The 71,536-nt window shown below is 34.7% G+C and overlaps 7 protein-coding genes across 12 annotated transcripts in view; 3 read left to right on the top strand and 4 right to left on the bottom strand.

The window, feature by feature from the left end:
• Window positions 1-6,100: 6,100 nt before the first annotated feature.
• On the bottom strand, window positions 6,101-6,430 carry LOC126690324 (L10-interacting MYB domain-containing protein-like). Its single transcript, XM_050385432.1, has one exon. The coding sequence runs from the start codon at window positions 6,428-6,430 to the stop codon at window positions 6,101-6,103; it is 330 nt and encodes a 109-aa protein (XP_050241389.1).
• An 8,067-nt stretch (window positions 6,431-14,497) lies between these two features.
• LOC126689265 (mitogen-activated protein kinase 15) lies at window positions 14,498-23,388 on the top strand. Of its 2 annotated transcripts, none has more exons than XM_050384398.1 (11): window positions 14,498-14,918; window positions 15,096-15,272; window positions 16,420-16,828; window positions 17,000-17,127; window positions 17,264-17,323; window positions 18,884-19,033; window positions 19,152-19,307; window positions 19,388-19,599; window positions 20,950-21,051; window positions 21,190-21,350; window positions 22,443-23,388. In XM_050384398.1, the coding sequence occupies exons 2-11, from the start codon at window positions 15,249-15,251 to the stop codon at window positions 22,733-22,735; spliced, it is 1,695 nt and encodes a 564-aa protein (XP_050240355.1). In that variant the 5' UTR covers window positions 14,498-14,918; window positions 15,096-15,248; the 3' UTR covers window positions 22,736-23,388. The 2 variants fall into 2 exon arrangements, with proteins under 2 accessions (XP_050240355.1, XP_050240356.1); XM_050384399.1 differs by lacking the exon at window positions 14,498-14,918 and adding an exon at window positions 14,962-14,980.
• Window positions 23,389-25,895: 2,507 nt separating this feature from the next.
• LOC126689264 (BTB/POZ and MATH domain-containing protein 2-like) lies at window positions 25,896-35,615 on the bottom strand. The gene is made up of 4 exons (XM_050384397.1): window positions 34,907-35,615; window positions 28,013-28,361; window positions 27,123-27,399; window positions 25,896-26,331 (listed from the first exon to the last, which is right to left on the bottom strand). Exons 1-4 carry the CDS (start codon window positions 35,347-35,349, stop codon window positions 26,150-26,152), a joined length of 1,251 nt encoding a protein of 416 aa, XP_050240354.1. The 5' UTR covers window positions 35,350-35,615; the 3' UTR covers window positions 25,896-26,149.
• Window positions 35,616-39,294: 3,679 nt separating this feature from the next.
• On the top strand, window positions 39,295-45,709 carry LOC126689263 (guanylate kinase 3, chloroplastic). Of its 4 annotated transcripts, none has more exons than XM_050384395.1 (2): window positions 39,295-40,673; window positions 44,888-45,709. In XM_050384395.1, exon 1 carries the CDS (start codon window positions 39,783-39,785, stop codon window positions 40,656-40,658), a length of 876 nt encoding a protein of 291 aa, XP_050240352.1. In that variant the 5' UTR covers window positions 39,295-39,782; the 3' UTR covers window positions 40,659-40,673; window positions 44,888-45,709. The 4 variants fall into 4 exon arrangements, with proteins under 4 accessions (XP_050240352.1, XP_050240353.1, XP_050240351.1 ...); XM_050384396.1 differs by lacking the exon at window positions 44,888-45,709 and adding an exon at window positions 42,320-42,676; XM_050384394.1 differs by lacking the exon at window positions 44,888-45,709 and adding an exon at window positions 42,320-42,676 and having other exon boundaries at window positions 39,295-40,687.
• Window positions 45,710-48,682: 2,973 nt separating this feature from the next.
• LOC126689262 (uncharacterized) lies at window positions 48,683-51,730 on the top strand. Its single transcript, XM_050384391.1, has 2 exons — window positions 48,683-50,993; window positions 51,131-51,730. The coding sequence occupies exons 1-2, from the start codon at window positions 48,921-48,923 to the stop codon at window positions 51,554-51,556; spliced, it is 2,499 nt and encodes an 832-aa protein (XP_050240348.1). The 5' UTR covers window positions 48,683-48,920; the 3' UTR covers window positions 51,557-51,730.
• A 417-nt stretch (window positions 51,731-52,147) lies between these two features.
• On the bottom strand, window positions 52,148-57,863 carry LOC126689261 (elongation factor Tu, mitochondrial-like). The gene is made up of 12 exons (XM_050384390.1): window positions 57,514-57,863; window positions 56,807-56,882; window positions 56,580-56,672; window positions 56,326-56,400; window positions 55,519-55,623; window positions 55,326-55,416; window positions 55,001-55,206; window positions 54,455-54,538; window positions 54,271-54,336; window positions 54,136-54,198; window positions 53,280-53,520; window positions 52,148-52,399 (listed from the first exon to the last, which is right to left on the bottom strand). Exons 1-12 carry the CDS (start codon window positions 57,705-57,707, stop codon window positions 52,329-52,331), a joined length of 1,365 nt encoding a protein of 454 aa, XP_050240347.1. The 5' UTR covers window positions 57,708-57,863; the 3' UTR covers window positions 52,148-52,328.
• A 3,709-nt stretch (window positions 57,864-61,572) lies between these two features.
• LOC126689260 (uncharacterized) overlaps window positions 61,573-71,536 on the bottom strand; it is a 13,532-nt gene continuing 3,568 nt past the window's right edge. For both annotated transcript variants that reach the window (XM_050384388.1, XM_050384389.1), the window contains 10 exons: window positions 69,036-69,130; window positions 67,631-67,754; window positions 66,779-66,859; window positions 64,624-64,722; window positions 63,840-63,998; window positions 63,679-63,736; window positions 63,495-63,565; window positions 62,961-63,005; window positions 62,422-62,598; window positions 61,573-62,312 (listed from right to left, as the gene is read on the bottom strand). In XM_050384388.1, coding sequence (XP_050240345.1) covers window positions 61,818-62,312; window positions 62,422-62,598; window positions 62,961-63,005; window positions 63,495-63,565; window positions 63,679-63,736; window positions 63,840-63,998; window positions 64,624-64,722; window positions 66,779-66,859; window positions 67,631-67,754; window positions 69,036-69,130 — 1,404 coding nt within the window. In that variant the 3' untranslated portion in view covers window positions 61,573-61,817. The remainder of the gene's footprint in view (window positions 62,313-62,421; window positions 62,599-62,960; window positions 63,006-63,494; window positions 63,566-63,678; window positions 63,737-63,839; window positions 63,999-64,623; window positions 64,723-66,778; window positions 66,860-67,630; window positions 67,755-69,035; window positions 69,131-71,536) is intronic.

The following is a 71,536-nucleotide window of genomic DNA, read 5'->3' as shown; positions in this document are numbered from 1 at the left end:
TCCTCTGGACGATGCAGCTCTTCACCTTGCTGAAAATCGGGGATGTGGTACCTCTCCCCCTTATATGGTCTCTTCATAGGGTATCCTGAATCAACAAGATAATAATTTCCTCCAAATGAACACGTTTATTACATTAGCATTTTCACTACATAATACATACTTTAATACTGTAATTAAACTGCATATTTACAAATCAGCTGGAGGTTTTAGGAAGTTGTCACTCTCATTATTGAGGCAAAAGATTCTTGTGTCATGCGCTGACCCTTCTCATCCAATACACGTGAATGTGAATTTCATGTCAAAATCACATGCACACTTACAATTCATTGTTGTAATCCCTTTCCTTCCTCTGTATGAGTGTTGCTCATCAACTAGTAAAACCATGGGGATGTGAATCCCATCAATCGCACCAATGCAACCCTAACCATTGCCACAAAAATATCATGTGAAATGAAATACGTGGTATGACCATAAAGATAAATTGAATAAAATCAAATCAAGATACCAAATTCACAAAATACCTTAAAATGTGGCCAATATCATTCTGAATTGCAAATATGTGATGGCACGTTACAAAATGTAGGATCAGCAGGCTTAATAATGTCTACTGCCATAACGGTGGCTAACAATGTAACTACCGTGGCCATGTGTCGATGCACTGTCTCACCCAAATGCTGAAATCTATCCTACACCATTCTTTTACCCATGCCATTACCAAGTACCACCAATGCCATTGCCACAGACTCTTCCAAGCAAACTCTTTTGGTACCGTCATATCCATACTGAGTGCACAATGTATTACACAATTTTCGAAACACATGGCTTGATAGTCCAAAGACATTGCGACAATTTTGCTCATTTCCATTTAAAATATATTGTACCTATTCATACCCTGTTTGTATATTTGTGTGCATTGGTACTTTGTTCATATAGGTCTCCATGTAAGTTACGACACTTGCACACCCAATTAAATATATTGCAAGTACAATGTCGTCGCTCATCTCGAAACTTATGTCCCTGTATATGTTACCGACTTTAATTGCATGTACAAAATCTAGAGTGATACTATAATTTGTATGCTAAAAACAAGTTGTTAAATTTTATTGACATTTATTAGTACTAGGCTAAAAAAGGTGGTACCAATAAATTAACAGTCCTAAAGCCTAGGCATCAGTCTAATGTCTATAAAGTAGCCTCACCAACTCATGCAAGTAGAGTGTTTAAATTGATTTTATTGTCATGTGCTTCCATGAAATGATGGCTATGCTAATCAACTAGCTGCCAAACACCCAAAACAGACACCCCACTTAAATTTGGTTTGGATTGGTTAATTTTAATATGACCATATAGAGCTAAGCATATGCTTTCATAATTTCGTCCAAGATTACTAAAAATTGTATATTCAAATCTAGAGGGGAAACCATTGAAACTCACTGGTCCTCTCTATCAAATGAGTTGTTTAGCAAATCCATCATTTTCTTAATTGCTTTGAAATTTTGTTGGTTGGGAACTAGTGCATTCAACTTTTACCTGCACAAATAAAGCCTGAGTCAGTTCAGCATAATGCCGCAATTCTGGCTGAGCATAAGAAGAAACAAAGAGAAGCAACAAAGAGAGGGAAACAACCATTGACAAAGCATAAGAAGAAATATCAATCAAGTTCATTCATTCTACAATGCCCTTCCCAATTTAATACCCTGATAGCACATCAGTCCAATACCCAACTTTCTAACTATCTTCCCAAGCCAGCTGTGTAACCACCTTGCCAGCTAAGTCATCCAACTCATCCTAACTAACTAACTCCATTGTACTAATTCTAATACAATACAATGCTAATGTAGGCACATCTCCAATACAAGTATATATACACTAAAGTATAAGTACACAATGCCTCATCAGTAATTACAACACCATCTATAGCACAGTTACATTGTACACTCTAGCTACACTAACACAGGTCACCTCATCAGCAACACACGCACCCCTCATCAACAACACATGCACACCTGATCAGCACCACATGCATACAACACCACACGCATGCCTTATCAGCACCACATGCACCCATCATCAGCACCATACATATACTTCAATGTTTTGTCAGCATACTTCAATGTTTCGATTTAGTTATTATTTTTCTTGATTTTGCTATTACATTAACTAAGTTTTGAATTAGAATTTGAAAATATTATTATTTACTAGGCAGCACTATTAGCTGACAAAATCACTTTCTAGTTCTATCTTATGCCAACAAAATCAAATGCCCTTGTGATTGGATTTAGAAAATGGCTAAACAAGTATGTTGGTGGTCAAGTTGATTGGAGAGGCAAGTACAGTTGAGTTTTTCCCCCAACTCCTCCTAGAGAGCAGCTGATGGACAAGTAATTCATACAATTACCAATGTGGATTCAAGCTAGAATTTGATACTGTTTTTTATTATCTAGAAATAGTATCATTTTTTAGAACATTATACAAGAGCATGGTAGATCTTTGTAGATGCATATAATTAATAGCTAAACCTGTTTCTTGTAATCGGCAAGATATCACGTGAAAACTTTACTTACATCAATAGCTTAAACAGTTGAAATTGTCATAATACCTTGAGACTTCTTTCTTTTTCTGTCTGTGGAAAGCCAAGGACACTGTAAAATATGGCCTAATTTAAGGCCTTTTGGAAGATTTAGAAATGCCTTATCTAACAAATACACACATTTTCACCAGTCAATTGGATATAAAGCAATACCACAACAATTTCGAGAAATTACCTTTTTTTTTTTTTTTTTTTTTTGTAAGAATGATATATACACCAAAAGGCTACTCTATGCATAAAAAGCACAGAGCACACCAACAATAACAAAAAAGAAGGAAAAGAGAGAAAAATTACCTTATTGCCAGCAACTGGTAGAAGCTTCTTGGCCTATCAAGTGGTATCAAAGCAGGCACACTTTGATTATGCGATTCTAGGTAACTTGATATATAAGAAAAATATAGGGCAGAAAATATTTGTTGGAAGTGTTCTGTCAAATTGGAAGATCTTGTATTCAGCCTAGGAATGGCAACGAGTTGGGTTCAGGCCGGGTTTTTCCATACCTGGACTCGCCCACTGGCCAAGACTCGCAGCCCGGACCCTGCCCGTTTACTAAACGGGTTTTTTTCCGGGGCTCGGACCCACCCCATTCGGGCCCCGTTAAACCCTACCAAATTTAGGCCCATCCGTGGCCCAAATAGTGGCCCAACCCAAAAAAAAAAAAAATTAAATATTCCTCATCTTTTCTTGAATGTTCTAGGCAACCAAACACTACAATCCAGAAGAACAATACAAACTCAAAAACACTACAATCTAGAACAATACAAACTTAGAATTCTTCTACCGATTTTAGTTAATTTTTTTTTTCAAAACTCTTTCTCTCTCTCAACCTCAAAATCGGAACTCCATGGCCAGACTTTCATGCTTCACAACTCACCGTTCACCACCGTTCCCCACTTTTCTTGATAAAACCCGGACCCGACCCGGACCCACTTCGGGTTTTTTTTTAAAAAACCCATACCCGACCCTATTCCTAATCGGACCGGGTAAAACCCGGCCCATTAGGGTCGAACCGGGCTGGGTACCTGCGGGTCGGGCAAAAATTGCCATCTCTAATTCAGATTAGACAAAAAAGAAATCTGATCGGAATTCTTAAGTAGATTCTGATATGCATGGCCAAATAGAGTTCTTCAAGGAGGTAACTTAATCAAAACAAAAGGAAATCAAATCAGAATCCCCAGCTAGCTGAATTTTGAAGGCTCTTAGCAAATTTTGTGACATTCAAGGAAGGAATTACAAGGAACACAAGGAATTGCAGAAATAACCACAAAGACTTTACCATTACAGAAGAAGACAGCCACCACAGTGTAGCATCTGTGGGATCATGCACAACTTCAAAGTACAAGATTATAAAAAAATAATAATAAAAAAATAAATAAAAAAGAAGAAGAAGAAGACAGGTTTGCTTATACAGAATCCAAGAGTTTCAGGGGGTCAAGAGTTTTAGAGAAATTAAATCCTACTTGGCACTTTGCAGAAAGTGAGGATATTCATATTTTAGTTCCTGCTTCTTTCATTGTTAATTGTAACTAATCAAAAGGAGAATATATACTTCCTAATATGCATGTTAAAAAAAAAAAAAAAAATTCCATTTTAAAAGTTGTCTAGGAAAAATTTAGTAATTTCTATGGAACATACCCCTTTCTTTCTCAATGGACTACTTGAATCAAACTGTCTAATAATCTGCTTCGGAAGCCCTCGGTTAGGGTCTAGTAAAAGTTTCCTTGCTGCTTCCTACTTTGATATGTTTACAAGTATGGAGGCAACATGTTCAAATTGATCATCTGGTAGATATGCAATGAAAATCTCAAACCAACACTGCAGGGTAAAAAAAGGAAATTTCAAATTTGCAAACCAAAAAAAAACATTATAATACAAAATAAAACATTAAAGACAATAAAATTAGAACATTTTTAAACAACAGTACTCTTTTTCTGTGAACTTCAATGAGGAAAAATCTAATAATCATGTAATCTTCAACCAGAAAGATAAGGCCCAGAAAATGAGGTCAGAAAATTTAGAATTTTTAATACTTTCTAAGACATTGCCAAGATTTAATTGGCTTAAAACAATAACCTAGTGGTCTCAGAACAACTAGAAACCTTTTAAGGAAAAACCTTTATGTATAACTATGGTTATTCTCTTCCATTGTTGTGTTGTGTACCAACTGGGAGTATTACTAGTACTCAAATCTAGTACCACCACAGGGAACAAAGTTTATTCATCAAAAAATCATATATTCATATGAAACAACTTGAGTTGAAAAAAAAATGTAATTAATGAGTCAATACACAATTTGGTTCAGCAAATTAGTATAACCCTTGCCACATCAAATTCAAAGAATAATGATAAACCAAATGATGGGTCAAATCCAATATTCAGCTGTATTTGAGGATTTCAGATACCTGATGTTAATCAAAACTTGAAATTATCAAATGCCTAATATTTCCTATGTTTGATTGACATCTATATTCTAATACTGAAAGGTAGCACTGGTGAAACATCCAGAAAAACCAAAAGATATGATGATCTTTAACATTTGAATATGGAGCATGCCACAAAGAAACTGAATATGTGCTTATGCGAATAGGTTAATAACCAGAGAGCAAAATGAAAGAGGATGAATGCCCATTGTTTATTACTACTACAATAGAAAGAGTACCGAACAGTTACATACACACCTATGGTAAGCATAGTTTCTGCTAATAAAAAAGAGAGCAACAGGTACATAAAGAAAATCCGATTACTACAACACCAAGCCTAAGCAACCCTATCGAGACAATCCCCTTTCTTTCATAAATGAAACTGAGAGTTCATTTGGTACTGCATCTCTAGCCACTTCAGCTAGATCTCCTTTTGATGACGTTGTGCTGCAAACATGTTCCTAGCCTTTTGGTTTCCCATGAAGAAGTAGGTGTTGAACAAATGAAGGCGATCACCCAATTACACCCCAAGAAGAGTTAACACCATGTCCATAACTGCTTGAACCTCAATAGCTGCTATGGAAGCAAATGGTGTACGAGTACTTACACTTCTACTTTCAACAATAACATCTGAAATGTTCTTCAAAAAGTCGGACATCTCTTGCACAACTGAACGCTTTTTTCTTGGTTTCTTGCAAATTTCCCTGACAAGGTGGACACCGCTTACCAAGCCTTTCCCCTTATTCACTGTCGGTCCTGCCTTCGACAATGATGGGTCTTCAACCTCCATTGGGTCAATATTCGTAAAGGGTTGACTTTGGGGGTCAACAAGTTCTTTGCTATTAGTGGAGTCTCAAGACCCTTTAGTGCATTTCTTTGGTATTTCACCACTCGTGCAGAATGCATTTTTCTCCGTTGCAACCATGCCTTCAAACATGATTTCCATAGACTCAACATTCGGCAAACCTTTATTTTTAAAGGTTGATGCCTTGGGACATGCCTACATGTGTAGAACCAGTAGTTAGAATACAATATAGTTGTAGACAGTTGAGTTTTTCATAATTATGTAAAGTGAACTAACATCAAGCTTTCAGGTCCACCACTCATCAGTGGCCTCAATTTTCCCAGTTACAGGATCATAACCCAACCCAGTCTCATGCTCAAAAACCTCCTTCCAACTCTTCCACTGTTTTCTCAGATGATCCCATTTGGTTTTAAACTGCATGTGAGTCACTACTTTTCCCATTTCACCTAATTGTTTAATCACTACATCAACCTCTTCCTTTCTCAAATATCCTCCACTCCTCTTGCCGTCTAGGACTTGAGCAGTACACAAATCACAAAAAGTTTTTAGTTCCGTTGGATCTTTACACCCAGTTCTCACATCATTACCAGCGTCATTCGATTTCCCCTTACCCATTTTTGCTACAATGAAATTCTATACTCATTGAGGCATTTCGACAAATAGTTCGTATGCATATCATAATCGGTTACACATGCCCACATGAAAAATACAAATTAAACTCACATAGTCCAAATACAACATAGGCAGGAAGAGAAACCCACATACTAGTGTCACAGAAAACACAAAAACCACACACAAACGTTGAACACAAAAACCACAGATTAATTTCATGGAAAACACAAAAACCACACACTAACAAATTAGAGAGCATGAGAAGTTAAACACAACTTACAGATAAATGCAGAGACCCACAGTGGCGGCAACGACGTCTTAAGCGGAGAGAAGGTGGGCTCAAGCGAAGGAAGAATAGAGGGTGGGTTTGTTTGTTACCGTCTTTCCTCTGTTTTGATGGTTTTTTGGAGTGTGGTGGAGGTGCAATTCATTTCAGAAGATGATAGAGCATTCACGTGCATTGATTTCATCTCTGGCACATCAGCCTTCTCAAAATTAGAATGACATAGAACTGAGGAATTAGCAATTGGAGACGAGTTGTTTGCATCGTGTTGTTGATCCTTTGCTTCTGTGTGTGTTTCATGGGTGATGATCATATTGTAGACACCCTATTTCGTTCCTCGATTATAATGCATACCTTTTGCGCATACGTCCTCCCAATGATGAACTAATTAAATGGCGTGCATAACTCTCTAATCTCTCTCTCATTTGACACTTTATTATTTTATTTTTCAACTCCTTTATTTATTCATTCATAGTTTTTACTATCAAACTTTATTTTAATTGCATTTGAAGCTACAATTTTTAATCCATGCATGCTTGTCTTTTTTTCATTTTTCCACAAAATCCTCAATTTTTGAAAGTTATATCCAAAAAGATCAAGTTATGTCTCTCAAGCTCCTTCTGTTAATTCAACTTAAAAACAATTGCATTTTATTTCAAATATACTGGCAAACCTAGCTTTAGTGGTCCAGAAGAAAAGGACAAAACAAAATCGAATGGTGAGACATACGTTTTGGGGTACAGTGGACAGACACCTCCCACACTAAGCAAGTCCGGCGTGCCCTCAGCTGCACGATTTTTGTCTTGGTTGTCATTCCACTATTCCAACCGGGCAGTGGAGTGTGTGCAAACAAAAACGGATAGTAGGTACGTGGATCTAAAAAAAAAAAAATTTGGAAAATAGAGAGTGGAAACCAGATAAGGGGGGGAGAATAAAGAAAGAAAAAAAAAACCATAGAGAACAGAGGATAAACATGGAGACTCCATTTTTGCTTGATTTCTGAACTAAGATGTACCTGTCGTCTTTCATCTCCTAAAATCATTTTCACCACATCTCTTTGCATTCTAATTTTCAAAAAGCCTTCAAAAAAGAAAACAAAAAAAAGACATTGAGAGAGATTGAAATTTCTTGGGAGAAAACCCAGTCCTGAGGGGGGACAAATCTGGAGCTAAGCTAACAAGTTCAATATCCAAGTTCTTGCTGTTAGCCAGGCCCACGCTGTACATAGCTAGTTCAACACCTTTCCATCAACCATCGCCGGTGGAGCGTCGCGTGGTGGGAGGACCATCCTTCAAAGAATGGTGTCGTCGTCGCCATTCATCTCATTGGAGTCATCATCAAACTCGTCAAAGGAATTGCTGGGTATGTTTGCAACCTTTCCACTCTATATTCTTGTGTGTTTTAGTCGTTTGAAGCTTGGTTGCCTTGCTGGGTATGTTCTTTTCAGTATGAATGTTAAAGCTCAAAGCTTTGGCTATCTTGTGACCAAAGAACTAAGCTTGGTTGTCATAAAAGAAAGTTAAAAGTAAAAAGTGGGGTTAAATCATGTCAGCATGTGATTTCTTAAAAGGTGGACACATGTATTGAAAGCTTTTGATGAAGACATAGTTTTTTTTTTACACCGTAGCTAATCTACAAGTTGCCTAGACCCTTTTTGCTTCCAACAAAGTCTATGTTTTCGGTTTCCACAAACAGAAATAAAAATATACTTTATTTTTTTACTTCAAATCAAAACCAAGTCACAAGCTAATCTGATTAAGCCCCACTCTTTTCTTAGAAAAAGTATAATCCCACTGGTTCCCTTAAAATGAAATCTTCTCATGTTGCTCAGATCATAACTTTGCTCAGATCATGACTTGGAAGAGTTTAAGCTTACGCATGTTTTTATATATATATTAGTTATTATATCAATTCCTTGACATGCTTGTTAGTTTCTTTGTCATCATTTTGTTTCGTTATTAACTTGCTGCTTCTTTTTATTATCGTTATCTCGTCTTATGATTTAGCTTTAGGCCACCATGTCATAAAATCAACTACTTGCTCGATTTGGTGTAATGAATTCGATCAATAATATTGTGCCCATTGAACGATTAATTGAATGTCAAATAGTCCTTACTTATTTAGTAGAGACCGGTAGACATTTCGGGCGTGCGTGGGTGCCTTATACCTTCCCACGGCGTAATTTGACCCTCGAACTTGTCCTTGGTGGACGTAGACTATTTTTCTTATTCATTGAGTCAATCAAATGAAAAAGAAAGGGTTTTTATTTCTTGTTTTATTTTCCCTTAAAAAATAATAAAACAAGTGCCGACCCCTCAACTTTTTTTCAAACTCATGATTTTTCTAATAAAAAATACTCTCAAGATCAAACCTTTCTTTTCTTAAAAACCCATCCCGAGAGGCGTCACGTGGCCATGTCCACACATATGGGTGTAATACCAAAACGGTGCGTTCAGATGTGAGCCATGAGAATAGTACACGAAATGAAAAATTATTGAAATGGTGTGTTGAGATCCAAACGTGAAACGCGTTTTGGGTGTTTTTGTTCCAGGTATTGTACCCATGGATCCCACAGAACGCTGGAAACGCAGTATCCAAACGAATACAAAATATTGGAGCCTTCTCCTTTTATTGCTATCCCATGAGTTTGTTCTCATCTCTGTTTTCCTCAACAATGTTGATAATCCTCATGCAAATAATTAATAAGTAAGAAAAACCACAACATATAAATTAATTAATCAATCACGATCACATATTAATTGTTGGTCCTAAACAGCTGCTAGCCTAGATTAACTAGGTAAAGAAAACTTGGTTAGAGTCGCAATCAACTTAAGTTTGACTACATATACTATTGTAACACGTTTGAAGTTTTAGTATTTGGCAGCATGTGCTTACTAATGATGTGAGGCTGGACAACCATACCCCACCCATTTACAGCCAAAAGCAACTTATTTTTATTATTTTATACAATTAATAATAATATATTAAAATAGGTGTCCAAGAAATTAAGAATTAAGTTCATAATTTTTTTTTAATTTAAAAAAAAACAAAGAATTAAGTACGAATTAAGTACAGTAGTATTTCAAAATTAGATTTTAAACCAACTATATTTATTTTCAAGTGTCTATTCAATTTAAAATTACTTCAAGCTTATATAAAACTGCTTCAAGCCTACTAAAAATATTTCAAATCCATTTAAATTTACTTATAACCTATTTGAATATAATTTGCACTCTTTTATCAAAACTTACAATAATTTTATAAGTTTCACAACAATTAACCTAAGTTGTATTTTAGGTTTATTTAATTAGTAAAATCTGGAATTTTGATAATGAAAAAAAAAAAATTCACAACAGGGCTTATAAGAACCAAACAGATAAATAAAATGTTATAAATATGTTATATTTTTATGGATTTTATAACATTAAAATACCACTTAGTATTTACATGGGTATATCATTTGTTTCGTTAATATTAACAATACATACAATGTGGCTTACATAACATGCATGTGTATCTATGAATGTTGAGATCTGTATAATGACATGTATATTAGTTATAATTTTGCCTCTTTAGAGTGGCTTTGTCATTGTATTTCAACCAAGGACGTAGCTACCTTTGGACTAGGGCGGGCAATTGGCCCCCCAATTTTTTTTTAAAAAATATAATATTATATATATGTACTAATTTTAGCAATTTATTCTATAAAATTATATTTTTTTCCCTTAAACAATATCATTAATTCTTTTAAGAGTAATATTATACTCACAAACTTTTTTACAACATTTTTACAAACTGTTTTAGTAGCAAATTCTTATTGGTTGGCACATGGGTCCATCACTCACATCATTTTTTTACTTACTAGAAACCATTTATCACATGAATAATTTATAAAAAAAGTTTGTAGATTTTAGTGACTATAAAAAAAAAATTTATAGATCTAAAATCTAAAACAAAATATACAAGCCCAAAAATAATAGCTCAACAACAAAAATTACCAATAGTAAAACTATATAATAATAAAAAAGCTCAATTAATCAATTTTATTTAAAATAAACAACCCCGCTCTTTAAACAATTCTAAACAAAAATAATTTTGTTCTTGCCGTCACCAAAAAAAAAAAAAAAAAAAATCTCAACAATTAAATAGTAGCAGAGTTAAAGGTTGAAACCACTGCACACAGTCAACAGTAAAGCCGCCTCCCTTAACTCAAAATTCTGGTTTCGTCCTTGATTTCAACAAGAGTTAAGAGATTAGTGTAATTTACCTATTTAATGAGTGACACTCTATTAACTCATTTAAGCCCATAAATAAGCAAGAAGTTAGAAGAGAGGTCAACACTCATGACTCCAAAAAATTATACAAAGAGCTCAAGATAGGGTTATGAAGACAAAAAAAACTCATCACGGGTTGAATTTATCAGAGAATAGTAGACTAGTAGTTTAGCATGATAGAGTTTAATTTTGGATAAAACTATACCATATAATCTATATTATATAGTTACAAAATTCAATCAAAGATTCCCACATGTAGATCCCATGTGATGTGATGCACATGCACTCATGAAATTCAATGAATAGTGAAACCTTTTACCTTTTCCTCTTCCCTATTATTATTGTTTTAAATTTTTAATATCAACACGAATAGGTACATTGTCTCTCTCAGGCCAACAAGTTACGTTGAGAATTGGAAGAAACCAAGAAATCATGTACACCATCCATGAAAGTATATAGAGTTACAGTGCCACGTACACACAATATATAAATATATATATATATATATATATATGATGTGATGCACACGCACTCATGAAATTCAATGAATAGTGAAACCTTTTACCTTTTCCTCTTCCCTATTATTTTTGTTTTAAATTTTTAATATCAACACGAATAGGTACATTGTCTCTCTCAGGCCAACAAGTTACGTTGAGAATTGGAAGAAACCCAGAAATCATGTACACCATCCATGAAAGTATATAGAGTTACAGTGCCACGTACACACAATATATATATATATATATTTATATATGGGTTGGGTTTAAGTTATACCTGGTATAACTCTAAGCAATGTTACACCACCCAATAACTTGTTATAAAATTCATATTTTGAAAATCTCACCGTTGAATTACATGTTCTATATGTTCTTAATAATCATGCTAATTTTCATGTCCATTTGATCCATAAGTTCATTTTTTATGCATTATTTTAAATTACAAAAACTTGAATTTAAAAAAATTAATTGATGACATAATTATTAATTTTTTATTACTTTGAAATTTTGTAAGCATGAAGAATATATGAAGATAATGTAATCTAACGGTAAATTTTATTAAAATTTGCATCCAATTAAAAAATATTGAGTGGTGTAACATTGGTTAGAGTTATATATATAATTTCAAGACATAAAAACCTACACCACAAAGGACGTGGAACTGTGAGGGTCTTTCCTTGGAACAAATGATATATTGGAGCACGTGGCATTGTGGCAATCCTAGTGTTAATGCTTAAAAATATGCAGATAGCTAGTTACAGGCTTACAGCAGTAGCAGCAAGAAGTTAAGAACTTCATCCAAAAAATTAAAAGCAAGAAGTTAAGAACAATCGCAAACAGCGATTAAAACTATTTGTTATTGCTATTATTTGGTGTCAAAACGACAGCTAAATGTTCTCTAATCATTATCTATTTACCAAGTCATCATTATTTAATAACGAATTCTTTCGACCCCTCCATATGGCTGTCAAAGTGTCAATGTCACTTAATTTATTAAATTAGTATTAATTTGGAGTAATTATAATAACACCATTGGCTAGGAAAATTAATTCCAGGGCTAATTTTTTTGTTAATTCACAATGTCATGAATTAATTACTGCCATAGCGATTCTCAAAACAATACAAAACAAAAATATGATTTTTATATGTATTGGATCAACTATAGACCATTAATCTTATGACTCTTTTACTTATTCATTTATTTTTTAGATATGTGAGTTGTGATTAGTTTTGGTAAATTAGTATAACTTTTAATTTTTGTAACATTTTATGCAGAAAATTAATTCGACAAAAATACTAATGTACCTAAAAGGTGAGGCTTTAAATTTTAAAAAAAGTTGTACATAATAAATAAGGAAAAAAAACCTACAACATTAACTCTATGATATTTGTTTTTTATTATCAAATCAAATAGAGTTGTTTTCTCTTTATTGTACGTAGGATTCAAATTTAACCCCTTCAAAGAAGAGATTAGTTTAAACCCACAATTAAATAGGCACTTGGTACTCTACTATAATATTAAGGATATAAGTAGGGTTGTACATGGTGTTTAATAAGGATAGCACAATCACTAGGTGGTTATGACATTCTTATTGATTGATAGGATAAAATTTCAACTTATGTTTTCTACTCGTGATGATTTGAGTTTGAATCTCAGATTTCTTATTCGACGAAAAAAATTTTTACCGATTGAATTAACTGGAATCCTCATGACATTTTTTATGGTGTCTCATGTTTGTAAATTGAACCCTACCTTTACCTCATTATCTACCTAACTAAAAAAAAGGTATGCATAATTTGAGTTAGGCTAAGTTTGGAGTATATTTTTTACCTAACTCAACTTCCTCAAGTGGAGAAATCTTCAATACAACCTAACTTAACCCAGAAAGGTCAGTATGGATTGGGTTGAGGCCAATTAGTTTGGCCTAATAAATAAATAAATAAATAAATATATATATAATTGGCCTAATAAATAAATAAATAAATAAATATATATATATATATATAATATTTTCATTCAACTATTAGAGTTATTATTCAATAAATTATTACAATATGCACAATTGAGACTATATTCCAATTTCATCCAAATTAACCAATTCTCAAAATATCAATATAAATCAAATTAACATATTCAAACTAAGCCATAAAATCCAAAATAAATCAAACTAATAAATTTAAAATACATTTATATTTTTAAAATTGTTAAAACTGTAGATTGGGTCAGTGACATTGGATTGAAAATTTTGTTAATTTAAACTCAACCAAAACCAAGCTTCTGCTAAAAAAAAAAAAAAAAAAAAAAAAAAACCAAAACCAAGCCTCCAAAAAAAATTTAGTATTCAAACCAATTCAATCCATCAACCTATGAAAACTAACTTGATATATTGGGTTGGATTTGTGGAATTGGTAGGCTGAATACCCACCACTAAATACAATTTTGGAAAAACTAATAAAATAGTATTTTTATTAATGAATAAAAAAAGGAGTAGGAAGGGGTGATCAAAGGTGATTTTCTTACTTGATTATAATCATAATGACATCTTACGCATTAGATTTAGGAGTAATTCTAGAATCATAAATTTTTTCACAATTTTTTTGCCATAATCCTGACGTGGCAAACTGTAAGTGGTTAACATCAATTACACATTAACATACTATTTTTTTTCACCAATCATACTTTGTCACATCGTAGTTGTGGTAAGAAATTGTGAAAATTTTTATGTTCTTAGACTTTTTCTAGATTTAGTGAGCAATTGTTACCTCAATTCCACTAAGACATTAATTAACACTAAGCCACTAATATATATATATAGGAAAAGAAGAAGAAAAAAAGAAAAGAAAAAGAATGATGGTAAAATAGGTCCAAAATGAGTGGCAAAGTGGTCTTTCACCAAGACCCAAAAGATAATGCATCTCTTTACAATCCCATGTTTAATATCTTACCTTAATTTAAATATAATTTCTATGTCGCATATTGCTCTCTCTCTCTCTCTCTCTCTCTCTCTCTCTCTAGCTGTTCCAAAAGCCTTAAAAACTTCACAAGTACACACTACTGCGTTTTGCCATCTCTCTCTCTCTCTCTTTCTCCGTGGGATCCAAAAGCACTTTTACTCTTACAATTTCCCCTTCCAACCCGCAATCAATCTGCCACTTCCTTTCTTTACTTTTCAGCCCCAAAAACAAAACCACTTCCAGAATTCTCTGAAAAAACCAAACCTTTCCTCTTCATAGTTTTTATATATAAATATATATATATATATATATATATCTTCAACACGTTAGAGAGCATCGCCATCTTTGATTCTCCAAAGTTTGCTTTGTGATCTGTAACCTCTTTGTCTCCAGCCACATTTTAGTGACTTCCGCCAAACTTCTTGTCCATTTTATTATATTCCTTTCCTGTCTTCTTCATTTGATTCGTTTTCAGTGACAAAGTAAGTACTCGTTGCTTATTTCAACCACAAAGTTGCTATTTTTGCCTCAAAACTTTATCTGGGTGTGGCTTCTTTTGAGCTCAACCTTTTTGCTTTCTTTTTCTTTTTTTCTCACAGAAAATTGGGTTTTCAAGCTTGTGTGTGTTACTGATTTGTAATTGTTTCTTGGTGATCCAGACGTTATAGTTCCAGTTCAATCTTATTGAAGTGATTTGAGCTTCTGGGTTATTGGAATTTTGGTTGTTGATCTGGGTTTTGAGTGTGAAGTCAAGGCCTTAGATGCACCTATTAGATTATTGCTTTGAAGGGATTTAATGCTTTATTGCTAAGATGCAGCCTGATCAGAGAAGAAAGGTAAATTTTACTCATTTCTGCGATATATTTATATATTGGTTTGTATTTTTGGTTAAGATTAAGTGGGAATTGAAGATTCAAGAAATGTTTTTGTGTAGCTTATATAAAATTTTAAGCTGAAATTTTTTTCCTCTAATTTTTTTTTGTGGTCCATCTGTATTAGACCTTTTGTTGTGTTGTGGGTATTGTACTTGTGTCTGGATGAAATGGAATAACTTGTCATGTTTATCTCAGCTTCTCTGCCAGATGCTATGTACCCATTGCGGTTTGTGGAAGGTCCCACTGAAATATTCCTGACTCATGTCATGTGAAAATTGCGTAGTTGGGGTTTAATTTTTTTTTTCTTTTTTATGTTAGGGTGGTTTTTAATAATTATTTTAAATGATAGTGATTGAAAGTTGGAACTGTTAGTCTGTTGTGAGAGATTACATCTTGATTTTCTGATTTAATTACCTATTGTATCTGACTTACCTTAACAAGCAACCTCTAATTTCATTTTCTTGACTTTTCCCTCTTTACTTGACTTCTATTAGTCTTGAAGTTATCATGGATCCTTGAATTTATTTATTCATGCAAAATAACTATGTATTGTACTTACTGTAGAACCCATTGTGATGTTCTGGTAATTCACTATAAGTCATATTCCCTTTGCATGTACTTTGCTGTGGTTTGCTGTATATATCAAATCTAAATCCTTCATCAAGCGGGGATGTAAAACTTTCGACCTTCTCTTCTAAATAGAATCATGAAGCATTTTTATTTATTTATTATTTATTTTTTATGAAGTCTAGTAATCAATTTGGTAAGTTAGAACATTTAGACATGATGTTTCAGTAAAACTTGCATTAAATCATGATTGCAAGTTACTCAGTAAACATTTCCTTAGTCTGGATGCCAAGACAGTTTGTGTAACCAAATATGATGACCACTAATAGGTTGTCAATGACCTTTTCCTCTCTAACTGAACTAGTATGTGGACTATCAATGTAAGGTATATCTGTTATGAAATCTGATTGTAAATTACATATTTAGCAGATTTTTTTTAAAAAAAATTATGTTGCAGATAATGTAAACTACAATTTGTACTTCCGGGCTTCTGCTAGGGTGTCATGTTGATAAAATTGTATGATTTTATGTGGTGATGCAGTCAGCAGTGGATGTAGACTTTTTCACAGAATATGGTGAGGGGAGCAGGTACAGAATTGAGGAAGTAATTGGTAAAGGAAGCTATGGCGTTGTTTGCTCTGCATATGATACACATACTGGAGAAAAGGTAGCAATCAAGAAAATAAATGACATTTTTGAACATGTCTCTGATGCCACTCGTATCCTTCGTGAGATTAAACTTCTTAGACTCCTGCGTCATCCAGACATTGTGGAGATCAAGCACATCCTGTTACCACCTTCCAGGAGGGAATTCAAAGATATATATGTTGTTTTTGAACTCATGGAATCTGACTTACACCAGGTTATTAAAGCAAATGACGATTTGACGCCAGAACATTATCAGTTTTTTCTTTATCAGCTTCTTCGAGGCATGAAGTACATACACACAGGTTATAATCTTATAGTTCTTTCTTCTTCTTCTTTTTTTTAATGAAATATATCTTATAGTTCAACTACAGGAATTTCAAGAGCAATTTTTTTCCATTATAGTTATGTTTTGGATTTATTATGATCATTCTGTGACTGATTTTTTTTCTTCTTAATGTTTTACTATCTTGTAGCAAATGTCTTTCACCGGGATCTAAAACCCAAAAATATCCTAGCAAATGCTGACTGCAAACTCAAAATCTGTGACTTTGGTCTTGCGAGAGTAGCTTTTAATGATACACCCACAGCTATTTTCTGGACGGTAATTTTTCTGTCCTATTATCTTCTGAGATTTTTCTTTGATTGGCCTTTTGGAATTAACTTGTATATGATTCACAAATTGCTGAATCTTCGACAATATCTCTAGAAATGATTATTTCAAATTCTTGTGGTGGCAGGACTACGTTGCAACACGTTGGTACAGGGCTCCTGAATTGTGTGGATCCTTTTTTTCAAAGGTGCAAAAACTATTACCTCTTTTTCATTTTTTTTTTTGTCGAAATTTTTGTCTCATCTTGTTCTCTCTCTAAACCCCCATATTTGCAAGAGAGTTTTGTAACTTCATCTTGTGTACACCTTTAATTTATGCTTCTCCTCTTGAGTTATGATTTGTGCCATATAATTTGGATAGGTACTCTTGATTAATAGTAGTTGAACTTACCTTTTTTTTTTTTCACTCCCTTTTTTTCACTACAGCTTTGACTTACGGGGTCATCTGTAGATCTGGAACATTTTTAAGAGCAAGACAACCTATATGATAAACTATTAATTATATTAGAGATAGATTTTAGTAAAATACTAAGGTTCACAAGAAACTCAACCAAATGTTCATGTGTAGTTCTATGCATTTTGTTATACTTCTATTTTGTTGGATTTCACAGAACTATCTTTTGACAGTTTTTAACTACTGGCCAACATGCCTTTGCACAGGGATGTGATTCCATTTTCAATCCTACAGGCAAGAATTACAATTTGGCAGGCCAGGCATTCATGCTTTTTAATGAGTGGAAGCCCAGCTTTTCTTTTCTCTTAGGTCAAAGCTGGGCCTGGCTTGAAGCTGACTTTTTGTCTGTAAAATGGTCCTTAAGTTACTTGTAAGGTTTAGACTAAGAATGTTCCAAGTAATTAATTAAATTTAGTAGATCATAACTGGGTTCAGTTCATGTTTATGGAATTAATTAGGAACATTGTATTCATGTGCTTTAACACATATGACCAGGTTATTATGCCTGTGCTAACTGGACATGTGTGCTCTCATGTGCAACCCTGCATTTAAGGATTGTTATAGGCTGGCTGGGTTGGTCAGGTTCTCCACTACTAGCCCAACCACAGGCTTTCTTCACCCTCACCAAGTGGTCTTTTCTTAATGTTATGTTCACTTATAAGTCCCAAAAACTTGGTTGGATTTATGTCTATGGGAGGAATGAACATTTCAGCATTCTGCTTAACTAAGTTAGACAACCTCACAGATGTGGGTTGTGTTGGGTGTGTTTTTATGTGTGGTATCCCTTGTTATCTGATTATCAGGAAAAATGAACATTTTATATTGTTGAAAGCACTTGGGTACATGGCATTTGTTTGAAAATATTAGTTGAAGAATAGTGGATTTTGATAACGTTAAAGACTACAAAACTTGCCTTACAATCCCACAAAACCATGATCTGAACAACAAATGTAAAGAACACCTCACCTGGTGTCAGTTGAGGCAATAACTCCTAAAGGTTTATGCAAAGCACATATGGTACTCTGTATATGCCCTTGATGACTGACATAAACCACCTTTTTTAAAGTGTAGATACACATATATTACTTAATTGCCTGAGGACCTTAATACTGTGAAAGAATTATGAATTTGACCAATCCCTGAAATTAATTTCTTCCTCTTGTGCTCATAAAATAATTGTTTTAAAATGATATTATGAATCAACTATCACCTGTTGTCAGTTTCATTGCTATTATAAATTTATAATGTTGTGGTCTCAATTTCCTTTTGTAATTGTCTTATGTTTTGTTTTCAGTATACACCAGCAATAGATATATGGAGCATTGGCTGCATCTTTGCAGAACTTTTGACTGGAAAACCTCTTTTTCCTGGGAAAAACGTAGTCCATCAATTAGATCTAATGACTGATATGTTGGGAACGCCATCTGCTGACGCCATTGCCAGGGTCTGTTTCCTGTGATCAACTTGTTCTTATGGATTTGAGTATATTATTATGCACCATTTTTCTGTTGCTTGTCCTTGCAATGATTATTTGTGCTGAACTGTTGATACAATATGAACAGGTTCGCAATGAAAAGGCTCGGAGATACTTATGCAGCATGAGAAAGAAGAAGCCCATTCCTTTCTCCCATAAGTTCCCAAATGCAGATCCACTTGCACTTCGTTTATTAGAAAGAATGCTGGCATTTGAACCCAAGGATCGACCTACTGCTGAAGAGGTAAATGTTCATGCCTCTTCATCGTACTTTTTACAATCTATCTTCTCTTTTTAGGGAGCATATTGTATTGCATGTTGTAGGCACTTGCTGATCCATACTTCAAGGGCTTGGCCAAGGTTGAGAGGGAGCCTTCTGCACAACCAGTTACCAAGATGGAATTTGAATTTGAGAGGCGAAGAATAACAAAGGAAGATGTGAGAGAGCTTATCTACCGAGAGATTCTGGAGTATCATCCAAAGATGCTGAAAGAACAGTTGGAGGGATCTGAGCCAACAGGCTTCATGTATCCAAGGTATTTTCAATTTTTCATTTAAAATTTAATACTGATTGTGGCTTGAACCTCTTGCCTTTATTTTGTGGTCTCATCCTATTTCATATCGTCTTGTTGATGAATGCCATGGAAATTTTTGTTGGTATTCTAATTTTTCTTTCTTGGCTTACAATCTGGGACACCTAAGTTTTTCTTCTAAGCCTGGAATGCTAATGCATTAATTGGTATAGTATCACATTGGTTCCATTCAAAGTAGGAATCTTCTATTCTTTAGATGCCTGAATAGAGAACACATTAGTAAATATTCAGAGTCACTGATCCCAATTTTAACTTCGCAAACTACTTTCAGTAAATAAAGTCATATCTTCTGACTTATCAAAAAAAAAAAAATAGTCATATCTTCTGACTTATCCAAAAAAAAAAAAAAAATCAAGTCGTATCTTTTGTACCAGATGTGAGGTTCAATCTCATCTTGCTATATTTATGGTATTCAATCTCATTATGGCCTTTTCAGCAAGAAATGACAAAGCTTTCCGCTCTTAGAAAGGCCATTACCCAATAGTGGGGTCCAGGGAAGGGACCGTAGACAGCCTACCCTTTAGTAATTTTCATGAAATGGCTGTTCTCAAACCCAAGCACTTGTGCTTGACAGCGCCATCACCAAACTTTTATCAACTGGGCACCTGCACTTGCACTTTTCAATTGTGCTTGATAGCCCAGTCAGTTTCAGAACTTATAATCTGAACCCTCAATACTATTATAGATATTAATACTAACCATTCAAGTGAACAGTAGCTTTTATTTCTTATATACAGCCTGAAAGAGGCAAAAAAAAGGAGCTATAAAAGTTGTAACAATCCATGATATATGCGAAAGGACTGGTTAATACAACTCCAGACTAAACTGAGCCAACAGTAACTTTTGTGAAGCTTTCATGGTGATCTATTGAACCATAAGCATGTAGATATTCTCCTTGCCTACTTCCGTGAAGGCTAGAATACACAATTCTTGAACCCATTTGAGCAATTTGGACATTATTTGTTCTTAAGATTTAGTGGTTAATGATTCAGTTTTGTTGCCTCTACAATTCGAGTGCACATGCCATCAAGATCCAGGTTTGTTTGATTTTGTGAAATTAGATTTACCACAGAATCTGATAAATTGTTCAGGATTTGGTGATTGGCAAATATAAATTCAATGTAAATTTATTGGTAATGCAACCAAAGTCCTTTTGGGGTCAGAGACTTGAAAACCAATCCAAATGTCAAAATGCTATGCAATCAAACAGATTTGAAATCTTTTCAAGTTTGATTTGATTTACTTGATGGGTTTTCTAAAGCCAAATTAAATTTTTTTTTTCTTTTTATGCAGTGCTGTTGACCATTTTAAGAAGCAATTTGCTTTTCTCGAGGAGCATTATGGAAAAGGTGGAACTGTTGCTCCACTTGAGAGGCAACATGCATCATTACCCAGGTGCATTTTTATCAAGTATTTCAATTATGATGCTATTCCTTTTTTCATGTTTCCTCCTAGAGTTGTTTTTTTTTTGGAGCTGCCTGCTATCCATAGTTTGCATCATCTAGTCTTCTGATAAAAGGGTTGTGTCTGCAGGGCATGTGTATTATATTCAGATAACTCAGTACAGAATTCAGCAGAGGTTGCAGATGATCTTTCTAAGTGTAGTATCAAAGAAGTTGAGAAGCCACATATGGACAGGAATAGTGGGATCCCTGTCACTAGGCTACCAATTCAAGTTCCCCAAAGTATCCAAGGTGTGTTTTGCATATGATTGCCTATAATCTACACCATCATTGTTGTATTGATTTCTCTCTCTCTCTCAACTGAAATCAACTAAGCTTTATTCCAAAAAAAGTTGGGGCTGGCTTTATGGATTCTCTGGAATATCTGTAAAAGATCAAATTCATAGTTAACTTTTACTTTGGTCGTTAACATGTTGCAACCCTCCTTTCTCCAGGTTTGGGATTGGCTGCTTACAAAATCTATGACACCAAGCACTAAAACAACTGGAGTCTGTTTTTTAATAAATACTAGTAGTTGCCCCTATGATACACAAATTAATTAAAAGTTGGATGTAAATCAAAGAAAATATTAATTATGTTTAAATTAAAGAAATTATTTTACTAATGTCATCTAAACTGTCTTAATAATTAGCTAGCCACTTGAAACTAATAGAGTTTCACCTAAAGTAAATTAATCTTAATAATTAACGAGTCACATGACAAAAACACGCTAATTTTACAATGTGTAATACATACATATACCTAGAGTAATCTATTCTAACAATATATAAGATATTTTGATAATAACTTTTAATCTGAGGTAAACCATCTTAATAATTAATAAGAATGACTTGGCACAACCACAGATTTTAGGATCCAACTTTTATTATATAATGTCATTATTGGAAGATCCCAGACCCCGCATAAGCTGAAGCATTGTGCATAGGGCGTGACCTTTTTTATATTATTATTTGGAGACATTTGCATGCTGACTAGTTGGCTGATGGAAGTATTGTATTCCAAATTCTAATCCTCATTCCAGAATAGCCCCAGAATTCCTTGCATGCCTTGAATCTCTGCACTCACATTCTACCCCTGATTAGGGTGCTTAGAAAATGCTCTTATTCTCTAGTAGGATTTGTTGAAACTAATTCATAATTTTTTAACAAGCACAAATTTACAGTTAAGCATATGTTTGAACTAATCCAAACTAGTAACATTTAACGTTGCTTCACTTTCACTCCTTGTTCCCCCCTCTGATATTTGGATAACCTCACGCTTGGGTTACTTACATATCTAATTACATAGTATACCAACTCTGATTATGAATGAATTACCTTGCAGGAGTTGCTGCAAGGCCTGGGAAAGTTGTTGGTTCAGTTTTGCGGTACAACAATTGTGGGGCAGCAGCAACAGCAGAGGCTCTTGAACAGCGGAGGATGTCTAGAAATGCAGCTGGTACAACTCAATATACTGCTTCAAACGGCTCATATCCAAGAAGAAACCCAAATTGCAAAAATGAGAGGTGTGAAGATGATGGGGTTGAAAGTTCTAATGGGCTTCAGCCAAAGCCTCCTCAGTATATGGTAAGGAAAGTTGCCGCTGCTCAAGGTGGAGCTGGAGGTCACTGGTACTGAACCATGGTGTTAATTTTGTGGCTGATCACTGCCTATTTCATTCTATCCTACCGAGTTTAAGGGTTCATCAGTCACACCTCATCCCAGGTTGACCTGCTGTCAATTATAAACTCTTCAGATATGATGACATAATTCAATCAGAGTGTGAGCTGGCACAGGTGCTTGGGAATATAGCACCTGACAACTTTCGTTGGTGAAGTGATTGCTACAAGTTGCAATTTGCATAATTAATTTGAAGTTTAGAAAGGGTTCCTATGGACTCCTGGCCTTGATCCCACTCTCTGATTCATAACAAAAACCAAGATATATAGCAAGATGTCATTAGTCATGAATGAGGAATAGGCTAAGCTATTGATTGACTTCCAAGTTCTTTTGTTACGTTCTCATTCTTTGCAAGATTGAAGTAATTCTCCTAGTTATATATATATATTTTTTTCTGGGTTTTCCATAACTATGACATTGGTTGTATCATTTAACCTCAGTTATTTGTACTCTGAACAATGGATCTCTCTCAGTAGAACATCTTGAGCAGGGATTTCTGCAATAACTTAGTCAAAAGATGTGATTTTTTTTTTTTTTTGGTTGAAGAAACATATTTGGTTACTGTACTTATATTTACTCTTGCAGTTTTTGCACGAGTCTTCTTTTTCTTACTTTGTGGGTTTCACTACTGGCCAATAAATTTTGTAGTTTGTCCTAGTTTGAATTTTTCTTGCTTTAATTTTTGTTTGTTGTAATTTTCTCATAGGTGCAGAATCACTTTTTCCATCTCCCCCAAACACACAAAAACAAAACCCCCCATTACCCACAAAAAAAAAAAGAATCTTGGTAGGTATTTTTTTATTTTTTTTATTTTTTACAAGAGAGGTGGTTTTTAGGTACCAACATCAGTCCTTTGTGGGGGAATTACCCCATAAGTATTAAATATACAAAATAAATGTTTATTTTGATTTTATTGTGAAAGAAGTGCTATTTGAGTTAGAATTTGTTAATCAATTTTCCTAATATTTATATTCAATTTACATATATTACCGTTTCTCCACAAAAAAAAAAAAAAAAAAAAAAAAAAAAAAAAAAAAAAAATTTACATTTTCCGCATTTCTATGTGAGCTGACTAGTCCAGGAAATTATGGTATTGTGGTAATCTGAAGGTGCAGGGGTTGTAGGAAGGTATATATAAATGGGAAGGACTTGAATCTAAATGGGTCTTTGTCAGGCTTTGTAGCACTGAGGCATATGGGGCAACAAGTTATTTAACCAACTTTCAAGATTTTTCCAGCATATGGACAGTGAATCCCAAAAATGTACCAGCTGAGACACCCGAAGGTACATTTCAGTGGATTCGTCTTCATCTTATTTGCTCGGCACCTCTTGAAGACCCAATCAAGCTATAGGTGCATGGACTTGTGTCTTTGTAACGGGTAGAGTGAAGAAAGCCATTGTAAAATGTCTTTTAGTGTCTCTTATATCTGATGTAAAAAAACGGTTGAATCTAATAATATCTCTTAACTTGTTGTAAAAATAAAAAATAAAAAATAAAAAAAAGTCTCAGAAACGTCTTTAGGCATGCTACCCTTATCTTCAGTAGTCAGAGATATTTACTCATTTGTGATTCCGGATGAAAATCACCAAGGAGCCAGGCCCCCTACTCAATTTGACACTTGTCAACCCACTTTAACATCTGTCCGCCAAGACCCCTACTCCCCTGGACATTTGTTAACAAGGAGCCAGTCCTTACTGTCCTTTGTAAAAACCCATTATGACCTGAATGTGATTGTCTTTTGTAAAAACCCATTATGACCTGAATGTAAATCATTTCAATAAGTTATTGCCTATAAATAGGCCTCTTATGTCTTTGTAACAGGCAGAGTAAAGAAAGTCCCTCTAAAATGTCCCTCAGTGTCTCTTATGTCTGATGTAAAAAAGCTGTTGAATCTAATAATATTTTTTTGCTTCTTGTATCTTGTTCTGTGTACTATCTCATACTTTCATGTTATCTTTTATACGTTCTTAACAATATATGTCTTTAACCAGTTCTCATAATCTTCTTACACCCTCTGTTGACTTGGAATGACTATGCATAGATCACCTCAATTTGTGAGGCTGTTCTAGTGACATGTTACTTGATGTGGGTCTTCAACATTTCACCTTTCGTAGATTTGGGAAAGCATTATTGGTTTAGGAGGTTACATTAAGACTGCATTCTATAAGCGACTTATTCTAGTGACTATATGTGACATCTATTTACGAGGGCTTGCACTTTATTATAGGGAAAGGGGTGAAGGACCCCCTAGAGAGCAGGGTCGTCAAAATAAGGATTTCAACAGTGAAAAATGCAGCTATCCAGAATAAAGTGGTAATCTACTTCTATTTGTTTCATGCGAGCATGGAACACAGGATTAGAGACGATCTGGATCCATCTCCATATCTAAATATGGAAGAATCAACTATATGGGAGTAGGGGATTTCAATTAGAGAGTTGCTGGAAAAGGAACTTTGTCACTGGCCATTATCACCTAGTAGATCAAACTCCTCAACCAGATTCTTTGTGGCATCCACCTCAACACACACTCTGGGGACTATCCTTTTGTTGCGGCATGCTCCTCAAATTACAGATTCATATGGGGCCTTGGGCGCCTTTTTGTGACATCCGCTGGCCCAGTCATTCTTTCTTGTGGATCTGGTAGGAATTTCACCCTCCTTTCCTTTCAGTTGATCATCTTTCTAATAGATAAAAGCTCCAAGCTTATGTGAGAGGGCAAATACATATACAGGATAATGAGTTTCCTTCTTGAACAAAGAAGTTAATGTAAGTCATCCCATGTAGGACCAAAAAAGTAGTGTTTCTACATAAATCATTCTCTTGTATAGGTATGATGCTGCACAAAATGGCACCGGTGGAACTTTGTTAAATACATGCAAAATGGGAGCCTCCATATTAAGCTTTCCAGATTATAATCCAAAGCAAAAACACCTAAGTTGTCGCTGCTGATTTCTCAATTTACTTGAAGCAAATAAGCAATGGCATATTCTTTGCAGGTTTCCTTTTTTGAGGTGTCTAAAATGCTTTACAAGAGCAACGTGCGTTCAATCAATGGCTTAGACTATACCACATAACATTCAAAGCAGATATCTTACAAAAAGTATCTAATCGGTATGCTGAAGCTTGAACAAATAAAGTCATTCTCAACCACACTGTGACCGCACACACAACAAATATGTAGAAGCAAATACTCAGAGTTTCATATTACACAATATTAGCCAACGGCCAAATGAACCACTAACATCACTTTTTTTTTCTTTCTTCTTTCTCATTAAAATCAGTAATTGTTAGTACAATCCAAAAAGTCTAGATCCTAACAAAATCTATTCTTATTCTTGTAGAAAAAGGATGTCCTATCTGTTATTCCTAAATCAATATAACCTCGGTTTCACTCGCCTTCCATTCACATCGCTACTATCCAGGTAGAACTCATTATGGTATGCACGAACCTTGACAGAATGCTCACCGATCCTGGCCACATATTGCAGCAATTCAGAGAGGACAGAGGGGCAACTTTCCTTCAAATATATAAACCCATCTGTTTGCATCACAGCTAAAAACAACAATACAACATAAGTCAGTAACTGTGTATTCATAAAGAAATGGGGGTTAAGAAAAACTATAAAAAATTGATTAATTTAAATTATTCTTCAAGAACAAGGAAAATACAACATAATATGCAAGTTAATCAATAAAGCACAACTTTTCCCTTGAAGCTCAATAATGAATAAAAAGCATTTTTCTTCCTGAGACATCAGAAAATGACACCTTATTGGATTGGTTTCTACGGTAGTCAAACTAATAATTGAAAGAGGTTCCAATCATTTCACATTATTAGATGGCTAACATTGAACTAACCTCACACATGACATCTCAGAACATTCATTGGCTGTTGTCCAGGGGCCAAACAAGACCATGCATAATTTGGCCATACAATACACTTCGTAAATTTTTAACAAACCATACATGAAATTCCCCACAAATGAAGCTATATAGTAACAAATAGGTTCAAATAACTGACATACAACATAAAGACTGTTTTTATAGATGCTCCTATACAAGTAAAAGAACAAGTTATAACGATTACAAAAAAAGAGAGAGAATATTAACAAACATCACTAGCCAATCTCAGGATATGTTTCTATTCTGTGAAAACTGCTTCTAGAACCATGTTTGCCCATGCAAAATTAAGTCTTAAGGCTTCTCTTGCTAACATGTCAGGTTCTAGCCTAGGGTTTGAATATTAACATCTGGATATACACACATCATTTCCTACAGAACTATAGAACAGCTTTAAGAGCACATTGAAAAATCCAAAACAGAGGTTGTGCTGGAAAGGTCTACCTCTTAAGTTTTCAGGCAGCGCAATGAATTTGAGACATACGTCTTTCAGTTGGAAACAATGGTGCTGATCTGCCAAGGCCAATGTTGTCGCAACAGTGTTTATGGCAACATTCTCACAAAGTTTAACTTCACAGAGCAATCTGAGCCTCTCAAGGGCATATCGGTCAGCTGCTGCCAGCAGATGTTGAGCCATCAGTGTAAAGGCCCATTTAAAATTTCCACCAAAAAGCTCTTGCATGTCTGGTAGGGCATCCCAATACATAAAATGAAGTAAAACCTGCAGTCATCCAATACACAGAGAAGAGAATAATTATACTCATGTAAGCTTTACTATTACTATTACAATTATAATAAAATTAAATGAAACTTAAGGAAAACCTCCAAATCTCTATTAGCCTAAAAGCATAATCAAATAAACAACAAATTCTCACCAGAGCTATAAATGCTTAGTCACATGTATGGTGAAACACAAGTGCATTAGAGGACATATTAAAACAATTGAAGCAGAGTCATTACGACTTTAGTTTTTAGCCAATAAACTGAACTGAGTTCCTGTATACTTTTTATTTTTAATAAGTAATGGATGTATACTTCCCGTATACTGATTTTGAGATCTAATGAAATTACATTGCTTACCAAAAAAATTATACAATGCGCAGAAATTTTTTTTATAAAATTAAAAATTAAACCAAGCTTTTCCACCTAGACAACAATCAGTAATCATATCTGCTTCCCAACAATTTGATTTATGTTTACACCAAAAGAGAAAAATAATTTGGTTTATGATAAATGGCACGGCAGATCTATTATTAATTGATAAGCATTAAATGTGCAGCTGAACTGGGGGAAAAAAAAACCATGACAAATGTTTGGAGGTTGAGAGAGAGAACCTTAAAAACTGGAGCCGTCATCTCTTCAACTTTAATGCACTGACTGTTTTGATCCTTCATTGGACCAAAAAGTTGTGCCCTGAATACAGGTGAGCGTGCTGCAAGCACCAACTTGTGGGCGGAAAATATCTCCCCTTCAACTTCGAAAGTCACATCAGTGTTTTTTCCACTTTCTAAAAGCTTCCCAAAATGTTGACCAATATCAGGAGGTGGCACTGCTATAGAGTAAATCTTAGGTCCCTCAGTTTGTGTCTTAACAACACCAACACAACAATGAATTATGAGACAATCATCTTTGAGGTAGTCTGACGTCTCTAGAAGACTTCTTTTGAAGAAGCGTTTATAACCCCTGCAATATCCAACAGCAGCATCTATTTTATTTCTGTTTGTCATCCACTAAACCTTTTGTGAAACTAAATGCAAATTTGAATAAAAATGGGGATGCCAAACTGGTATCTATCATGATGACAAAAACAGAATAGGTTGCTCCAAGAGATTCTGTAAGTTCCATAGAATATTAATGCATTGCTCTCACTAGACGATGCTTTCTTATACTGTTAACAGGTCACTGTGATGTCACAGTGGTCTACTTTTGGTGAACATAAGAATTGATGCATGCACACATGAAAAGGTAATGAATGCCTCTAGATGAAAATCATACTTAAAATCATACTAATAGAATCTTTTTTTTTTTTTGATAGGTAATAAGAATATTATTAAACAAACTTTAACACTAACGAAAGCAAATACAAGGTGTTCATGATGGTGAACACAAGGAAATGCAACACACAAACAAACAGCATCAAACAACAAGAAAAAACTTAAAAGTGCACAACTAAGAGAAGAAATAAATTCCAAGATAGTAGAGCAATCCGAGAAGCCCCAACACTTAGACCAATCAAATAAGGTCTTCTGGCATAAAGCTTGTAATTGAACCAAAGATTTCTCAGTATCCTCAAAAGAGCGCCGATTTCTTTCCATCCAAACAATCCACATCAAACAGCCAGGAACCATGTTCCATATGTCTGAATTAAATTTGCCCAGCCAATTGCTCCAACTATACACCAAGCTTTCCACAGAGCCTGTCATGACTCATTGGATCCCAAAAATCTGATACATGTAAACCCACAGTGAGTGAACTACAGGACAATGGAGGAGGAGATGATCCGCAGTTTCCTCATTATGATGGCACATACAACACCGATTCACCAAAATACGCCCCCTAAGCATAAGATAATCCATAGTAAGGATCTGCCCATGAACCGTTGTCCACACAAAAAATGCCACCCTCTTAGGAATCTTAACTTTCCAAACGCCCTTCCACGGAAAATTGGAGGCAGATGCACCCTGAATATTATTGTAATAGGACCGAGTATCAAACTTGCCATTCCCATTGAGACATCAATGAGAAATGTCACTCCCAACACCCCTAGGGATTCAAGATTGAATGAACTCAAGGAAAGAGAAGGCAGCCTCTAACTCCCTTTCATGAAAATCCCTGTAAAATCTCACATTCCAAAATCTATCATTTCCACCCTCCTAGTAGCATAATATATCAGAAATGCATGCATCCTTGTCATTAGAGCATTTTAAGTGTGTTCTCTCCAACCCACTTATCATGACAAAAAAGGATGCGAGTGCCATCACCCACAACTAGGGCCACATGTTTGGAGAAACTCTCCCATCCATCATGGATACCACACCACATACCACATCCGTGGGCCCTTCTACATGCTTTAGTAGTCCACCCTCCTTGACCCTCTCCATATTTAGTTGCAATAACCCTCCTCCAAAGGTGAGTGCCTTCTCTTCCAAACCTCCATAACCATTTCCCTAATAGGGCTTTATTAAAGTGCACTAACTTCCTGATCCCCAATCCACCCAATTCTAACGGTAAACACACCTTCTCCCAAGCCACCAAAGGATACTTGAAGCTCTCCTCTGAAGATCCCCATAAAATATTTCTCTGAATACGCTCCAACCTATCAGCCACAGCTATAGGGATGACAAATAAGGATAGATAGTATGTAGGAAGGCTAGAGAGAGTACTCTTCAACAGAGTAAGTCTACCCCCTTTGATAAATAAAGGAAGATTTCTAGGAGACATCTTCCCCCACCACCCCCCCCCCCTCCCTTCTCCCAGTATATGTTTTTAGCAGCTTTTTACAAGAAATTTTATTGAAAAATGTAAAGATATACAAAAATGTGAATCGATCCCTCCACAAAGAATACACAATCACAACAACAAAAAATCTATAGAATTAACAAATGATAACAAGGGTATGCTACCAAAGCAGTCACCCTATCATCCAAGGACCTCAAAAGAAACTCTTTTATTACAAAATTAGGTCACTCAACACCACCAAAAATGCTGCTGTTCAGATTTTTAGCATTTCAACATCAGTCCTCCTGACCACCTAGCCCCAAAAAAGGTAAGTTGTCATGGGTTTTGGCCCCTCCAATGAAGTTCGATTGAGACTACCTGCCATATATTTCAATTTTTCCTCTCTCTCTTAAATTTAAACTGTGTTCATGATATCTTAATTATACAGAATGAGCAAAATGTTGAGACCAAAATTGGCATTAAGCCAAAATCTCATATCCTTGAACATTAAAACATTAATAGAAAAAAGAAGAAGATAAATAAACATTACCCCCCCCCCCCCCAACCTTGATCCATGATCCAAGCAGAAATTAAGGAACAAAAGCTTTAAAAACGTAATTCCTTGTATCAATGAGCACATAACACATAACCCCATCAATTAATAAAGAAACAAGCTGACAGTCTGAACCCCATTCAGACTTAAAGATAGTTTCTATCCTTACTCAAGTAATTTAGTCACTGAACCAACTCCAAGCATTTACCAAGAAAAACAAGTAAAGGAGAATCAAGTGATTGAAATTCAGTTCAGAATTTGAAAAACAGCAGTAGAAACTTCAGGAAACAAATAGAAAATGCATTCCAAATATTCAATATAAACAAGCACAGATGAAGACAGGCAACATGAATTATGACGTCTAGAAGGAACTTGAGTGCAGATTCTGAGTTCACCATGTTCATTCATTTATTTATCAAGCATTTCAATTATGTATTCAAACAAAGATTGGGGCAGAATGTCAAACATGAAAGAAAAACAAAAAACAGAGGGCAGGAATACAATAAAACCAGCTTTTACAATCACATATTCTTGCTTTGAATGCAAATCCAAAAGCCACTTTTTACGACTCATTTACCAATCAATCAAATTGTGTTTGAAATCAAGAAAATTACTTTCAAAATTGACACATGCGTCCACAATATTTGAGGGGTAAAAAAAAGGGGGCAAAAACATTACAACAACGAAGACAACAAAGCCCGGGGTTGTCTACAGATCTATAACATACTAATCAGGGCCACTCGCATGACCCCATTTCTTTTAAATAGAATGAATCTATCACTTTACCTCAAAAAAAAAAAAAAAAAAAAAAAAAAAAAAAAAAAAAAAGAATGGATCCCATTTCTTTCAAATAAATAAAAAAGAATTTCTTTTCTTTCATCTCCCAATGCAAAAACAAACCAAAATTTTTTACTCATTCATCAATCAATCAACAAGTACATTCATTTTCAATTGCATCACCAAAGAAGCCAAGAAAGCTTAATTTTACAAAAATACCATTTCTTGCTCTATAAATTCAAACCACTCTCAATTGCATCACAAAAATTAAAAATTATCACATGCTTTTGCTATATCTTAAGGGTACAATATTTAATTATCAAACAACATAAAAATATCTTAAAGGGTACAAAGAAGTGGGCAAAAACATTTTAAATGAAAAAGAATGAATGAAGTCCAGTTCTTATAATCTCTGAACGCAGAAAAACAAAGAACCAAACTTTGAATACTCATTCATCAATCAATCAACAAATATATTTCATATTCAATTGCATCACCAAAGGAAATCAATAAATCTAACATTTAACAAATAATACCATTTCCTGCTCTCTAAATTCAATACCACTAGCAATTGAAACACCAAAATTATAGATTACCACATGCTTCTGCTATGCCTTAAGTGGTAAAAATATATATATGGGAAAAAACATTACAAATGAGATAATTGAATGAAACCCTTTTCTTTATATCTCTAAATGCAAAAGGACAGAGAAACAAACTTTGTATACTCATTCGTCAATCAATCAACAAATATATTTCATCTTCATTTGCATCACCAACGAAAACCAAGAAATCTAATACTTAACAGATAATACCATTTCTTGCAATCAACAAATATATTTCATATTCAATTATATTACCAATGGAAACCAAGAAATCTAACATTTAACAAATAATACCACTTCTTGCTCTCTAAATTTAAGACCACTAGCAATTGAATCACCAGAATTAGAAAACATAGTAATAGTATTCATTTTCAATTGCATCACCAAAGGAACCAAAAAACCTAACATTTAACATGCAATACCACTTCTTACTCTCTAAAGTCAAAACCTTTTGCACTTGAATCACAAAAAATTTAAAATCACAGAAAATCAACAAATATATTCAATTTCAATTGCATCACCAAAGAAATCAAGAAACTTAATATTTGACAAATAATACCATTTCTTGCTCTATAAATTCACAACCTTTTGCAATTGAATCACAACAAAATTAAAAATTACCACATGCTTCTACTATATCTTTAATGGTAAAGGAAAAAAATAAATAAATGTGGGCACATAACAAATGAAAAAATTAAATGAAGACCAATTCAAAATATAACATAAAGAACCAAACTTTGTATTAATCATTCATCAATCAATCAACAAATATATTCAGTTCCAACTGCATCCAAGAAAGCTAATATTTGACAAACAGTAACAATTCTTTCACATAAATCACAAAAAATTTTAAAAATATATCACATGCTTCTGCTATATAGGGGTAAAAAAAAGTGGGCAAAAACATTACAAATGAAAAAACTAAATGAAACCCAATTCGAACCATAACATAAAGAACCAAACTTTCTATTACTCAATTCATCAATCAATCAATCAACTGCATAATCTATATCTATATAATAACTAATAGCCGAAACGTTTGACTTTTTGTTGACCACTCCTCATTACACCACATGGCTACATAAATTAATGTCATGTCTACCATTAAAAACGTTTAACAATGTATCTTTTCGGTGGTTTTCTTATTTAGTTTCACTGGGTAACTAGTTATTATTATTATTATAAAAAAATAATAACAATTCTTTCACAATTAAAACACAAAAGATTTTTTTTTTTTTTTTAAATCACATGCTTCTGTCATGTCCTAAGGGGTAAAAAAAACAAAGGTGGGCAGAAACATTACGAATGAAAAAACTAAATGAAACCCATTTCAAACCATAACATAAAGAACCTAACTTTCTATTATTCATTCATCAATCAATCAATCAACTATACAATTCAATTCCATCCAAGAAACCTAACATTTAACAAATAATAACAATTCTTTCACAATTTTTTTTGATAAGTAACGTAAGAAATTTTATTAAAAAACCAACCAAGTACACTGGAAGTGTACTACAGTGGCACAAATCAAAAACCCAGATCACAACGATCTATAAGATTGGGGAGAGTAAAACAAGAATAGGAAGACAAAAATAAACTCCACTCAAGGAGAGTACGGAAAAAGAAAAACTTGATGTCAAGAATAGACCGTTCACAATCCTCAAAGCATCTAGCATTCCGCTCTTGCCAAAAGCACCAAAACAAACAATGCAGCACAAAGCAAACAAGAATAACAATTCTTTCACAATTAAATCACAAAGGATTAAAAAATATCACATACATGCTTCTGCTATATCCTAATGGGTTAAAAAAAAAGGTGGCCAACAAAGACATTACAAATCAAAAAATTAAAGAAAACCCATTTCAAACCATAACATAAAGAACCAAACTTACTGTTACTCATTCATCAATCAATCAATCAACTATATAATTCAATTCCATCCAAGAAACCTAACATTCAACAAATAATAACAATTCTTTCACAATTAAAAAACAAAAGTTATAAAAATAAAAAATCACATGCGTTATGCTATATCCTAAGGGGTAAAAAAATAAAAGGTGGGCAAAAGCATTACATATCAAAAAATTAAAGGAAACCCATTTCAAACCATAACATAAAGAACCAAACTTTCAATTACTCATTCATCAATCAACCATATAATTCAATTCCATCCAAGAAACCTAACATTTCTTTCACAATTAAATCACAAAAGATTAAAAAAATCACATGCCTCTGCCATATCCTAAGGGGTAAAAAAAAGGGTGAGCAACAAAAACATTACAAATGAAAAAAATTAAAGGAAACCCATTTTAAACCATAACATAAAGAATCAAACTTTCAATTACTCATTCATTAATCAATCAATCAACTATATAATTCAATTCCATCCAAGAAACCTAACATTTCACAAATAATAAAATTTCTTTCACAATTCAATCACAAAAGATTAAAGAATATCACATGCTTCTGCTATATCCTAAAGGGTAAAAAAGGGTGGGCAAAAAGTGCCAAAAACATTACAAATGAAAAAATTAAAGGAAACCCATTTCAAACTATAACATAAAGAACCAAACTTTCTATTACTCATTCATCAATCAATCAATCAACTATACAATTCAATTCCATCCAAGAAACCTAACATTTCACAAATAATAAAATTTCTTTCACAATTCAATCACAAAAGATTAAAGGTGGGCAAAAAGTGCCAAAAACATTACAAATGAAAAAATTAAAGGAAACCCATTTCAAACTATAACATAAAGAACCAAACTTTGTATTGCTCATTCATCAATCAATCAAATCATAACATTTCCTTCACAATTAAAATCACAAAGAAATTAACAAATATTACCACATGCTTCCGCGATATTTGAGTGTATAAGGTCCAGCGTCCATCATGCGATTGAAATGGCTATGGACCTTGTGATTATCCCTGCCACTCTGGTCCAAAAGCGTGAGCTCAAAGAGCGCCCTGACATCGGTACCCTCACTCGCCAACGCGACGAAGAGCGATACATAGGCGGCGTTATCCTCGCCGCTCTTGCCGTCGGGGTAGAAGTAGACGGCCCAGGCGTAGCCGCCGACGGCAAAGGTATCGGAAGCGACGAACTTTCCGACCCCCATGCCTTTCGCTAAGGAGTACCCATTGATCTTGAACTCGTGGGTCCCAACTACTGTGTCGGTTCGCGAGGTTGATGACGACGAAGAGGTTGACGGAGATGGCGGCGGTTGGGACACAGACGACGTCGTCGACGGTTTCGGACGGAAGTCTCTGTGGTTTACGATTGTGCCCATCAACTGAGAGAGAGAGAGAGAATTTCTTCTCTGTGGATTCGGAATTTGATGTTTTTCTTGGTTTTCTTTTTTCAATGGGAATTGGATTCCAAGCTAAGGTGGGGGAATTTGAGAATTGAGATATTCGGGATTTGGAATTGGAAAAGGATTTTTTTTTTGGGTTGGGGCTGTTTGGCTGTGCTCTTGATGAATTTGGTTGGGTAATCTAAAAGTTGGAGTCTCAGAAAGTTACTGTGAATTGTGAGGAATGATGATTGAATATCATTTCTACTGCGAATATTTATGCTGCACTATCATTCGCTTTTTCCATTTTTTTTCTTTACAATTTTTTTATTAATTTTTCTATAGTATATAATTATTATTTTTAATTTCTAATATATTATATAGTCTCATAAGTTTTATTTGTCAATAAATTCAAAGTTTTTGAAGCCAAACAAGCATTGAAAAAATACACTAGGTCTCACTTAAAAGTGTTTTTTAGGGATGTCTATGGGTTGGGTTAAGTCGAATAGGAGACCAACATGCAACCAACTCAAACAATTTAGGGGTTTACAAGTTTGAATCCATCGTCAATCGAAACTGAATGAGTATTTTATTAAGTTGCCGGTTCGAGAATTTTGTTGGATTTAGGCAGTTTCGTTGTTTTCATCAATTACTAAGAAGTTAGATATGGAGGTGGCATTGGTGATGAATGGTAAATCTACAAACTTTGGGTCACAGTGATGGGTAAGTGAGGATGGTATGGCATCAATAAAAAGCCATACGAAACTGGCATTGTTGACAAAAAGCCATACGACAATGATAATTGAAAATATTGCAAATCGAGGTGTAGCAATGGCAGCATGGAGGAGGGAAAGTATCTTTAGTTGGTCAAATATAATTATTCAGTTGTTTGCCACCAAGATCCAAGACTAATTTCTATCTTTGAAAAATGATTTTCTCCTCTATTTGAAGAATTTTCACTTGCGACTTATACATAAAAATCATTGATGTCTTAAGGAAGCTATCTAAACCATTTGAACCTCATCAGCCCGAGTCAAGTTGGGTCAAATTAGGTAGGTTGGTCGGATCTTTGGACACCCTTGAATGCATTGCAGTGGTGTTCAGATAATGTGCCATTGTGCCAACTGCCAACTTAAGAGAGGGAGCAAAAATCTTGATGTATTTTTTCAATATACATAGCATTACTCATTTGAATTATTTTTTCAATATACATAGCATTACTCTTTTGAAGGTGAGGAATGAGAATTTTCCACCATACAAATATCAAAAAAATATTTATAAAATAGATTATAAATAATTTTAATAAGTAAAAAGATAAAATAAATGTTAATGACACTTGTCTTCTATAGATTTTTTTTTTCTTAGGCTTTCCTTGATGTAATTTTGTATATAGTTGCTGCATTTTTTGTTAGGTGAAGAGAATGCTCTGTAGCTAGTATAGTCTTAGCATGGTTGATCTATGATACTCTCTTGCTTTTGTATAGACTTATTACTTTCTTTGAATAAAATTCTGTCTTAAAAAAAAAAAAAAAAAAAAAAATCAATTCCTAACTATGAAAAGTTGAAAATGTGTATAAACGTTTTACAACAATACACAATGTGTTAAAAATATGTGCATATTTTGCTAGCATCCATTAGAGCATTCTCATTAAGAATTGTAAAAAATTTAGCATCTCAAAAAATTACTGTATTCATTTTAACATCTTAATTTATAATACACCCAACATTAAAGATTCTATTATTTTACCACTTCATTTAAATATTCTTTTTTTATTCTTTCTTTATGTTTTCAAATAACTACCATTCATTCCATGTTTTCTGTACCTAGCAACTACCATTAAACAAATCATTTTTTTTCTTCACAATCTTGCTATAGTGGGTTGCTAGAGATAGCAGCCCACTGTAGCTAGATTGCAAAATTAATAGGATTTACAATTCTTGATAGAGTGTGCTTTTTACAAACTTGATGTTAAAATTTTAGAAAAGAATGGGTAGAAGGGAAAAAAAAAATGGTTTCAGATGAATCTAAAAAAATCCAACACGTCCTTTTGACCAAAAATCAAAATTTCTATTATATTTGATTAAACATTGATAGCACAAAAAAATTTTGTTGGTCTAAACAAAATCAATTATCCCAAAAATAACATCATTATCCTCTAGACAAACCAAAATTCAACAATATAAACCACAAATTCAGTCTAAGAAATTAACCACAAAACAAAACAAATAAAAAACCTCAAATCCTTAAAATTTTTACCGTTTCTCTTTCTCATTCTTGCTCAGCTTCTTTCTCTCAGTTCTTACTCTCCACTTCTCTCATTCTTTCTCTCCACTGTCGCTGGTTGCCTGGCTCAAGCTTCCTCCGATCTAAATCATTTGATCTGAAAACTCTAAATTGACTGAGGAGTGAGGACTACCATGCTACAGTTTGATTCTGCAGATGGATGAGTTTTGACTTTTGAGGTATAAGGCTTGGTTTTCTCTACTTTTTATTTGTTAAGACTGTGCCTGTTTATATTGAGTTAGGGCTGGATGTTTAGGCTTTCAAGGTTTTGTTGTTGTTGTTGTTGTTGTTGTTGTTGTTGTTGTAATAGGATTTGTTTTGTGTTTTTTCTGGGTGGGTCTTATTAATAAGACTTGTGTGGCCATCTTAGCATCTTCTTGGCTGGGCTGGTCTTGTACTTTTGTTTTGGCTGTAATTAATTTTTTTTCTTTAATTTTAATCTTGTGTTTATATATATTGTGCGCGTCTAAAATGAGGCTATTGGGTTTGACCTCACTTGGGCTCATAACTTATTTGTAATGTGGGTTTAGGATTTCCTACTTTGGGTTGTTCTCAGTATAGAGACTCAGTGAAGCTGCCTCTCTCTCTGAATCACTCTTTTTCTCTACTCTTTGTTTCCTTGAGAACCTTTCAACAACCATTTCCTTCCCCCAACTTCTCATATTTATAGCTCTAGATTAGTGGAGAGATCATGATTACTGTCATAGTTAGTGTAATTGGAGGTCCAATATCATCAGTCGTAAGTGGATGGTTAGGTGGGAGTGGAATGTGGTGAAAATGGCCTTGGAACTTGGTTCCAACTCCAGCAGGCATGCCCGGCAATGGTGTTTCCCTGGGCGCTGCTAGGCATGCTATGGATGGTGTGTTTGGACGTTATTCTTTCTTTATTGTTCGAGAATGGTTTGCCGAGTAAGAACCAGGTGACAAAACTTGGGCCTATAGTTTGTGTGGGTTCAAGCTAGAGTTTTGGGTAGAAAGAGATTGGGGTCATAGGCCACGCTGCTGAGTTAAAGTTCAAGGCCCAAATGGATCTGGGTACCTTGGTGCAGTACATATATATATATTTTTTAATTATTGGTAATATAATGAATAAATTTTTATTTATGTAGGTTGAGATTACTAAAAACTTGTTATTGTTCAGTAAAATTACAACAATACTTTTTATATAAATCAAGTTTTATTTCTTATTTGCTCTACACTTGAAAGTTATTTTTTATTTTAATCTTTATAAATATATTGTTTGATTAGAAATTTCTACTAGAAAATATGCATCTAGATATGAAAAACTAAAAAAAAAAAAAAAAAAACTAATTGAATCTCAAAAAGGAACAAAGGATAAATTTTTTATTAATAATAAATAAAATATAACACAAAATTTAGATCAAAATATCACAAATAAGCAAAAAATTCATCAAAAATAAATTTTAAATGAAATATATCATAATATAAAAATATTAAATTAATTAATACGTAAATATAAAAATGCCCCTATTAAATCCCAATATGTCTAGAGCCGCCTGGAAGTAACGATTTTAACAACAAAAACGTGGGGGAATTAATCTCCTCCAATTCCCATCAAATTGAATTCGTATTTTCTTTATAAAAAAAATCTTGTAATGAAGTATTAACAATTTAACAGACCCAACGAACGCAGACCCAGTCTCTGAAATCTGAGTGCCGGTGACTTTGACCACCTGAGCCGCCAAACAAAATGCATTGCTGACAAACTTGATTCTCGGATACTTATTAGTGTCTGAGCTGGCACTGCCACTGCCACTGACAAAGTGTTGTACTTGAACCTTCCCTTCTTCTTCATCTTATTAGTCCCCGTTCGTTTTCACCAAAATTAAAATCCCCAACCTCGTTCGTATCGAACCCCACAGATTTGCTTATCTCCAAATCCAAACACCCCCCCATCTTCTCTCTCACGCCAAAATCCCCGTGGAAAATCAAATTCCTCACTTCTCTTTTCCTTTTACCAAACCTTTATCTTTTTTCCAGCCTTTTCTTTTTCCCATATAGCATAAACCCCGTCATATTAGCGATTCCAATTCCATGCACCGACACCACCACCTCACCCTTATATAAATACACCACCACCCACCACTACCACACTATCACTCACAATTTCACCAATCTTTTCCCTATGTTCCGTAAAATCCTTTTCCCCTCTCCCCCTCCAATTCTCTTTTTTCCCTTCAAATTTTCCTCATTTCCCAAACACAGGACATTACTATCCTTGTCCCCAAACATCATCCCCCACGCTCCCCTCCGTTTTTTCTGCCTAACCTCACCAATGTCGACCGACTCTCGCGCCCTCCGCACCGTGTCCATTCCGGCCGCCGACGTGGCCGACCGCTCCGACCTGATTCGGGCCCTGGAGACCTCGCTCGGGTCGCATTTCAGCTCCGACCCGATCGTCCCGACTCCGAGCCCGCTGATAGTCGTCATCAGCGGCCCCAGCGGCGTCGGCAAGGACGCCGTGATAAACCGCCTGACGGAGCTCCGCCGGAACCTCCACTTCGTCGTGACCTGCACGAGCCGCGCCAAGCGGCCGGGCGAGACCGAAGGGAAAGACTACTACTTCGTGACGAAGGAGCAGTTTCTGAGGATGGTGGATCAGGACGAGCTGCTGGAGCACGCGCTGGTGTACGGCGAGTACAAGGGGATTCCGAAGAAGCAGGTGAGGGATCTCATGGGGAAAGGCTACGACGTGGTGCTGAGGGTAGATATCCAGGGCGCCGAGACGCTGCGGCGGGTCCTGGGCCAGAAGGCGGTGTTCGTGTTTCTGACGGCGGAGAGCGAGGCGAAGATGGTGGAGAGATTGGTGGACAGGAGGACGGAGAGGAAAGAGGAGTTGCTCGTGAGGATCGCCACCGCGAGAGAGGAGGTTAAGCGCGTTTCGAGTTTCGATTATGTGGTTGTTAACAGGGAAGGGGAGTTGGAGAAGGCGGTGCAGACGGTGGAGGCGATTATCGATGCCGAAAAGGCCAAGGTGCGGCAGCGGAATGCCGTCCTGTAATGAAAAAAGGAAAAAGTAAGCAAAATGTGGTATGTCTATGTTGTATTTTTTTATGTTTTGAGTTTGCGTCGAGTTTTAATTAGCTTAATTCTCTGTTGATGATGTTGATGTTTGGAATGTACTACGGGAATAATATATGGTTAGTTGTTTTGTGTTGGATAGTGCAAATTGCAAAGTAGTAGAGAAACAGATTAAGGAAGTAGGGATTGAGAACAGAGCAATTTTGTTTTAGACCCATGATTTTGTGTTCCACTGCTCGCTTATGTTCGCGTTTGTCCAAAGACCATTGGCAATGAAATGATCAGTATTGATGAGGGTTATGGTTGATTTTGGCAAGGTGCAGGCAATTTTTTAGTGTACTTCTGATTTTATGGAGCACAATTGATTAGGGACCGTACCTCATGAAGCAAACTGATAAAGGGTCACCATCTTTTGGTTCTTCTTAAAGCACAAAAGTTTAGAGTACATAGAAATAGATGAATTGATCGAGAGGATGACTAATTCCTCTTTGTTTTGTTGTGCTTTTGGATCTGAAAAGCGGTCCTTATTTCACAGCCTTGGAGTTTTTAATGCTCAAACCATGCATTCTTAATTGCTTTGCCCTGCTTTAGATTTGACTAAGCCAGCATGACTATGAAAGTAAGCAAGCTCGGTATGTTATGTTTTATGTTTGAGTATGAACTCTCTTGTTGTCTATTGAAGAATTTGGGATCAAATCTGTGCCATATGTTTTAAATCCTATACCATTTATACTAACAAGTGTGTGTGTGATGTTGAGTTAATGTTTGTTGAGAGGGTTTTGGAATGTACTATGGGAATAATAAGAGTGTAGTTCCTTTCACTGTAGCAACTTGTTTGTGTGTATGTTGTAGTAGCTTCCAATAGATCACCAAACTTCAGATCTGAAGTGTATTTGGTGATAGAGAGATTTGCTCGGTAGATACTAGATAACCCTAGGTGCGTATCAAAAGTTGCAATTTTTCTCCTTAATCTCTTTTAGGTCAATTTGTGTTGAATGGTGCAAAGTGATATTGTAAAAGCTCAAGTAGGAATTGAGAACATAGCAATTTTTGGTGTGTGCGTGGGACATGTGTAGGTAAAATAGGATATAGTCATGGGAGATTCTTTTTTTATTGAGAATGAAAGAATTGAAAAGTTTCAGTTACAAATCTGGGAAAAGTAAAAGTAGGAGAAAACCTTTTGAAAGGTGCAAGAACAATGTGACAATGTGATATTGCATCTATTTGAAGGTTCCTACGATATCTGAAATGTGCAAGAGACCTTTTTCCAGTTGTTTTCTACCCTTTCAGTTTGTTACAAAAGCACCTGGGGCAAGACAATTCAGGTGCATGAATGTTTTAACAGTTTTCGACTTTTCGGGCTGGCCTAATTTCTGAAACTTTATACCAATTATAACATCCCAAAATTGGTTAGAGACCGTACCTCATGAAGCAAAATGATAAAGTCTGTTGTTGTGGAATAAAGAAATGTTTTAGGGTGGTGTGTAATTTTGAGTTAATGTTTTTCTGAGGATTTTGAATTTGGAATGTACTATGGGAATAATACATGATTAGTTTTTTTGTGCTAGATGCTGCAAACTGCAAACAAATAAAGTAACAAAAGTGAATTTTTATTTTTATTTTGTGTGTGTGTGTGTGTAGTTAAATGCAAAGCTTATGTTTTTACGAAGGACTGGACCCAAGATTTTGTGTTTCGCTGCCTGCTTGTGTCTGCATTGGTCCAAAGACCATCGGCAATGAAGTGATTACTATTGATGAGGCTTATGGTTGATTTTGGCAGGGTGCAGGCATTTTTTTTAGTGTACTTCTGAGGCTATGGAGTTTGAGTACTTTTTTGCATGTACCGTAGATAGACGTTTTCCTTGTATTTATTAATTATATTAGGAATGTTAAAATTTCTAACCCCAAAGGGTAACAGAATCAGCCATGGAGCACAATTGGTTAGGGACTGTGCCTCATGAAGTAAACATCACTTGTTCGAATCTTTTCTTTCCTCTCCGATTCTGAGTCTCCCATTTGGGCCAAAAATTACTTATCAAAAAAGAAAAAAGATGGAAAGTTAAAAAAATTTTGCTGTGAGAATCAGATTTGAGTGTATAAAATGAAAGTTGTTAGGTAACCATTAATAGAAAAACCTAACCAACTACATGCTTTTGGTTGCTAGTACTATTATAACTTAGCTGTTTGAGATAGGCCAGCAAGTCACAGTCCAAAGGTTTCTAATACTATCATATGTGAGTGCTGTCATTGTGGTTGATTTTATAGAAACACTGCTGTCGCTCATCAATTTAAGACCATTATTTCTAGAGGTCTTGGGTTTGGACATGCTATTATTCTCATTTTACCCCTTGTTACAAGCATAAAGAGCCTTCACACAGTCCAAATTTGCAATAGACCTTTCATCAAGAACTGTCTTTTCTCATGCGCTTTTTTTGCATTGAATTCAATTGAATTCCTTCAAGATCCTTTCAGTCAGCGATGTATCAAACTCATCTTTGTTTTCAGTCACAGCTCTGACCTTATTCAGGGCGAGAGAATTGTCTCTCAATTCTTCAAGGGTCACCATCTTTTTTCTTCTTCTTAAAGCAGAATGGTTCAGAGTACATAGAAATAGATGAATTGATTGAGAGAATGACCAATTTCTCGTTGTGTTGTGCTTTTGGATCTATAAAGTGGTCCTTATTTCACAGCCTTGGAGTACTTTATGCCCAAACCAGGCATCCTTAATTGCTTTGCCCTGCTCTAGGTTTAACTAAGTCAGCTTGACTATGAAAGCAAGCAAGCTTGGTATGTTATGTTTTATGTTTGAGTATAACTCTCTTGTCATTGGATGAAGAATTTGGGATTGAATCTGTGCATAGGTTTTTAATCCTATTGCATTTATATTAAAAAGAGTGTTAATGTTTGTTGAGAGGGTTTTGGAATGTATTAACTATTATGGGAATAATATGTGAGTAGTTGCTTGTGTTGAATGGTGAAAAGTAATATGGTAGCAGCTCAAGTGGGCATTGAGAACATAGCAATTTTTGGTGTGTGCGTGTAGTTATATGCAAAACTTATGCCTTTACCTAGGATTGAACCCAATATTTTGCCTTTCACTGATCATTTGTGTCTGTGTTTGTCCAAAGACCATTGGAAACGAAGTGATATCACTATTGATAAGGGGTATGATTGATTTTGGCAGAACAAGTGCTTTAGCAAAGTGCAGGCATTTTTAAGTATACTTTTTTAGGATAGATATGATAGGATTTGAACTAATGGTGTTCGCTTCATGATAATTGTTCTTTACCATCATGCTAAGATACAATTGAGGAATTCCTCATATCTGCTGCATTAACTTTCCACCCTAGACTTGATATCCTTTTTCACATTCTGAACCTTTCCTGCTGATGACATTTGATACCAGACCAGAAAAGTCACAATACAAGCAGAAAGACAAGGTCCTTATAGGGTCTTCTCCAAAGAGAATCACCTCATAATAAACTTTTTTTTTTTGAGATACAGCACCTCATAATAAACTTGAAGCCCCAGATCCTAACAATTTAAGATACAGCACCACAATGTATTTTCACTCACAGCTCTGACCTTACCCTGGACTTGTTGAGGGCAATAGAATGGTTCCTCAATTCTTCAAGGGTCACCATCTATTTTGTTCTTCTTAAAGCACAAAGGTTTAGAGTACCAAGAAATAGTTGAATTGATTGAGAATCTGATCAATTCCCAGTTTTTATGTTGTGTTTATGTATCTGCAAAATGTTCCTTATTTCACAGCCTTGAAGTTTTCCATGCCCAAACTGTGCGTCCTTAATCAGTTTTCCCTGCTTTAGATTTGACCAAGTCAGCTTGAGTATGAAAAAGAAAGCTTTTGAAAGGCTTTACATTTGAAAGCCCATACATGTCGGCTTTACATTTGAAAGGCTACCAATGGTTAGGCTCCCATTGTCTTCTGCAAATGTGGAACCATTGGCACCTTTTGAGTGTTCCCTTGAACACTTGACATGCATGGTATTTCATGTTGTGTGGCTTGTGCAAACAATGATTACATGATGTTAGGGGTATGGCCCAATGGAGCTAATTCTCATGTTATGACATGTTTGAGGTCTTTAGTGGTTAAAATTCATCATTTCTTGACTTATATCGACACTTGCCAGTTATTAATTTTCTATTGTTCAGGGATATTTTTCTTAATTTTACACGTGTTTCTTGTAGGTGATGGAGTGATTATGGCTCTAAGTAAAGGAATTGTGAAGGAGTTACTTTGTAAACTCGGCTCTTTCAATGGTTGACATGGACAATTAACTTAATTTTAATTATTTGGTTTGTTGGCAAATGTGGACTTTTGCAAGGCAATGCTTAGGATGAAAGTTTTGCTAGTCTCAGAGAATAAGCTAAATATGGGAGAGGAGAAATAGATGGAGCACAATCAGGAGATTTATTCCAATTTTTATGCCATTTGTGTAGCTAACAAAGGATTGAGTTAATTCAGTTTTGGAACTTCATACTTAAAAATCTTCAATCAGGTTCCTTGTTAACATGGCAATATAGGATATAGTCACGGGAAATTCCTCTTAATTGACAATGAAAGAAGTGGAAAGTTTCAGTTACAAATCTGGGAAAAGTACAAGTGGGAGCAAAACCTTTTGAAAGGTGCAGACCAATGTGACAATGTGATATTGCACTTATTTGAAGGGTTCCTAAGAGATCTGAAATGTGCAAGAGACCTTTTTTTCCAGTTATTTTCTTGCCTTTCAGTTTGTTACAAAAGCACCTGGAGCAAGACAAGTCATGGTGCATGAACGTTTTAGCAGTCTTCGACTTTTTGAGCCTGGCCTAATTTCTGAAACTTTATACCAATTATAACAACTCAAGATTTGTTTTTTTTTTAGGTCAATGTCTTCATTTAGTTCATAGGATGTCCAAAAATGTGAAGAGAATCTAGTCTCTCCTCTCTTGAAAGTATCTGTTGTAATATGCTTTTGGCATACCAAATTATCCATTTATTAACAACCTGTCAATGACATGTTACCTCTCTCTCTCTCTCTCTCTCTCTCTCTCTCTATACATATATAATTTGGAAATATATGATATATTTCCAACTCTCTTTATATGTTCACACACACACACACACACCGGGTAAAACACTGAAATTCCATTTTGAATACACAAAAGTCAAAAGTTAATATAATAGAGTTCGCTGATTGTCAAAACATTGGTTCAATCAAGTGCAATTTGTCAAATATGTTGACCCGGCCAATGCTATTAAGTCAAGAAAATCCAGAACATTGATTGGAATACATGTGTATCCTTAATCTGCTTGAAATCCAAATCCTAAGGTACTATTCAGCGGCCAATATGGCAAAGAAACTTTCTCAAATCAGTAATAGGAGATAAAACAATTGCTGATCGTAAAGACAACACGCAAGAGCAACGCAAAGCAATTGCCAAGAAGCCACGGGTCTTTTTGGGGTCACAAATATGGCTGATGACTGTATATTCTGATTGCATTTCAGCCACTGAGAGCTATCTAGAACTTTAAAAAAACAAAATAAAAAATAAAAAATAAAAAATTTTGAGCTATCTAGAACTTGAGCACATAAATTGCCAATGAGTTGGTCAGATGAGAATTAATTTCGTGTACTAAAAGAAATAAATAATAGGGACATGGGACCATTAGAGCCTTTAACTTGACACAAGATGACTCTTCTTTCCCTGTGACCCATTTGTACAAGCTAAAGCTGAAACCAACTATTTGCCACAATCACACATTATAAGACTTTAATAACGTAGCGACAATAAAAAGTAAAAACCAAAACAAGGAATTTACTCTATGGTTGCCATTGGAAACTTGGACTTGAATTTTTAATGGATTTGAAATTAATAAATTTGAAATGTTTTGATTTCATAATCCATTGATTTTAGGTGTTATTTCAAATTCAATGATTTTAAACTTTTAAAAGTTTTGTTGGATTTGTCAAATCCAAATTCTCGACCTTGTTTAAACCGTCCAAATAAGATATTTGTATTTTAATCACTCAAGTCTAAATTTAAATGCCCAAATCATGCCATCCAAATGGACCATATATGTATTTGGCTATAACCTTACTCAATATTATTAATATTATTACATATTTCGAAAATTTAATTGCTGAATTGCATGTTCTTTACGCTTTTAATACACATATTAAATTTTGTGCTAATTGGATAGTATTAACTATAGGATTTATAAGATTATATTTTACGCATAATTTTAAACTACAAAAACTTGCAATTTAAACTATTTATTGATGAGTTAATTTTCTAGAAATTTTGCAAGTTTGGAAGATATAAGAAGGTGGATTTGTCAAAATTCACCTCCAATAAAAAAAAAATAGTATTAAGGTTATAGTCTAAGATTATAACCAATTTTATAACTAATTTTTTTCATATATATATATATATATATATTTTTTTTTTTTTGAAATACATACAAAGATTAGGCAAACCACTAATTGGATTTTCCATTTGACTTCACATATTAGGGCATGTTTGGTAAGAGTATTTAAATATAGTTTTTTGTTTTGCAATCCATAAAATGGTGGGTACCATACTTGAATTTATTGTTTGGCTAATATTTTCTAAATACAGTTTTCAAAAAATTGTATCCTATTTTCCTAGTTTAGAACAGGATTTTGAAACTGGTTAAGGGGGTGTTTTTAGGATACAGAAAATGTTTATAATGACATAGTTGTAAATAAATTGAAAACAGTGAACCCCACATATTTGTTCAAACTCTTTTATCACTTAAAGTGAGAAACTAATCTTTTTTTTTTTTTTTTTTTTTGATGTGATGAGAAACTTATCTTTATTACAAAAAGAATTTCCACACTTCAAATTTGAAACTTATCACTACCGCATACCCTTGGTGCGATGGTATCTCCACAAGTATAAGTGCTTGTGAGGTGTGGGGGGCAAGGGTCGGGATTTAAGTTTCTAGGAGGAAGCTTTACATACATATACACTTAGATTAGGCTAGAATAGAATTTTTATCTTGTATAAAAAAAATTGAAACTTATCATAAAAAAAAGTATATGATGAGCTCTATTCCCTTATCATTATCCATACAAAAAAAAGAAGTAATCTGCAGATTCTATACATTACTTTTTATAAATATATATTTTTTAAATCTCAAAAATAGAAATGGTTTCCCAAACAATTATTTTTTATTTTTAGTATTTTGAAAATTGTTCTTAAAAGTGGGAACCAAACACATATAATATAAAAATTATTATTTGAAAACTAGTTTCAAGTTCAAATTTTTGAAAATTGTTTTTATATTATTTCAAAAACAAAACAAAAATCCTCCTACCAATCAGGCCCTTACACATATCAATTTTTATATTAATAAATCATATTAGGGAAGAGCATCATATAGTTATTGTTGATAATATAGGTGTCTCGGATTCCAATCATTAATCCTTCTTTAATATGTGTTGGCAAATCATCCAACTGGTTCAGTTGCTGTACGACTTAGTAAATTGTATTAGATTAATTGCTAATTAAAAGACATAAATTTTTTTAAGCAAGACTCAAACAGTAGCATAGCCAAAAATTAAAGAAGAAATATAGAAAGAGTCAAGGCCCTGACGAAGCAAGCAATATCTTGGGTTCATACTTTATAATTCATACACCTACCATATTATTGTGTCCATAAAGTGAGGAAAAACAAATATAAAAGCTTTTAACTTTTTTTTTTTTTTTTTGGCTAAAGCTTTTAACTTTTTTAGGTGATTGGATAAGAAGCCTTTTAAATTGTGCCTTTGGTTAATTCATTGAACTATTTTAATATGAATGAATTCAGAGAATCCTTGCCTAAGTCTTGGGCGGTGTTGCCAACAAAAAACATAACCAATTTCTGAAAAAGAATTGAAAGCAAAAAGAAGCAACTTTAAGTTTTTCTTTCCTCTTCACTTCCACACAAAACAAACGTGCTCCCCAAGTTCAATTAAATCCTTATCATTATAAATACCACTTCTACATTCCTTCCAGTACAACTCAAACCAACAAGACCCTTAAACCCAAAAGTCCTCTCTAGGACAAGGACTTCATAGAATCATAGCCAACAAGTACCAGGCATCTTTTTTGAGGTTATACAATCAAACCAATAAGAGTCCCTCTAGACCTTTTAAGCCAACAACTACCATATACCTCTTTTGAGGTTGAACCCAGTTGATCTTATAGAAAGATAAAGCCATATTCAGATTTGATGGATCATAGGATATCCACAGAAGAAGGAAGCATTCATCTGAAGATTTCTGAGCTTCAAAAGCTCAGTGAAACATTCAGTTCAGGTGCCACAATTTTTGAACCTCAGGGGGGTATTGAGATGAGAGAGAGTAGCAATGCAGATTCTATGTCTCCTACAACAACAACACCAGCAATTCGTGCACCCGAAAAGAAGCTTACCCTCTTCGCTCTACAGCTTGCAGTTCTTGAGAAGGCAGCTACAGGCCTAGGAACTCTTGGTTTCATCTGGGCAACTGTTGTTCTTCTAGGTGGCTTTGCCATCACATTGGATAAAACCGACTTCTGGTTCATTACAATCATCTTGTTGATCGAGGGGACTCGAATATTCAGCAGGAGTCATGAACTTGAGTGGCAACACCAAGCCACATGGTCGATTGCTGATGCTGGAATCAACAGCTTCAGGGCATTGAGGTCCAGCTCACACTTCCTCATTCGAACAGTAAAAGCATTTTTCCGGCCAATTCTTGCAGTGCAGAAACCAAGTCAACATACTAGAGAATTAACCAGGACAATTGATGCAGCAAGTCCTCGATTTAGAGAGCACCACAGAATGCCAACTCGGACGTGGAAAAGCTCAGATGTTCCTCTTCTTCCATTTAGTCAATGGGTTTTCCTCTCAAGAAATGTCAGCAAGCTTCTCCATTGGCTCCAAATTATATCTGCATTAGCCTGTGTGGTCCTCTCATTGATGAAGCTCATCAAGCATAACTACGGGGAGGTAGAAAAAGGAGACACTGACAAGAGGAATCGGCAATCTGCTCTGACTATATTCTATGCCTTGGCATTAGCAGAAGCATTGCTGTTTCTAACGGAGAAAGCTTACTGGGAGTGGAAGGTCATCTACCAAAAACTGTTGGATGAAGTGCATAAGGAATGCGAGTTTGGACCTTCAGGTATAATTTCAATCAGAAGATTCTTCTATGATGCCTATTCAAGATGTTTAAATGGAAGCATTTTTGATGGCTTGAAAATGGATATGGTTACTTTTGCTATGGATCTCTTGGATTCAACTTCCCCTGATGAGCAGCTCATTGGAGTTAGAATTCTTCAACAATTTGCAATGCATGAGCGGTTTTCTAGTGACACCCTTCAAAAAATAGGGATAAATATATCAGTGATAGAGAGGTTAGTTGAGATGTTGAATTGGACAGACCCACAAGATGAAGAGATCAGGCGATCAGCTGCAGAAATATTGTCAAAACTAGCTGGCAAAAAGCAAAACTCCCTCCGGGTTGCTGGCATTCCTGGTGCTATGGAATCAATATCATCTCTACTCCAAACCAACAGAAGCAACAGTGGTGCAGCCGATGAAATTGGTGAAAAGAATATCATCTTTGACCACGCAAATTATGGATTCTGGACATTTAATCATTTAGGACTTCTTATCCTGAAGAAACTTGCACGCAACCATGATAACTGTGGAAAGATTGGAAATACAAGAGGCCTCCTACCAAAAATCATAGATTTCACCCATGCTGGGGAGAGGTTGTTGAAGGATGAAAATGTTGCAGCGTCTCAGATTCTGACAGTGAAACGATCCCTGCAATTGGTGAAGATGCTGGCAAGCACAACTGGCTCTACAGGGAGACATCTCCGAAAAGAAATTTCTGAGATAGTTTTCACCATTAGCAACATCAGAGATATTCTACGGTATGGAGGGAAATACCCAATGCTGCAAAAACTTGCAATAGATATTTTAACAAGTCTTGCCCTGGAAGAGGATGCGACACAGAGGATTGGGGGCACAGGTGGAGTTATGAAGGAGTTGTTCAACATTTTCTTCAAAGAGGAAGTGCCAGAGAGTCAGATTCATGTAAGAATCGCTGCTGGAGAAGCACTGACGATGCTGGCTTTAGAAAGCAGAAGTAACTGTTATCATATTTTGAAACTGCATGTACTAGAAAGGCTTATAGGAGCATTGGAAGTACCATTGCTTCGTGAAAGTGCTGCAAGAATTTTAAGAAACTTGTGCGCCTTCAGTGGTGAAGATTACTTCAACCAGCTAAAGGGAGTAAAAGTTGCAGCACCAACAGTAAGTGCCTTTTACAATAACTATGATATCCTACATTTTCTTTTTCCTGCCAAATACAAGCTTTCATGTTCAATTATCAACACTATAATGATGATAAATGTTGTGACTATATTTAACCCCTCACCCTCCTATTGCAGGTGCTTCAAGCAATCATGTCAGAAGAGAACAAACTACAAGAAGTGATGGTTGGACTAGCAGCACATGTTTTTAAATTCATGACTTCTGAGGAGGCAAGAATCATGTTTGACAAAGCTGGAATTACTGAGGTTGGATTGGCTAGTAAATTAGTCCAGATTCTGAAAAAGCACCAATATCCACCAATCAAGACTCCGAGAATAAGGAGGTTTGCCATTGAGTTGGTGATATGGATGATGAGAGACAAGGCAACAAATGTATGTATATTCAAGGATCTGGAGATGGAGATGGTGCTGGAGAATGTCTTGGAGACTACAGCAGAGCTTGAAAGCTTCAATATTTTCTCTGGGACAGTTGGACTTAGCCGGCACAGCACTACAATCCACTCACTGGCTGAAATTGTTTTGAAGCTATTGGCAGACAAGTAAAATCTCACAGATACTGGATCAATCGCTCAATACACCATTTTAAATTAAACATATAAACAAAATTATATTGTAAATATGGGCACATAAAATTGCAGGAGATTCTTTTTATCTATGTAATAAGGAAGCAGATGTAATTTTTTAATTTATGACAATTCAATTATTTAATTTATTGAATCTTCTATTGGTTGAAATTGGTTACCATATTATTGGAATTTTCTGTTCCAGACTATTAATATAACTTAATGAATTCAAATGCCAGTCTGATCCAAACTAGACCAAAAAAAACATTAGGATTTCTCCTTCTTTGGCACAGAATAGAACCAGAATATATTTTTTGATACCACTAGGGCATGTATCCTTTATTACTTTCCTGTTTACCATAAACTTCTGTCTACCAGTGTGGAGAAACCAATCAAAGATAGCAGTTAACGCAGAAAGATAAATTGGCACTGTACCTCATAGTTATAAATGGGTATCAAATTTTAAATACAAAAGCTACATATGAGAGATAGAGATAACTTTATTTTTATTCAAATATGAACAGAAAAATTACTGCTGAAGTGAACAAGAATATCTTGGGATAATTTGCACTTCCAAGAAATTTCCAATCTAATATCCAATTTATTTTCACTGTAAATGTCAAAGAACAAGCAATAAAGTAAATGCTATTAACAAGTCAGCAATTATCACTAGAAGTGCACCCTCATTCTCTATTAACACCTTTCCACAAATGAGAGGACACAAAAAATTCAACAGGAAGTGTACTGCCCTCTCACCCAATTACTTTTGAGACAACCCCTGCACCAACTGTTCTACCACCTTCTCTCAAAGCAAATCTTTGTCCTGTTAAACCAACAAACAAATAGCCATATGTTAAAAACTTCCACAATATCAGGTACTGGATTTGTAAAGATGCCATAATGGAAAAGCATGAATTGAATTAAATCAAAATTATTACATCATATACATAGGATTTCTTTCCAGGTAGTAACTTAAGAAATTCCAGAAAAGATCATTAGAGATTTTCCAATAAGCAACCATCAAGTCAAATTCAACATCACTTTCATACAATGCCCTTAGCCATTAGGCCATGTCAAATCTGCTATATTTTTACCTATATAAAAATAAAATAAAAAGGAAGTAAAAGATTTCCATGCACCCAAATGGATCCATCTGAACATAAAAATGGCTTCCATACACACCCACATTAGATTATCAGTCTTCTTGATCACACAGACATAATAGAATCAGTTACCTTCTGAAATCAACTTAATCAAATCAATGACCAAGGTTTAAATGCTTATTCATGACCAAGTGAAAACCATTTTAAAACTAAGCACTAGGTACAAATAGATTCTGAAGAAGCATCATTTATCCAGCAGCCAAAAACATCCACTTGATTGAATCGTATGATTTGTTGATTATAAGGCACACAGGTTGTAATTGCTAATTAAAGAAATGAAAATGCAATCTTTACATAAAAATTATGCTGATACAATATTATTTCAAGAAAAGAAATTTAGTAAAGAATAGATCCAATTTTATAGTTAAAATTTGAGTTTAACACAGGATAAATTAGTGACTAAAAAATCACTTTTGGTAGATTTTTACTTCTTGGGTTTAGAAATTTGAATAATTTTAATTGTGGCTCAAGTTAATCTGATTCTTTATATATATATATATATATATATATATATAAATGATATTTAAGAATAAGTCTAACCTGCTTCAAGAGGAACAGGTGCCATTAGCTCAAAAGTTGCAGTCACATTATCACCAGGCATCACCATCTTTACGCTTTCAGGTAGTTCCACCTTCCCAGTTATATCTGCAGTCCTCATGTAAAATTGAGGCATATAATTTGAGAAGAAAGCAGTATGACGGCCACCTTCATCTTTTGTTAGGACATAAATCTCTGCCTCAAACTTCTTATATGTTTTCACCGCACCAGGTTTGGAGATTACCTGTAAAAAACAAATAGAATTTAAATATAACAAATAAATAAATAAGAGGGGAAAAAACCATGATATTAAACCCATGAAAATCATAAATATAAAGCTATGGATACAAAATGCAAAAGCACACCTTTATAGTGTTTCTAAATAGATTTTTTTCCTTGGAAAGGTATTTGGAGGGTTAAGGCTCCTCGGCGTTTTTTTTTCCTTGTTTGGACCGCAGTTTGGGATAAAATTTTTATAGGCGATAATCTGTAGGGTAGAGGGTTTGATTTTGTTGACTAGTGCATTATGTGTCGGTATAATGGAAAGACGGTGGATCATTTGCTACTTCATTGTGAAAAGGCTTATCGGTTGTGAAGTTTGGTTTTTAGATCTTTTAGGATTTGATGTGCCTTATATCTTTTTGCATGAGGTAGCTTTTTAAATATACATCTTTATTACTTATAAAAAAAGAAAGACTTTTTCATTATCAGTTTCTTATTGATATACATGAATGTTATTCACTAAAATATCACATATCCAGATTAAGTCATTCTACAAAACCTAGATTCCATCTGATCTTGATTTGTAACTATTACAAATTCACAATTGTTTTTCTATACCTCAGATAGTATTACTCACCATCCCTCGTTGTACATCATCACGTTTTAAACCACGCAGAAGAAGACCCACATTGTCACCAGCCTACAAAAGAACATAATTAATTTAACAATCAGCGGTGCAGTCAGTACAAGTGATGTAAAGCCGGTTAATTACCTGCCCATGATCTAAGATCTTCTTGAACATCTCCACACCAGTCACTGTAGTCTTCAAAGGTCCACCCTATGAATTAAGAAAGGCAAAAACGAGTCAAAAACATGATAAACTCATAATGTTCAAGAGAAGCGAATGAGACAGTGGTATCATTAAATATAGTTAAAACTTTAATCTAGATATATACCTGCATCAAACCCAATACTTCAACCTCCTCACCAACTTTGATGGTACCTTGTTCAACACGACCAGTTACAACAGTCCAGCGTCCCTACAAACACAGTCACATAAACCAAAAAATATCACAATTCACAACTTAGGTGCCTGGGCCTGTTTTTGATTAATAAAATATGATTACGCACAGGAATACAGAGAAATGTAATAGAAAATTTTCATGGTATCTAACCATTGTTATAATCTTGGCCACAAGTTTAGAAAGGAAAGGCTAGTTAAATTTTCAGCAGAGGAACCAATCATTCTCTAGAATGAAAACAACATCTTAAGACTCCATAACAAGAGATGTTCAACTCAATAGTTATTTCGAATTATGTTGCCACATTTAATCATGCAGGCTGAAATCGAGAAAATAAAGTTAACACTCCCCTCCCCCCCCCCCCCCAACTTCAAAAAAAAAGCATGAACACCAAGAAATCGCTGAAAAGTCTCCATGCAATGGAGCAATATGTCATCCATAATTGCTTTTACCACCAATATTGTATTCATGTTCACTTACCTGAATCGAAAAAACATCTTCTATTGGCATTAAGAAAGGCTTGTCAAGCTGGCGCACAGGATCAGCTATGTATTGATCCACAGCATCCATCAGTTTTAAAATAGCCTTCTTCCCGAGTTCTTCATTTGTCCCCTGTAAGGCAGACAAAGCTGAACCTCGGACAATTGGGATTTCATCCCCAGGAAATTTGTAGAAGTTGAGCAACTCTGCAAAATTTGTATGTCCATGTGAACAGAAACAATTAATCCAATATCTACCATAAGTAAGCAAAAGTACAAAACTAGAAAATCTAAATTCAAAAGGCAAAGTATAAGATCTATCATACCACGAAGCTCCATTTCCACAATTTCAAGTAACTCCAGATCATCCACAGCATCCACTTTATTGAGAAAGCACACTAACGATGGCACACCAACCTGAGCCATAAAAACAAATGAACCATTTAAAGATGATAGCCCCATAAACAAGTTGTAATAATCACTGAAAAGCTGTACAAATTAATTGACTAAATTACGCACCTGACGAGCAAGCAGAATATGTTCCTTCGTCTGTGGCATGGGCCCGACAGGAGCAGATACCACCAGAATGCCCCCATCCATTTGAGCAGCACCAGTGATCATGTTCTGCATTCAGCAAAATCCACTAGTGAAACTAAAAGCAAGGGAATGAATACTGCAAGAAACAGCAGCTAGGCTTTTGACTCGCATAGGAAACATTTATGTTAGTTGCTTTAAAATTTAACTTTTTGGCCCTTGTCCATACTTATGTTCAAGGTAATTACAGACTTCCCATTCTTGTCTCCTTAACTACTTTCCTAAGTGATAATTAGTTTATTGAGTGTAAAAGATACACCTATCAAGTATCAACATTACAACTTATCTAGATCATATTTAATGTATTAAATTACCATGAGACATCAGGGGAAAAGGAAAGAAAAATGACAAAATAACCCTAAATCATATGACTGTAACAAACTCAGTTAATACAACACATTGTTCATTAGAACGCCCTTACTCAACACATTAGAAGGAGAGTGATAATTCATTAGAATTTCTTTACTCAACACATTGTTCATGCAGATAACATGACAGAAAGTCATTGTTCAGAAATTGCTATTGATACAGATTTCTTTTTGAATTCATATCAGTAAGGCCCATCTCACTTTACTCCCAGAAGTCAGAACTTGGAATAAGAATTGGCTATGTTCTATCTTGAAGCATTTAAAGCACAAAGCTTCCAACTTCAACTAGGAAAATGCATTATGAAATAACCAATTCAGTGCTTTCCTTAAAAATAAAAAGACCGATGTATTTCTCAAGGCTTACTTTACCATAATCTGCATGTCCTGGACAATCAACATGAGCATAGTGTCGCTTAGTAGTCTCATACTCCACATGGGCCTACAAGATCAAGATAAAACCGAGATAAGTTACACAAATATCATGAAATACATGTACAAACAGAGGAAACAAGAAAAGAGACAAAGCAAATCCAAACTATATCATATAATTACAGCAAATAGGGCATGTCAAGAACTAATAAATAATAAGAATAACAGAGTAGCAAACTATATCCTTACAGTAGCAATAGTTATTCCTCTCTTCTTCTCCTCAGGAGCCTTGTCAATCTGATCAAAGGCAATAGCCTTGGCTTTGCCTTCTTCCGCTAGCACCTATTTTATAATGTCAATCTAATTGTTTAGTACCCCAAAATTTGGTAATTCTATCAGTTATATTCTTTGACACATGAAAACGAAAAAACTTTATGACCATTAAAGTGATCAATCATATAAAAAGTTATCTAAACCTTTGTAATTGCAGCTGTCAATGTTGTTTTTCCATGATCTACATGCCCGATGGTCCCCACATTTATGTGGGGCTTTCTGTAACAAACAATATCAAGGAAAGCAAAATTATAATGACAATGATGAAGTAGCACAATTGCAATGAAAAATCAAGAAGGAAGCAACATAGAGCTTCCACATATAAGTTAAATGTCCATTGACTCATTCATAAGAGGCAGAACACAGAATCTGAACTATAGATAATGAACAAAACACTAAAATGCATCCCATTTTAATCATTTCACCAATTATCTTCTCATCATTTCACAGTTGGCTAGTATATAATCACAGCCAGCTTTCTTTTTGTTTTTCTTCTATTGGGTGTCCTCCCTCTCTCTCTCTCTCTCTCAAGAATGCATATATATATATATATATATATATATCCGTTCCACTTGGTCAGCATTTTATTTATCAACCAAGCAGAGAGGCAAAGACTCATGCATTGCATTAAATTGTGAGGTATATACTTGAGATTCAATAAATAAATAAACCCAAAAAAAAAAAAAAAAAACTAGAACTCGATCCAACACAAACCAATGATTCCAAAACCAATGCAGCAAAAGCTTCAAACTATTTCAAAACTCATTTACAAGAACACCAAAACAAACAAAACCCACAAAACCAAAACTCCCCAAAACAACGAGAAAAAACCAACAGTGATCGGACTTACGTTCGAGTAAATGTGGCCATGAAGCGGCAAAACGACAGGAAGCAATCGGTGGCATTTCCAAACGATGAGTCGAGTAAAGAGAAATGGGTGGAACCGAGTGGACGAGAAGAAGAGTGGGGTGGGAGTGAGAGAAAGTGCTTGGCGTTGGGGCTACTAATAGTAATACTACGGCTTCGGATAGCGACTGAGGCCATTGACAGACAATGAGAATCACAGAAACAGAAGCAGAAGCAAGTGTGTAGTTTTGTTTGTACTTTGTAGTTTGTAGTTTGTTGGAGAGATGAGTGCGGGGTTTAAGGTTTAAGGGATAAGGCCCCACGTTGTACAGCGTGTCAAGCTCACATGTTTTTTTTTTTTTTTTGACAAGTATGTCAAGCTCACATGTTACTTTTGTTTTGTTTTTTTTAATTAAATTTTTTTTTTTTTATCTTACCCTCTATATATATAAAAATAATTTTATTATTTATATATATTTTTTTATAATTTATTTATTTTTATGTATATTCTATTATCATCCCAAAATACGTAGTTTCTTATGCTCTTAACACTCATAGCTACTTGATCCTTTTCTCATTCATCTTTATCTTATTAATATCAAAAACTCCTAATTAGGGATGATAAAATACCTCCAACTTCTCTCATCTATATATATATATATATATATATATATGACATCCTTAATCCGACTCTATCCCATTTTGTTGCCATTCTTATATATATATATATATATATATACACACGTACAATATTTTAAATTTGAATCATAGTATTTATTATTATTATATTTTTACATATCATAATTTTATTTCCAACATTTCTTAAAAAAAATACGTGTATATATATATATATATTAATGTATGCAATATTGCATTATGTCTTTACTAATTCTCAAAACTAATTATAACTTATCAATCATGATATGGCTCACTTTTCACTACCATCATCCACAGTAATGAAGCTAAAAATTTAATTATTTAGCTCCATCAAAAGTTATTTTATCTATTTTACCTACATACATGCTACAGCAGTGGATCTATTTTAGCTTTCAACACAATAAAATAATATAAACATCATAATAAAATAATATAAACATCATAATAAAATAATATATTCACTACACACCACCACCACCACCACCACCACCACCACAAAGAAAGGAAAAAAAAAAAAATCAACCAAGCCCGCACCCACCAGACCAACCAGGCAACACCCACACCCACCACCACGAAACCCAGCCGAGCCACTACCACGAACATACTAATCTACCCACAAACCCACCCACAGCCCATCCACCCACAGAGAAGTCTGAACTCATACATGGTGGGAGAGATGGCTTGAGTTGACAATGAAGCTTGGGTCGACAATGGAGCTTGGATCGGCAATGAAGCTTGGATCGGTGATGGAGCTCGAGTCGGCAATGGAGCTTGGATTGGCGTTGGGTGAGCGGTGAGATGGAGGACTGGGCAACATGGGTCAGTAGCGTGGGGAGGTGGGTTGGCAGCATGGAGGACTGGGCAAGATGGATTCAAGGGCAGCGGCAAGGGCTTGACTTGCGGAGGTAAGGGTGTGACCGGCGGCGGCAAGGGCAGGACCTGATCTGTGAGATGAGAGAGAAAGGAGCTTTGGTTTGAGAGAGCAGAGGGAAGTAACGTGAAAGAGAGAGAGAGAGATGAGCTGTGAAACGGGAAGAGAAAAGGAAAGAGAAAAGAAATATTATTTTAATGAAAAGGGGAGTAAAATAATATTTTTTTTGTTTAGCTCCATTGCTGGAGCATGCTTTTTAGTGTTTGAGCAGCTAAAAAATACCAATATATCAATATAGTATCACTGTTATGAGTGCTCTTTATACATTCTTGAACCTAAATGTAACTTATAATTGAAAATATATGTAATACAAATACCTTAGGTGGAGACACTATTTATTTATTTTTAGTTTATAATCACTTTAAAAAAAAAATTTCATTCCACCGCTGTGTTTATATCTGTATGCTAATGTAGTATTCAAGGCCAAATTGAAGGGTCTAGTTCCGCTACTTAGAGAACCATATATCATTTTCATCAACTCTTAACCCCATCCTTTTTTTCTTTTTGTATAAAATATTACACGCAAGAGGTTTTCCTTATATATATATATATTTTGGTGGTGTACCAACTTTCTCTAAATAGTAAATGGTACTGACTTCAAATTGAATAAAACATTCAACACGCACATAGAATCACAAATACATGTATAATAATTTAGTTAAAGATATTAATGTGCTAACAAATTTGATAGGTGTTACTTCAACAAAAAACTATTTCCATCACATTGGAATACATTACTTATCATAGATTATGATTTTACTTGACTTTATTATTGTAATTATTATTAATTTTTTGAGTTTACTAACTACTGTTTGGCATTTGGCCTATTTGGGTCCACTTTGGTCCAATTCAGTCCACTTTGGGTCACTTTAGTCCATTTGGTCCACTTCGATCCATTTTTTTCTACCTTAGTTCAGTTTGGTCCCATTCTATTCAATCTGGTCCATTTCGTCCACTTTGTGCCACTTCAGTCTATTTTTGTCTATTTTGGTCCAAAATGGTCTATTCGGTCAACTTCGGGCTACTTCGGTTCAATTTGGTCCTTTCAGTCCATTTAGTCTGCCTTGGTCCATTCAGTCCACTTCAATCCAATCTGGTCCATTTGATCTATTTGGTCCAATTCAGTCCATTTCGGTATACTTACTTAAGAATAAGAAAATACAAGTTTAGGTTGAGAGTACTATCAATTATTTGAGTAATATCAATTGTAATTATATGATAAGTTCTCATTATCATGATAATCTCCTTAAGATATTTTGAATGATAAATTCGAAACTTAAAAATTTTAATTGTACCAAAATAATTAGAAAAATATAATGCATAATAACAATAGTTAGAAGAATATAGATCACTTCAAAAAAGAATAATATCAATACAAACAACAAAAATGATTAAATTATATATTTGTAAAAATAGAGAGTTAGAAATTGTTTAATTTTTAAGAAGAACAAATTATCTACAATAAAATTTAGAGAATAAATTATACATTAAACTACATTTTAAAATAATTATATATTCTCACACAGCGCTTGGGTATGCCACTAGTGTCATATAATCTACGAGTAATGAGAGAACAAAAAAACCATAATGACCTTTTTCAAAACTCACTAAGACAGTACATTGCAATTGAAGTAACATCATTTCATATGAGTTCACTATTAAGACAATTTTTATTATGCACTAATCACAACCAATAATCTTTAAAAAAATATATACATCAAACAATATCCATAAAAGAAGGTTGTACCCAATTCACAAAACTCCCACTTTTGTAGGACCTGAGAGAGATCATGGTAAATAGCTTTACTCCTAATTTATTGGAGAGGTTGATTCCCAAACTTGAACTTGTGACCTTTCATTTTTGGTGGAAGACACTTGTCATTGCACTAAGGCTTCCCTTCTATCAAACTTATGGGGAAAAAATTGTACTGGACTTATTGATATTCCAAAGGTATAAATTTCAAAATATTAATACAATAAAAGGTTATTAGCATATTATATGGCACATCTTTGTCAGAGATCAAAGTCTAAGCAAGCTTAGCACCTTCCTTGTCAGTTAATTGGATTCCTAGACGCGCCAATGGGCTTCCCAAATGTTCTAGCTCGCTAGTCTCTCTTTACTCTCAAAAAGAGAAAGCAAAACCTACATAAGCCCCTTCCAAGGGTAAGTTTAACAACCTCAGGAAGGTTATCCAAAACATTTTTACCATCTGAGTAACAAAGAAGGCTGGCAATGATAGAGCATTTACAAATATAGTTTTCGATTGGTAGATATCATAACATAGATTATCAAGTGTCAATTGTTTTTCAATTGGTAGATAATTCTTACATTGAAGTAACAAACCATCATTTATTTTCTTTCTCTACAAAGATAACATTCACAAGTCTAGGAAGAAAAAAATCAAGCACAAATATCATCCCATAGATTACCAAGTGTCAATTGTTTTTGATTGGTATTGACAGACAATTCTAACATTGAAGTAACAAACAATAATTTCATTTCTGTTTTTCAGTAGTCAATGTAGAGCCTTGTAGTCAAATCAGAAGGAAATATACTAGCCTTCTTACACACATTCACAACTTTTTTCTCCCCTTTCTCTGTCTTTCCTTTTCTCATTTTTCTTTTCTTGGAAACAATTTACAAAATACAATCCCTAATGCTTAGGTACAAGACAATACTACACCATCAGAATGTCCATTCAAATGAGCATCTTTTCATCTCATCGATTGTGACTGTTTCGGAAAAAGTTGAGATCCCAACGACGCATCAAACCATCCATAATATGGCTCGCTGGGTTCCGTTCAACAGTTAATGTGGCTATTGTACTGGCTGACATGTCAGCATCTGTGGAGCTCTGTATGCTTGCTGAAGTATCACTACGAGCAGAAGTCCCTGTGCTTGCAGTTTCCATGCAAGATGAAGTAGCATCAGATGCAGGTCCCAAACCTATATCAGGAGATGGATGCTCAGATGCCAAATTTTGGGCATTGATCACTGAAGTGTTGTTGGATTCTGCTTTTGAAGGTTCACAATGCTCAACTGAAGTGGAAGTGGATTCTGCCTTTAAGGGCTCACAACGCTCTGTAGGAGAAGCCTCCTGGTCATCTTTATGAACAGGTTTTACAGAACTAGAGCTAACACTAGGCGGTTCTCCTGCTTCGGGACGTCTCATTTCCAAGTCTTTTAATGATTCAATCACTGCTTCCATGAACATCTGAAAATCGTAGGCAAGTCAAAGGTCAATTCAAAGCAACAAGTTCATTGGTCGGAAATGAACATTTTTTTTTTTTTGTAGATGATGGAAAGCCAATAATTTGACTTACCCTTTCTTCCTCCTCCACATTGCATGGAAAACCTGTAAAGTCATCAAGCGGATATTCTACATACTGATCATCATCCGAAGTAGTTGGAACATGGGGGCCAATAGGATGGCCATTTGATAATTCAAAGCTAATCATTTTAGAAGATGTTGAGCTCTGATCGTCATCATTCGTTAAATCCTGCAGCAGAGCATGATTATTGAGTATCTTTTATTTTGATTTGCATTTGTTTTATAATTATTTTTACATTCCTTTTTCTACTAATTTGTCCTTTCTTTTTTCTTTTACGCCATGCAAGGGTTAGTTAGGTACCATGTAAATTGTAAATTAGCAGCTCATTGACTTGCCAGCATGTAACAAAATTTGAGCTATGATGACGAACACTTTGTCTGTTAGTTTTATTAAGTAGCAAATTATTGGTTAAGGGTGTCCCATACATGTGTATGGCTCTATATCCATTATAAATATCATGGGATAAAATCAAAGGAAGAAAACTTAAGACCTATGAGATGGTTGAATAAGAGAAAATGTAAAGAAGTTACCGTATCATCAGATTGATCATCTTTAGACGGGAAACTAGAAGGAACCTGAGCAAAGTAAAAGAAACAATGAATAAACATCCCACAAAGAAATAAAACAAACTTCAAGTCAATTAGGCTGAAGCATCAAAAGTGCCATATATTTTGGGGTTAGGCAAGACAATCTCAAAAATCCGACACCCTGTTAAGAGAGAAAGAAGAAAAAGAACTAAACCTCATTCCTAAACTACTACTTGGCCATGTAGTTGGGAGAAATTTTACATGATTTAAACTCTTACCTTACCCCTTTTCCTCTTGATTTCCTTTGTGTGCGCACGTGTGTGTGTGTGTGGAGAGAGAGAGAGAGAGAGAGAGAGAGTTGGGTGTCAAGGCTCATGAAAATCGTTCCATGCAAACTAGGCATCCATCATACACTACTCTTAAAATGTGTGAACTTTGATCAAATTGGTTTGGACAGAGTGGTATGTGTGGCCAACCTTTTGTGTTGTGTGTAATTTAGACATCTAAGCACCAAAAGAAAATCAACCAATTACTAACCTCTGTCCTGCTCATAGGTCTTTTAGGTCGGAGTAGTTTAATGGAATCTGATGTGCTGCTTGTTGCTGGTTCTGCAACTAATAAGCAATCAATGAGAAAGAGCAAAATGAACGGTAGATGAAATTAAGATCCTCAAAGAGATCATAGTTTGGGAAGTAAATAAAATGAGACACTTGAGTCATGCCTTTTGATGCAAGCGAAGATTCATGCTTGTAAGCTTCTCGCACATTTCTCCAACTACCCTGAAGGTATCACAGTCAACCATTGCAAAGGGTGGTGAATATGCAAGCTGGCAGTTTGCATAAAATTGAAAGCTTCAACCAGATGTATTGGTGTTCAATTTACCTTACCGATGTAATCATCCATAGAATCAAAAAACACTCCCCCCACTTCATCCTCTGGAGGTTGCAAAACATTGTGGAAAAATATATTTATAGAATCAAAGTAGAATTGAGGGCGTGGAGAATTATGATCTCCCTCAAATTTGATAATGTTTTTGTCCCCCTGCAAAAAGCATGCATTAAAAGACAAGCCCTAGATAACATTCAATACATGGAATGGCAGACTGCAGACACCAACATACCGAAAGGATGATCAACAGGCATCTCTTGATTAAGAAAATTATAGAAAACAAAAGTAGAGCATATGCAGTGAATAGAACGATGAAAACCAGGGGTAGGAGATCTAAAGGCACTCTTGCACAAGGAAATTCTTGTAGATATGGTAGCAGCAACAATTGATAAAATTTAAATGTGAAATCATTAATCAATGAGCTCTGTCCAACAGTGTCCAAGGGTCTATCTAGTTGATCAAGACAAAAAGTCAGGTATTAATCCATAAAGTTTTCTCTCTCTCTCTCTCTCTCTAGCTCTTTGGGGGGAGGGTGGCTTAAAGCTGTGACCTTCCTCTTGAGTACAATTTCTTTTTCTTTTTCTTTTTCCTTTTCCAGAAAAAATGGAAACACCAGATGAGAAGCAGAATCAAGATAATGATGCATGCGTGCATGATTTATACAAATAATTTAAACTTTTGCATTTAGTGCAAACCATAATTAGCTTAAATATGGTGCATGATTGCATAACTTTGTACAAATTATTCAAAATTAGGTGTATATATGAGCAATAATTACCATATAAACTTCAAATATACGATCTGAGTGATGGGGGCGTATGAAATCATCATCAATGGCATGTCCTACTAAAACTGGAACGAAGCTAGACTTTGCCACCTGTGAAAAGAAATAGTGGAACACTTTTGTCAATGAGAGTAAACATCAAGAAATAAACACTAATATGGATATGCTTCTATTTCTTTAACATCATGAATATATATAAACTTCTTCTTTCATTTGTTTCGTAAATACTTTGCATTCCCTACTAGAATTAATTCCCTCCCCAATGACAACATTCATGCATGCCCATAAAGCCCTGGCAACCTGTTGAAACACTAGCACAGGACCATGAAACAATGGTGACTGCCTCTTAGCACTTAATCAAGTCACACCAATTGACTCTCAATGCATTATGAAAATAAATTAGTTACACAGCCATGAGAGCAATAGCAGGTAGAGTCCAAGAGTTGGTCTGAGACAAACCAAAGAGACACTAATCCATTATCATTTTCTGGACTCCCAGTCTCTAAAATTTTTCATCTATTACTCGTCTAAGCTCATATGTACAAACTGAAAGATTTGGAAAGTAAACTGAGAACATGTGTGGACAGGCTCTAGAAGGTTATCACGCATAAACAAGTTTCTTGTCATCTGGTAACATTGGTGATACCCATCGGCCAGCACATATACGCACTGCTTATGCCTGATATTACTTGCCTATGTACATCCTATTGCCTCCAAAGGAAAAAAGTGTACACTTCTCACCGGAATGTAGAACCCTGTCTGGTGGCATTGAAAGCAAACAAATAACCACTCCTTATCAAGTAACTAATTTCTGTATAGTCAGATTTGGCTAAATGAGGATGTTTTAAAAATTTTTGAAACCACCTATTCTTTTTTTTCTTCCCCTTATTGGTAAATTACACACGTGCCCATGCGTCTTGAACCCACTACCTCATTCCAGAAATTCACTCTTACAAGGGCAGGATATGCTATTTGAGATAAAGCTATTTAGTCAAGTTGGTTGTATAATAAATACAACACAATTTATTTAGTAACAGACTAAATGAATTAGTTCTAATAATTACCAATTCTCCCAAAAGCTTAAGTTATTAGGAAATGATGAATTTAATCACTTAGCCATAATTTTAACACCCCATCATGTGTGAACCTAAACTCCCCCTTAATAAGTAAGGCCCAACATGTAGGATTTTTTTTTAACATTTTAAATGGGAGTAGAGTGGAGACATGGATCAAACTCAAGACCTCTTACTCTGATACTATGATATATTACCGACTCTCCCAAAAGCTTACGCTGTCATAGTTCTAACAAGTTCTACAATTTGATTCAATCAACTTGGTATGTATCATAAACCTGAATTGAATCATATTGTTTCCATTTTGACGAGTAATATTTTTGTAGAAATGAAAAAAAAATGTTTTAAGTTGAGAAAAATATTGTAGAGCAATTATAGAGAGAGCAGAAGTGATTGAGAAAAAGAGAGAACACACAAGGGTTACATGGCTCCGCCTAACAGCTTACGTCCACGGGATAAAGCCCTAGCGGCTACATCTTATTGAATTCTCAATTGTGTTACAAAACCCAAAGTAGGGTTTACATACTAGAGAAACCTAAACTAACCATTGATTAACCCAGGGTTAGTATGCTTGTTCTCCAAGTACATGGGTCTACAAAACCCATATCTTTAACATAAATAAGTTGTTTACTAAGAATTGAAACTATCAAAATGGGTGGACAACAGCATCTACCCATATATATCAGGAAGAAACTTATTGTACATTATTAGCTTAAAAAAGATATAATGATATGAAAGAATCATAATTCCATAACACTTTGTTCAAAGAAATCAGTAATGAATACAACCCAACAGGGAAAAAAAATCATTGATAACCATCGATTAACCCAGGATTAGTATGCTTGTTCTCCAAGTGCATGGGTCTACAAAACCCATATCTTTTACTAAGAATTGAAACTATCAAAATGGGTGGACAACAGCATCTACCCATATATATCAGGAAGAAACTTTTGTACATTATTAGCTTAAAAAAGATATAATGATATGAAAGAATCATAAATCCATAACACTTTGTTCAAAGAAATCAGTAATGAATACAATCCAACAGGGAAAAAAAATCATTGCTAAGATAAAACCTTAATGGTGTTCAGTTCCGTTATGTCAAACTTTGCCTTTTTCTGGATAGCTCTTCGCATGTATTGAATTGCGAGTTTCACCTAGAATTGTCAAAGAGGATAAGTAAAAGTTATAAAAGTCCTTAGAAATAGAAAAAAGGTAAAGTACAGGTGACAAGAGACCATAAAAAGATTTATGCAATTGTGCCTCAAGCATTAATAAATATGAATGGTCAAAAGAAATTGTACAATTAAGGGTGAACACATATGTGGACCTTTTAGAGATGAGGTAAATAGCAAATACAGAAATCTGCCTGACAAGAACAAGACTTAGCCGTGGCCCATGGGTCTTGAACAACCCAATATGTTTTTCAGTGGGTATCTGAAGCAAATTTAGAATTTAAATCCATTTAATAAAACATAATTATAAATGTTGATCTCAGAAACTTTTTTTTTTAATGAGTATGTTGATCTCAGAAACTTACGGTTTCATTTAACAAATATGTTAATAGTCAAAGCTGAATTCAATAGGACATTTCAAAAAATCTGAGAGGGAAAGCTGACAAGTTATGAAAAAAATTTATGAAGATCATATTGCAAGGAGTTTAAAGGAAATTATGTTCGCTATATGTTAATAATTTTTCCGAATTTAGTAGTACATTTCCCTATTTCTGACTTGCTAAATTTAACAGTATATTTGCACCTTAATATCCTAACATCCAATTTTTTGACAAACTTTTCTGTCTACATTTTTTTTATAAGAAAATTCTTTACACTTGCCCCAAACCAAGTAGAGAATTGGGTTTCTCACAAAATAAGTCTGTGCCTCCAATTATGAGTATCTAAGAGTTTCATTTAAATGAATTTACTTACGGTGAACTTGGGTAGACGTATTTTGTAGGTATCCACCAGTTCCATCATCAAGTCAACCAAATCAGAGAAGGGACTATCAAGAACCATTCCAGCAATTGAAGGATCCTCAGCTCCATACATTAGGCTGTGGGAGAAAAAATAAACTACATTGTCAATGGCTTATAAATAACCAGAACCACCTAAGCTACAGAGCAAAAGTACTCAAGCTAAAAACCCATAAATAATACTTGGGAATGCTAGAAACATTACCTTTTTATATTAAAAAAAATATACAAACTTATGGTGGTACACTACAGCTAACATAAAAGACCATCTGCCTGATGAACAATAGATAATATTGATTATAATGGTACACCACAGCAACACACAAGCTAATTCTTCCATGGTTACTCAGTTTCTAAGATCATGCTTGCAAGTGAGTAAATGCATTCTATCCAAGGAAACTTCAACAACTTGGTGGAAATAATATAAACTACTCAAGATATATCATGATTTTTTTTCAATTTCTGCTTGACAGAGCCATACAGAATATTGATCAATCTCAGAGTTGCAACACCCAGTATCAATGGTTTCATCAAAGCTAGTATCCTCCAAACAATTAGACTGTTGAAATTACTCAAATTGCAACAACAAAATTATTCGTGGAATAGGTGGAGAAATTAATCAGTAACAGAGGAATAAAGGAGATGATAAAAATAAAGGAGAAAATCTGTCCCACCTTGGACGCTAAAAAATAGATTCAACATTTCTTTAGGAAAATGTGAAACCATTGATTATATTTTCACTTAAGCAAATAAGCAAAAGACAACCTATCAAGTTAGAATCATCTCAAAATATCATTTTTTTTTTTACACAATGAAATTTATTGATAAAGAAACTACCTTATTTATACAAGGTGTATACGTAAGGTAGTCTAGTGAATTACCCAAAAAAAATGTATATTACAATCAAAATGAGAGAATCTATGAAACCTACAATAACTGAATAAAGTATCACTAGAGCCCAATACATGTGACATTAAAACAATGATCTAGTGAAATACATCTTCAGTTGAACCACCAAGGTTTCCACTTCTTCATATTTATGAAGTAATGATAAAAAATCCCATTCTTGAATGCTTTCTCAAAATCTCACAATCATGTGGATACAATGTTAAGACTCCAAGGTTCTTTGCAATTCATATCTAAGGCTAACTTAAGATCTTCAAATTTTCTTAAGGCATTGGAACTTATCAAAAAATAAATAAAAAATATTTTAGCATTGGAAACAATTGATCCTCTTATTTCGCTGAGAGATGATCAATTGTCTTACTAATAAAAAAAATAAAAAATAAAAGTAAAGAGATGTTCTATGTTCTAATTTTGTATGCAAGATTAAAGGAAGACAGAAAGTTAATGGAGGAAACCTAGTAACAGCGCCCATCGAACGTCCCCACAAGCCTATCAAAGAGACATTTCCATCTGCCCTCAAATAATCAACCACAGCCCTTAGATCGTCCTTCTGAAAAACAGTCAACAATGTCAGAAGGCAATTTTATGATGAAGAATGGTGATCTAGTGCATACACAAAAATATAGTAAATAAAACCACTTATTTTGATATTCAGTGCATTTATATAGAGAGAGAGTATGAATGAGGACATGCGTTTACGAGTTGGGTGGCACTGATTGAAGAAAAGAGAAAGTCATCCTAGAAATTGGCCATGTGTAATAAAGTCCAAAAGATGCACCAATGTACTTAATCATGGTCAAAGTGGCTAAATAAATAAAAGGTGGCCAAAGATAGTGTGGGTAAAAGTAGAAAGGATATGGTCATCAAATATATAACCAAGAATATTAGTTAAGATTAGTATACTCTACTTAAGATTTTATTTTATTTATTGCTGAGTTATACATGCAGTAGCACGAATATCAAATTTGACTTATTAATGCTAATTGATTTTGTTGGAGCTGATTGATCGTGATTGATGCTAATTTTTTTTTTTTTTTTGATAAGTAATAAAAAATTTCATTGATAAAAAAGAGAGACACCCAAGTACACAGGGGGTATACAGGGGTGAACAAATCAAGAACAAACATTACAAAAATCAAGAAAATCCAAAATAGAAGAAAAAGACACAGACAACCAGTCCAATTAGTGATTGATGCTAATTGACACTAACTTATGTTATTAGAGAGATTTGATTGCTATTTCAATTTTATTTTCATAAATGATGTGATCTCATTATGAGTTTATTTTCTTTCTGTGTTTGATGTAATTTGGCGACTCTATCTAAAGGGTCCAAAGATCATTATTGTAGATGATCAAAGATATGAAACTTGCATAGGAATTTTTCTTTTAGTGCTTGATTCTTGGATTACTATCTTTATCCCATGCGTGGTGTTGATTCCACGTAACTGTTGAAACCTAGGCTCTACTAGTCTAATTTCATCTCTTGGTGTTGATTCAAACCAAACCGAACTCCAAAACAAGCCACCTATGACAACCATAAAGAGCCTCAAGACAAACCCCCGTCACTCTTGCCTTCCTTTTATCCTAGCGCATTGAACACCCAAACAAAAACTAGCCACTGTGAAATCAAATCCAATAATCTCTTCAGCTACAAATGACCTAGAACAACCCCATTGTCCCTGCTGAGTCCCTTAGCAGGTCCCATAGTCAATCTCAAGCTCCACGTCAACTGGCAGATCCATCGAACTTGGGGCCTTGTGACCATGCTTCCAATCTCAACCACAACCCACAGATTCTGACCTCTATTCACCCAATTAACTCCTACTGCCTGAGTGATAAGTCACCATTCATTGACAGCTTTAAACATCACTTGTGAGCCCTCCATGCACTGGCAATTGAACTTTCTTGATTCCAATGTGCCGCTGTTGTCTCCTCTGTTCCATGTGCACCATGCTGCTGCCAAAACATCATTGGGCTGCTCCACTTGCCACTGCCAAACCCTCAACCAGGTTCCAGATGTCTTTAAAACTTAATTCACCACCACTCGTACTTGAAGAAACCCCACAAAGCCTTAAAAAAACCCAAGCTTCTAACCTAACCAGCCAACATATAGATGAGTATATATATATATATATATATATATAATTTTTAAAAAAAAAAATTAAAAACCTTCAATAAATTTGAGCTACACTCAAGCCCTCTCTAGACCCCACCCAATCCAAGGTCTGTGACCCATCTAGTGCCACCATGAGCTATACTTGACGGGATTAAGTTTCTCTCACCCAGAGAGAGTTGGTGTGGAGACCAAATTTGAACCATTAAAGCTAATTGATTTTGTTTGATCTCATTCATCGTGATTGTTCTGCTTGACACAGATTGATGCTATTAGAAAGATTTGCTTCCCATTTGAATTTTATTTTCATATATGATGTAATCTCATTATTAGTTTATTTTTTTCCATGTTTGATGTATTTAGGGGACTATTTAAAGGGCCCAAAGTTCACTACAGTATATACTTGATCATAGGTTAATGAAAATTGTGTGGCTGACTTGGGTCTCATGATGAGTGTCCATTCTTATATAACATTACCCTCAAAATATGTGTAACTAAAACACTGAAAACACATTGGACTTGATGATAATAAGCACTGTTGAATATTTAAAAGACTCTTTAAGCAAACCTGGAATTAATATTTCTGCATATTATTTATTGGTTGCTGCCATATTCCAAATGCATGAGAGGTCATTATGAATATCTTCAGGTGGCGCTTTTTCTTTTTAATTTTATTTAATTGGTGAGTTACACAAGCAGCTGGTGGGTTTTGTACCCACGACTCATCATCCACCTTGCTCTTACAGGGAGAGAAGATGCCATTTAAGCTAGAGCTCATTGGCAAGTGTTTCTAAATATTAATTTATCTCCAGTTAAATTGTTAACTTCTTAAATTTTAATGAA

Source organism: Quercus robur, chromosome 6 (assembly GCF_932294415.1).
Source record: "Quercus robur chromosome 6, dhQueRobu3.1, whole genome shotgun sequence".
NCBI classification, from domain to species: Eukaryota; Viridiplantae; Streptophyta; class Magnoliopsida; order Fagales; family Fagaceae; genus Quercus; species Quercus robur.
Note: the sequence above shows the minus strand (reverse complement) of the source record. Positions and strands in the feature narration are given on the sequence as shown.

Coding starts and splice junctions, on each gene's coding strand:
- LOC126690324 (XM_050385432.1), bottom strand. CDS start 6,430: ATGGGTAAGGGGAAATCGAATGACGCTGGTAATGATGTGAGAACTGGG.
- LOC126689265 (XM_050384398.1), top strand. CDS start 15,249: ATGCAGCCTGATCAGAGAAGAAAG. Junction 21,052..21,189: donor CAACATGCATCATTACCCAG/GTGCATTTTTAT, acceptor TTGTGTCTGCAG/GGCATGTGTATTATATTCAG. Junction 21,351..22,442: donor AGTTCCCCAAAGTATCCAAG/GTGTGTTTTGCA, acceptor ATTACCTTGCAG/GAGTTGCTGCAAGGCCTGGG.
- LOC126689264 (XM_050384397.1), bottom strand. CDS start 35,349: ATGGGCACAATCGTAAACCACAGAGACTTCCGTCCGAAACCGTCGACG. Junction 28,362..34,906: donor AAATATCGCGGAAGCATGTG/GTAATATTTGTT, acceptor TGGATATTGCAG/GGGTTATAAACGCTTCTTCA. Junction 26,332..27,122: donor GCTGCCTGAAAACTTAAGAG/GTAGACCTTTCC, acceptor TGTTGTTTTTAG/CTGTGATGCAAACAGATGGG.
- LOC126689263 (XM_050384395.1), top strand. CDS start 39,783: ATGTTCCGTAAAATCCTTTTCCCCTCTCCCCCTCCAATTCTCTTTTTT.
- LOC126689262 (XM_050384391.1), top strand. CDS start 48,921: ATGGATCATAGGATATCCACAGAAGAAGGAAGCATTCATCTGAAGATT. Junction 50,994..51,130: donor TAAAAGTTGCAGCACCAACA/GTAAGTGCCTTT, acceptor CTCCTATTGCAG/GTGCTTCAAGCAATCATGTC.
- LOC126689261 (XM_050384390.1), bottom strand. CDS start 57,707: ATGGCCTCAGTCGCTATCCGAAGCCGTAGTATTACTATTAGTAGCCCC. Junction 54,199..54,270: donor AGATCTTAGATCATGGGCAG/GTAATTAACCGG, acceptor GTTCTTTTGTAG/GCTGGTGACAATGTGGGTCT. Junction 52,400..53,279: donor ACCTGTTCCTCTTGAAGCAG/GTTAGACTTATT, acceptor TTGGTTTAACAG/GACAAAGATTTGCTTTGAGA.